The following is a 72,089-nucleotide window of genomic DNA, read 5'->3' on the forward strand; positions in this document are numbered from 1 at the left end:
TTACAGATAAGGAAGCAGGTGCCAGCCTGGAAGTTCAAATTCAGTGACACATTAATCAGCCCCTAATTCATTCATGTCATTTGAGGCAGGGCAAGTGTTCTTTTCCCCCAATAATCTACAGTGATGAACTAGAGGGTGGCATGGGTGAGCCAGAGGGTGGCATGGGTGAGCCAGAGGGTGGCAGTGGTGAAACAGAGGGTGGCAGTGGTGAAACAGAGGGTGCTGTGATGAACCGGACGTAGAAACAACATGTTCGCGACCGTTGCTACCCGACAAGTAAGTTCGCGTTTGCGCACTGGTAAAAAACCCTTGCGAAATGGCAGAAACACTTGTGAACACAAAAAAAAGGAATCCGCAAAATTCGCGAGAGTTCACGGATTTTGCGGATTGCGAATCCGTAAATACGCAATTTCGCAGATTGCCAATTCGCAAAATCCGCCCATGCTTACTTCCGGTGTGCTGTGCTCCTCTGCCATTTTGGGAGAGGAGACGGTCTAGTTCTCCTAATACTTGGCACCAGCCCCAGTGAAAAGGGGCCGATGGTGCGGAAGCGCAGTGGATGCGCGCAGTGGGCGCGCCAAAGGCAAGCCCATCTGCGCCTGTCCGTGCCAGTCTGTCGCCAGATGCCAGACATGCTGCCCTTTGCATGAGAGATAGGCTAATCTACGTTCGGAACGATCTCCTAAAATTCAGGAATTTGGTGAACAGCTGTAGCATATCAGCATTTTCAATCTCAAATGTTGCTCCTTAGCCAAACACTAAGCTGATGTCAACCACCTACTAGAGGACGCCTTCCCGGACTTCCTCTACCTTACCGAGACGTGGATCTCTGATGCCATGATAGCCGAGCCAGGCCCTGCGCTCCCTTTCGGCTATTGTAAATTGATACTTGTATAGCGCACTACTCACCCGCAAGGGTCTCAAGGCGCTTGTACGAATACCGCTGTGGAACCCATCCTGGCTTTCCCTGTGAGGTGTCCACTCCTGGGCACCCCCAAGGTGGAGGCCAGGCATCCTTAGCGTTGTGGGGGCCGTTGTGGAGATTAAGCAAGCTATTGCCCAGAGTTGCAGAGTGGGACTCCATGATTGGAATAGGCACCGAGGCGAGAATTATCAGGTCCGTGGAATTTTTGAGCCCTGGTCCTGGGCTAGACCTCTGCATCAGGGTCAGCCGCTCTAACCATTGAGCCACACTTCTCTACTGTATTCTTACTCTGAACAGAGAGTCTAGAGATGGGGGCATTGCGGTTATTTTTAAATCTTGCTATTCCTGTACTTTTGTAAATGAAAATGCTGATATGCTTCCTAGGCTGGTGGAGGTGGCGGCATGGAGATGGGGGCTAATGCAGCACTGAAGCCACACTCTATACAGCAGAACGGTCCCTCAATAGTGTCCCCACAGGACTGTCTACAGCTGTTCACCAAATTCCTGAATTTAAGGCACATTTGTTCTGCAGTCCTAATTTGGTCCTTGTATCCAGCCCACGCTCCACCGCAGTGGCCCTGAACTTATGACTTTGTCCGAGCCCGGCGGTACAATATCGTCACAGTTGACACTTTGCGTTTTCAGGCACTATTTTCACTTAAATCTTTAAAATTGCATATCTGCTAATATACTGATTGGATTGTTGCAATTTTGGAGTCAAATAGTTTATAAAATGTTACTCTATTGCCCTTAATTGGTATGGCATTTTTCATGTGCTGTGTTTTCACTTTATTACTGCTGGAGGGCTCCATAACTACTTTAAACATCACCTCAAAGTTAAGTCTGACTGCTCCATATCAACCTAACAGGAGGGTAAGCACAGGTTAATTTGAGTTTTGCCTGTTCCTTCCCCCTGACATACATTGTGGCAGCTGCTTGAGTAGGCTTTTACCACCCTCAACCAGTCACCCAATTTACAACAATTTGCAAACACACCTTTGAGAACAGACCCCTGAGTTTCCTGTTAAGATACCTGCAGCATTGCCAACAGTAAAACAAAAATAATCATTAAAAAGATGGACTATTTTTGTTTCATCTGTTTAAATTGCATTTACATGTTTTGTTTCCTGCTGGAGAGCAAAGCCTTTCTCCCAATCCCTCAAATGTGTCAATTTACACTTTCGTGTCAACATGGTTGCCTTCTTAAATGCCTGATTAGATCAATGTACATCTGAATGCACAACAATTGCCATTACTTTTGCTCTTAGCTTGAATCTTAGGATGCTGTGATAGTGAGTATGGCAAATTAATATTTAATGAAAAAACGCCATTGTCAATTAATTATATTTTTTATTATGTTCAATGGCCCTTCCTCTTTTGTATAACTAAGAGTGAGCATGTAAGAGTAACCCAATGGATTTTGTGGGTGGCCAGAGTTTCCCCTCTAAAAAACACCTTTGAAAACCTGTGGCAAAATGACACACTTTGGTCTAGTTTTAAAATAAAGCCACATAGACACATAAACACAGCACAGGCCACAGCAGTGCAGCCTTCTGTTGCACAGAGAACAAGAGTATCAGTGCAAGCTTGATGCAAATGTACATCAGGTGCAGTATGAGCAGCAGCAGTGCAAGCTTCCCTCACACGCACAAACAGGAACAGCATTGGCAGCTGCAGTACAATCTTTCTTCACAGAGAGCATGTGCTGTAAGCACAACAGCAGTGCAAGCTTCCCTCCAGTGCACAAGAAACACGTACAGATCGGAAAGTACTGTGCAAGCTTCCCTCTCACTCAATCCAGGCAGCATTGATAGCTGCAGTACAGTCTTTCTTCACACAGAGTACATGTGAAATAAGCACAACAGCAGTGCAAGCTTCCTCCAATACACAAGGGATAGGTACACATTGGAAGCAACGGTGCAAGCTTCCCGCACACACACACACAAATGAGAACAGCATTGCAAGCTGCAGTATAATCTTTTTCACCCAGTGAACAGGTGCTATAAGCACGACAGCAGTGCAAGCTTGCCTCCAGCACACAAGAAATACGTACACATTGGAAAGTACTGTGCAAGCTTCCCTCCAGTACACAAGGAATAGTTACACATTGGGCAGCAGCAGCGCCAGCTTCCCGCACACACACAAACCAGCACAGTATTGGTAGATGTAGTACAATCTTACTACACACAGAGAACATCAGCAGTGCAAGCTTCCCTACAATACACAAGGAATAGGTACACATTGGGAAGCAACTGGACAAGCTTCACTCACACACACAAACCAGCACAACAGCAGTGCAAGCTTCTTACAATACACAAGGCATAGGTACACATTGTGAAGCAGCAGTGCAGCCCTCCCTCAGACACACAAAGCAGCACAGCATTGACAGCTGCAGTGCAAGCTTTTGTCACACAGAGGCAATATGCAATAAGCACAACAGCAGAGCAAGCTTCCAATACATACATAGTAGGAACACATTGTGTTGCAGCAGTGTACACCTAAAACACACACCAAACTGGTACTGCATTGGCAGCTGAAGTAAAGGTTGTCTGCACACACAGAACAGATGCCAAAAAGGACAGCATCAATGCCAGCTTCCCAGATTACCCTTCCAGTGGATGCTGGTAGGGAATGGTGGCAGGGGGCGGGGTGGGTTCGAAAAAAAATAACAAATAACTTACCTGTGGATCGCCAGCCGCCGCCTTTCCTCCGACTTTGCTGTATCCTGCCTCCCAGTAGCACCCAGACTCCACTAGCCAATCACAACTCTGCCTTACAGCAGCTTTGTGATTAGGCTGAATGCCATGGTTCACCATTCAGTAGGCTTGGGTGGCAAATTCTGTTCCGCTCACCGAATTTGCGGAATTTGGGTAATTTTGTGTTCTGCGAAGAACATGGAATTGCCAAAAGTTCCGCGATCTGCAGCTTCGCAGAATTTTTTGCTTGTTCGCGCTTTCAAAATGCGTGTTCGTGAGATATTTCTCCCCGAGCACGCAAACAGCCTTCGCAAACAGGAAAAAAGCATCGCGAACGGGCGGAACAAGCAATTTCGCGTGTTCGCAAAACTTTTGCTGGCTCGCAGAGATTTCTTACAGTTTCGCCGTGCTTTGCGTTGCGCGACTACACAAAGGGAGTGGGAGCCTGTGCATTTTCTCCACCCATGCTATATAATACAGCCAATGGAGTACTTGCGAGGTTCGTATGGCGGTTTGGCCGGACGAAGACTACCCGCAAAACCACAATGCACACTTAAGGTGCAGCGGCCACTCTTCCTCCCTCTGGGCCACGGGAGCTCAGCCCGCCCTAAAATGAAGCCTGCAGCCAGACTAAAAATAAAATGATTACAACCTTCAGTTAATTTCATTTTATTTTTTCTTTGCACTGTTCTTAGAGCAGAGGGGCGATGTTCCTCCCCCTTAGCGGAAGAGCCGCCGCTGTACCCGCCCCCAAAAATAGCTGCACCACAGGCTTTCTTGACACAGAGAACAGGTACAACGCAGTTTACCCACACGGTACATAGACACACATTGAGTAGGAGTAGTGTGAGCTTGTGGGCAGCCCTGTGCCCACATGGGCAAGAAGGATTCAGAGCCCGTTTTCCTGCAGGTGGGAAGGGTGGTGTGGTGCTGAAGAAAATGGAGTTTATACAGTGCTTACCACTCTGACGCGGCGTTGAAGCACTTTGTGGCATGCTGCACTTTTCCTACCATGCGCTGAGTAGAGACACACAGGCAACAAGTGTGAGAGGTGGTCTGATTGGTAAATTGCCCACTCTCAAAGCAGGAGAGAAGCCAGTTATCCCTGAGTACCTTGATGTCTTTATCTGTCTGATTTACCGTGTGTGCCATCTATGAAATGCAGCCAAAGAGGTTAAGAACACTGCACTTTTAGGTCTCGCCTGTCGATGCGCATGCGCATCGAGCAAGCGAGACTATAGGGGCTCATCCACACTTTATCTAACTTGCAAGGAATCGTGGCGATTCCTTGCAGTGCCCGTGACTTTTAAGCTCAATGCGCATGTGCATTGAGCTTAAAAGCGCGTGCACAGCCGCCCGCATTCCTCCGACACCTTTGAAGTGAAGCTTAGCTTCACTTCAAAGGCCCGGCTTGTTCACACCCACATGCCGCTCTGCCCCGCTCCGCCCCCTCCCCTGAGTCATCCTGCCTGCCCCTTCCCGCCGTGTCGCATTTCTCCTCCCCCCTCCCCCCTCCCCTCTCCCCTCTCTTCCCTCCGTCTTGTTATCCCTCTATTTGGCACCTTCCCTACGCACATTAATTTCCTGCAGATCTGCGTGTGACTCGAATCGCACTGCTTCCCTCGGGGTCACACAGACTTCTCTTTACCCGTCGTAATGTATTATTTAGGTCGGACATCAAACGAGTTTCCTGCTAATATATTTTTTCACAGCTGCTTGGCCGCTATCTTCTCCATCGTTTAACACCCTTGTTTTTGGTGGTCCCACTCTGGAACAGACCGTGCCCGACCCCCGCCCTGTCCTCCCATCGCCCTCCGAACTGCACCCCAACCCAAACAGCCTCAGAAGGATGAAAGGCCCCTGCTGCGACCACCCCCTTAATGTAATGTCTCTCCTGCAAGCACCCCCCTCCTCCCGCGCACCGCCGACAGCCCCCCCATTCCTCCACCTCCATTGAAAGCCCGGATCCCAGGACGCCACCCCCCCATCCCCCCTCCAGTACCCATCCCCTTTCCGCCTCCTCCCGAGCCATGCTACCCCCCACCTCCCTCACCCATCCAAACTGCGAGCCCAACTCCGCCCCACTGAAACCTCAGTCCCTCTCCCCAATTAGCCCCCCCAGCCTCCATCCTCACTGACTGGCGACCAAACCGCACCCCACCCACTACGCCAATGTACTCGGATCCAATGTACAGGGACATGGGTGGTCTCCGGGGCTTTTTTTTCGGGTCCGGCACATAAGAAAGTGTCGTCTGTTTGCATAAACGTGGATCCTGTACTCAGTGTTTACATCTTTAATAGCACTTGCTATAAACACACTTTACCACTGATGAAGACGAACTGACCCTCCTCTAAAATACCAGAAGGCTGGTCACCAATACCCCCACAAAGCCCGTGCGCTTTTACAACACACTGTACATTATCTGTTTAAACTACGCAGCATAGGTAAAGACAACAAAGCCTAAAACAGCAGCCTTTTATTTTTATTTTGCGTGAGCAAATGATGCTAGTATTTAGTGTTCAAGCCCGGTGAAGGCAAATTATTAAACTTTCACGTATTGTCCACATCAAAACTAAAGGTGCTAGACTGGCAGAAGACGGATAAAAGCGGCAGCATCAAAAATACTAAATCTTGGTCTTGAGGCGAACCAGCAGTGCCTATTTAAGAATCTAAAACACGACGAAGCTTCCTTCTTAATGTCTTGCTTCATTCTGTTTTGGAGAACGGAGGATAAAATAGGATTTGCACAGCTTTTTATCAAATCGTTAATGTTATTACGGAGGCGTGGCTATAGCCGGCGTGCTCAGGAAATGACAGGCAGTGGCTGGACTCATCTAACCCTTTGCTCCCCGCTCTGACCAAGAAGCGCTGCAACCTGAGCCTGTGTGCAAATTCTTCGCCATTCACAAACCATCAATGGGGTGGGGGGAGGAGACTGCCGAGGAAGCACACATGCAAATCCTGTTGCATCCAGCTCTTGTCTTCTCTTTTTGTATATTCTAATAAATGCCTCCTTTGATTCATTATTAATAGGAATATCTTCAAAAAGCGTCACAACGTAAGGCAGTGAGGCTTCTAATCGGAGAATAGTTATTTTCTATCGTTTTCGTGGTGCGAGCCTGACCCTGGCGCATTACAGCTCTTTAAGGCAGAGCCACGTTACGGTCTCTTTCGGTACAGGTAGGCTGCTGCCATCATTACAGTGGCTCGATTTTCTTCTCTTTTTGTATATTCTAATAAATGCCTCCTTTGATTCATTATTAATAGGAATATCTTCAAAAAGCGTCACAACGTAAGGCAGTGAGGCTTCTAATCGGAGAATAGTTATTTTCTATCGTTTTCGTGGTGCGAGCCTGACCCTGGCGCATTACAGCTCTTTAAGGCAGAGCCACGTTACGGTCTCTTTCGGTACAGGTAGGCTGCTGCCATCATTACAGTGGCTCGATTGATTACTGCATCTCGGTGGTAGTGAGAACCTCGTAACAAGTGCTTTAGTGATATGTCCCCAGATTCGCAGGATATTGAGCCGAAGCTGGGATTTGAAGTTAGTTAGTACGCCATGTTCCAAATGTGTTCTAGGCAGTGTCTCAACCTCATCTGCGGAAAAAAATATGCATCGGTATAGACTGGGGGATTATTTTCTAGAGTGGTTACTCCTCGCCCCATAGTGTCGTAATTATAGGACACTGTGTTTCCATTCCTGGCAATTACTATAACAAATTATTGTTCACAGGTTTCGTATCCTATTGGTTTAGCAGAGGCACGCACTCGTGTCTACAACCCCAAGAACACATTTGTTGCTAAATTAAATCTCATTAGTGGTAAGGCGTGGTGTCTTGACGACAGGAAGTGGGATGAGTCAACACTAAGTTGGGAAGCAAAATATTTGTAGGCCACACGTTCGATCACGGAGCGGCAAACGTCATAGATTCATCCTTCCTAGTTTGATTATATGGATGCCTGCCAACACACCTTACTTTTTGAGGCAAAAAGGATGTTAGTTCAACTATTCACTACTCAAAATGTCTTCCCTTTCTTCTGTTGCAAGGTAATGAGGATAGTAAAGCCTGATTGTTTTCCTCCAAATGACTCTTATAGTCTTATCAAACGTTGGAAGGCATGAACATTTAAACTTGATTGTTTTAAACGACTTGCTGCCACATTCTCTGTGCCTTAAATGTTAGGTGTTACTGTTATAGAACAAATTGGTAATTATGTTTTCGTTTCACTTTGACTGTATTTAAATGGCACTACTTGCTTATTTGGCAATATTGTATTGTATTGTATTGTATTGTCCAGCCATTACTTAACACTTTCAATCCCTGAACTGATCAGCGGTGTTTACTGAAGTGGTGGTCTTTAGTGGAACAGTGCAATAGGTCTCGGAGCATTTGAGTTAGAGCTTTTACATTTGTTTATGGCTTTTTTTCTTTGTAATTCTTTAGCATTGCCTACAGGAAACAAAAATGCTAAAGATTTACAAAAAAAACCCATAAACAATTCTAAAAGCACTAACTCTAATGCTGCGAGACCTATTGCATTTCCAATGCTTGTTTGTATTGTTTACATTGTGTAGGGATACAGTAATGAGGATGAGTTACCTATGAGAACTTCCTGTTTACTGTTCTGTAAACTGTTCTAACTTTCTGCAATTTTTATGATAGTGATATAACCATTCACCAGCGGTGTCTGTAGCCAGACTTAAACTGGGGTGGAGGGTGTGTGTGTGTGTGTGTATGTGTGTGTGTGTGCGTGCGTGCACACGCAAGGCCGACCCTAAATCGGTTCGACTGGGTCAGCTCCTTGGGCAGAAAGAAGATTAATGTTTGTTGTGGGGGTGGGGGGTTATTGCAGTGTGATGGCAGGAGGTGTGAGGAAGATGGAAAGAGGGTAGGGGGCTGACAATTATGGTGACGCACAGTAAGGGCTGATTACAAAGTCTTTAAGGGAAACCGATTGAGACCAAGTGGGGTGGACGAGCTGCTGTTTGCATGACATTAAGCCAGGCAGCTTCCAGCTGCTACCCTCGGAATATTGCTACGCACCAAATTCTGGCTGATGAGGGCTGAAAGCCAGAAACCGGTCCTTGGATGCTTGTTTCCAGTCCAGGGAGAATCTGACCTGGCAGTTCGGGCTGGACTGTTCCCATTGGGCGCAGGGTCAAGACTGATTTGCATATGGCTGGGTCCAAACGTGAATGGCATGGTAAGCAAAAAAATTATGGACTTAGGCCCAGAACTCTGTACTGGGGTGAATGTATGACATTGTTCTGCATTCTGTCCATCAATTGTTCTTTTTGCATTTGTCATCCCGAGTGCGACGGGTATGCCCAGACATGTGTCCCGTGCTCTCCATGCCACTGGAGTCAAGCTATCCTGGCTGATGAGGGCTGAAAGCCCGAAGCTGGTCCTAGGATGCTTGTTTCCAATCCAGGAAGGACCTGGCCTGCTAGTTCGGGCTGGACTGTTCCCATTGGGCACAGGGTCAAGACTGATTTGCATATGGCTGGGTACAAACTGGAATGGCATGGTGAGCACAAAAAAGATGGTTTAGGCCCAGATCTCTGTACCGGGGTGAATGTATGACATTGTTCTGCATTCTGTCCATCAATTGTTCTTTTTGCAACCCTCTATGGCCCTGTCTGTCTGTGTGTAAGTGTGTGTGTGCGTGTGTGTGTGTGTGTGTGTATATATAGACCTTTGGACCATGAGCAGAAGGCTCTCTTGTCTGCTGACAGCCCTCCTGTCAGGTCTTATTTTTATATCTCACTAAATCACATATCTGGATGCTTTTATGGCCCCAGTTTTCCTGTGTACTGAAGAATGGCACCCAGCCCATTTTGAGAGGGCAGTGAAACCTGATGACTAATATTTACAGACTGTGGCTGCCGGGAGACCTCTAGTGCTGTGTTACTGCTCATAAATACAGCGCGGATGCAGAATGGTACCCTGGAAATGTTTAGGGGATCCTTGGAGTAAAGGAACACATATAGGGTATGGTCATTTTATTCCCTTAGTATGCAGAAGTGAATCGCGTTGAATTTCCATACAATAAAATTCCGCTTATCAGAGAAATAAAACAAGCATTGGGCAGGCTAATAGTTGCAGTGTTTCAATACCGTTATCCAACATTTTGGGGTCACAAATTCTTTTCACCAATGATGTTCCGCATCAGGAGAAAGAAACAAGCATTTTCAATGCAATAGGTCTCGCATTTGCGATCATTGAAACTATTTGCATTGTCAATGACCATGCATTTTATTTATGTGTTTTTAAAAGGAACACTTGTATAAAAGGCATTGTTATTTTTAATGCCAAGAGCTCAAACTCTTCCAAATGCGAGACCATTTAAATGGTGGCCACGCCCCTTTTCTTAGACGCCGCTTGCATAATCAGGTTACAGTGAGCAGAGTTTAAACAAAGGGACGCGGCCAACATTAAAGTCAAAGCACGTAAAGCGCTTTCACCGTGGTAATTGAATAATTAAATAGAAGCGACCGCTAAAGTGAAAGCAGACCGCGCCGTATATTAAATAATTAAACAAGTGTGGCCTCTATAAAGCGGACTGTGCTGTAATGTGACTATATTTATTAGTTTTAAAATAAAAGCAGTCGCTGGGGCGTAACATGGGTATCGGGTAAGCAAACCATACATGTAGTGACTGAATTGCACAATGTGAAACCAGAAAACTTGGGATTAATACCAGCATCCCCTCTTTAACAAATAGTGTGATCCTGGCCAATTGTTTTATTTCACTTTTCCTCCTTTTTCTCCATTAACAATTATGTGACTAGCTCGAAATACACGACTTCAGGATGTGTGTTGTCCAAAACCGGGAAACATCCTTTACAACACAACTTTTACCACGCAGTGCCTTTACGATACAACTTTTACAACGCAAACCATTACAACGCATTGCGCTGGGGGGCGCTCTAGGATAGGGAATAAGTTTAATTTACTATCCAACACCTTCCCTAGTGTCCATGGGGACTGCAGTTGGAATAGTAAATTAAACTATTCACTATCCAGCACCCCAAAGCGCTATGCGTTGTAACAGCATGCGTTGTAAAAACCACGTTGTAAAGGCATGCATGGTAAAAGCATGCGTTGTAATGTCATACATCCTCCAAAACCACCTCTTGTGTTTGATTTTTAATAAATTATAATGTTGTTCATGTGGAATTGGAACCCTGGCCACCCAAAGTGTGTACCTAACGACTGACGTGCCTCTTAGTTTACTACAGGCATTGTTGTCAGTGTGGGGGAAGAATAAATGTTTCTAAATTCATATTTATCCCTTTAAAAATACTTTTCAATGTACTGATATAATCTGATGTACTAAGGGGAAATGGTTCTACATATTCATGAAATGCACACTGTTTGAATTTTAAAGAGATTTTATCGAATTTGTACACTTTTGCTGCATGATGTCTTTGATAATGAAGGTGTTCCTAAAGATAAGTGGTGCAGGACTCCCTAGTTACTTCCTTTCTTTAATTGCAATGAACCTTTAAATATAGGCTTGACTGTTAAGTCAGCAACTGTTTAATGCTAGTGCTGAGTCAAGTGAACAGCAGCCTCTTGACCAGGGGGCTGCATGCAAAGGTCAGGAGGGCCGCATGTGGCCCCCGGGCCGTACTTTGAGTATCACTGCTCTGGAACAACTAAGCGGATGGTCTTGACCATGATGAGTTACTTGATGGCTGCCACTCTCTCCAGGAGACTGAAGAGTTTCTAAGTCACCAGAATGGCCACTGACAACGTAATCTGTTTCCATGGTGTCAGCAAGGATTTCTGGCCTCTCACTGAGAACCTAATACCAAACAGGATCCTAAGGGCCGGTGATAAGCCCGGATGTATGACGTTACAACGCACACTTTTACAACGCACACCTTTACAACGCATTTTTTACAACGCAACATCCATTACAACGCATTCCATTACAACGCATGCCATTAGAACGAAATTGTAAAAACTACATTTACAACGCATTCCATTACAACGCATAATACCTTTACAACGCATACCATTACAACGCATTACATTTTATTGCATGTTTGGTAAGTATTGGATAGTGTAGGGGTAAAAATTACTATTCTAACTCCAGGGGGTGCAACAGTAGGGTAAGTGTTGGATAGTGTAGGGGTAAAAATTACTATTCTAACTCCAGGGGGTGCAACAGTAGGGTAAATGTTGGATGGTAATGTTATGCGTTGTAATGGTATGCGTTGTAATGACTGAGTTTTAATGGCATGCGTTGTAGTGGTGTGCGTTGTAGTGTCATGCGTTGTAATGGTTGCGTTGTAAATGCATGCGTTGTAATGGATGTTGCGTTGTAAAAGTTTCGTTGTAATGGTAGTGCGTTGTAAAAGTTGCGTTGTAAAGGTTGTTTCCCGATAAGCCCAGGCAGTCTCTCTGACTTTGACTGATGCATCATAGAGAGCACTGATGGGGAAATCATTGGGGGGGGGGTAGCAGTTGACTTTCTGCAGATGCAGAAAGCTGTCACTTGTATCATAGACTTGATGAAGAGGACCAAGGAAGCTGTGTTCAGTCAAAAGGGCAGAGCCTTGTACTTGAAAGGCCATTTCCCCACCCTGAATGTGAAACACTTTGTGTGTTCCTGTTTGAAGGTGCTGAGAATGCCAGCCACTTAAATCAACCTCTTAATGGACGAACAGATAATTGCAATCAAGAGGTGGGCCAGCATCTAAATTCCAAGATATTGATTTGGAAAGATATCGTATGAATTTATTAAAATACATTAACTTAGCATGATTTATACGCGTAAAAATGCAATCACGAAATCAAGAACTGAAGGGTGATGTGTGAGATTATCTAACCAGGGGACAGCAGAAACTCCTTGTGGCTAGTGAGGCATGTTTTAACAGTGAGCCTGAGAATTTTGCCATCTGCAGTTTCTGAAGACTTTAAGTTCCTACATTAGATGAATTTGGGATCCCATTCTCATATGGATTGAAGGGAGGTTAATTTACCACTGACCCTTGTTCTACTCTGGGGGTCCTGGAGTCAACATGGGCTTTATCTTGTCACTTCATTGACTTCCAGACAGCCTTTGATTTGACCAACAGAACAAATTAAAACTTTGGGACCTTCCTCGGGGTGCTCTTTCCTTCTTGTTTGTGTTACACATCTCCAATTGGGCTCAGGTGGATCTTGAATGAACATTAAACAAATGCATTCCTGTGCCGAATGGTCTTTGGCAAGCATGTGTGTAAGCTTCAATTCTTTAGATTATAACTAACCCTGGGCATAGTTTGCAAAAGTAGCGCTACGCGTAGCTACGTGAAGTGCACTTCACACTACGCGAGCTACGCGTAGCACTACGCAAACTGCGTAGTGCAGTAGGGAAATGCTGTTTGCAATGATTGCACAGTGCCGGATGCTTTTCCACACTGTGCCAACATTGCAAACGGCATCTTGCACAGTGCAAGCGGTTGTTTTCTGCCGCTCGAGTAGATTTTTACTCGAGCGGCAGCTTTCTCAACGCGGACTGGTACTTTTTCATCGCCAGCGGTCGTGAGCATACGCGACCACTCGCAATGAGAAACCTGACCTCTCCGTGTTGAGAATTTCGCCGGGAGGTTTATTTTCCACGCTCGCGATCGGCAACTTGATGTTGCTGATCACGAACGAGGAAAAAGTCTTGCCGGGATGTCATTTTGCTCGCTGGCGGTTGCCAACTTGACGTTGAGGACCGCGAGCCAGCAAAAAATGCCAACTACGCTATGCGTTTTTGGACTGTGCTACGTGCAATTCGCATAGCACGTAGTTGCGCAAACTATGCCAGCGTAGCGTAGTTTTCTGCCCAGGCCTAATTAAAACTAGTAATGATGGATATCCCTTCCACCGTATTACAAGTGCACCATATCCAATAGCACTTGTAATTCTGTGGACATCATATCCATCACGTTTGTGATGGAGTAACCCATCAGCCAAACTCTAAATCAGGCCTTTATATCTGAAAGGTTCAGTTTCTTTGGGCTGGGCAGAGTTTTTTTTAAGTCGCTTCCAACACATTCATTGGCGGTTACCACTGAATTCTTGAATGCTGATCAAGAGTGTGGAGCCGTGTCAATATCTCCGCTGTTGGGTGCCTTTCTAGAGAAAAGATGGCCACTAGCTTCGTAAAGTGCTGACCTCAGTGCTTTAGATAAAAGGGTGCAATTATATCATCTTGAGAACCGGTGTGTAAAACATATTGTTTGCCAATGTTCCATCTCTCCCCAAGGCAGGCTGTAAGGACTGATTTCAAATTTATAAAATAGAATACAATTGATGGAGTGCACTTTGCAAGTTTTTATATCGTATTTTGATTTTCAAGGGTGGGAAAATGAAAACTTCTTTATATTGGTACAAATTGTCATCGATTGATATGGTTTGGCCATGGACCGCCTTCTGCAATACTTCTCCCAATAAATCTTGGAACAACTCTATGCTCCATATTGGATTGGAGCCCTTTCTTTTTCCATTAACTCCTAAAGAATTTGGGGTTGCTTATCAGAATATTAAGTAGGGCTGGACGGAATAATCACAGTTTCATTCTGCAGAATTCCACAAAGGGGTGGGCATATGGCCCTATTTACTTAATACAAAATGCACCTTTGCTTCCAAAAATGGCTGTGAGAAAGCATTATGCACTAAGAAATGAGCGCAATATGCAGGGCATATCCCTCTACATAAGTACGAAGGGGTGCCGAGGGATATCCATTCCAGTGCATACCGCTCAGCACCCTTACATTTTTGTGAGGGCACCAAGGGGTTTGCACTGCAGTGTATATCTACCAGTGCCCTTATGTACTTATGCAAGGCTACCAAGGGGTATGCAGTGCAGTGCATACCTCTCAGTGCTCTTATGTACTTATGTTAGGCTACGAAACGGTATGCACTGCAGTGCATACCTCTAGGGCCCTTATGTACTTTTGTAAGGCTACCAAGGGGTATGCAGAGCATTGCATACCTCTCAGTGTCCTTATGCACTTATGTAAGGCTACCACGGGGTATGCAGTGCAGTGCAGTGCATACCTCTCAGTGCCCTTATGTTCTTATGTAAGGCTACCAAGGGGTATGCAGAGCATTGCATACCTCTCAGTGCCCTTATGTACTTATGTAAGGCTACCAAGGGGTATGCAGAGCATTGCATACCTCTCAGTGCCCTTATGCACTTATGTAAGGCTACCACAGGGTATGCAGTGCAGTGCACACCTCTCAGTGCCCTTATGTACTTATGTAATGCTACCAAGGGGTATGCAGAGCATTGCATACCTCTTAGTGCCCTTATGTACTTATGTAAGGCTACCAAGGGGTATGCAGAGCATTGCATACCTCTCAGTGCCCTTATGCACTTATGTAAGGCTACCACAGGGTATGCAGTGCAGTGCATACCTCTCAGTGCCCTTATGTACTTATGTAAGGCTACCAAGGGGTATGCAGAGCATTGCATACCTCTCAGTGCCCTTATGCACTTATGTAAGGCTACCAAGGGGTATGCAGTGCAGTGCATACCTCTCAGTGCCCTTATGCACTTATGTAAGGCTACCAAGGGATATGCAGTGCAGTGCATACCTCTCAGTGTCCTTATGCACTTATGTAAGGCTACCAAAGGGTATGCAGAGCATTGCATACCTCTCAGTGCCCTTATGCACTTATGTAAGGCTACCAAGGGGTATGCAGTGCAGTGCATACCTCTCAGTGCCCTTATGCACTTATGTAAGGCTACCACAGGGTATGCAGTGCAGTGCATACCTCTCAATGCCCTTATGTACGTATGTAAGGCTACCAAGGGGTATGCAGTGCAGTGCATAACCCTTGGTGCCCTTACATAAGTATGTTTGGGCACCGAGGGTTATGAACTGCTGGGAAGTGGTTCAGTCAGGGCTTGAAGAGGAAGCAGTCCCTCAGCGGGGTAATGAAACTTGAGGGGTACGCCTGCAAAGTCCTTGGAGGGGACCCCCATCCTCTGGACCCAGTCACGTGCTGTTAGCCGCCACCTGTGCACAGAGCCGAAGGGGGCCCCCTGGAACTTGGGACCCCCCACACCGTGGAGCCTGCGGGGGCTTTTGTTATGCCACTGCAGTCCCCCAATGTTTAACCCCTTCAGTGCGGTGCACGTTCAGCGGATGTCACGTGCACTACCTCGGTAGTGCTGCGCACGTCCGCTGAACGTTCCGGCCCCGCCCGCGCAATAGAACGTTCCGCACCAGCGCGGAACGTTCGGCGCAGCGGAGGGGTTAAAAAACACTGCAGATTTAACTTTATCTGCAGTGGTTTTTAAACACAAAGGTACATCTCCCTCTTAGATTCCTGTTAAATTAAAAACCACTGCATATTAATCTCGCCTGTGGAGTGACAGAATTTAATCAGAATTCCCACGTTACAAGAGTAATGCGGAATCACCAAATTCCTCCAATTCCTCCTGTGGAATTAAAATTCCGCCCACCCCTAATAATAATCAGATGGTGCTGGGATCAAGCTTGCTCCTTTATTAGCTGTTATCAACCACATTATTTCTAGAGCACTGATAGAGGCTTCAGGCGATGACTTCAAATAAACCTTATCACTTAAGGGATCCACAGTTATAATTTCCTTGGGGAGCTGATCAGAAGCAGTCTTTGAATCCCTGTGCGTCACCCACATCACCATGGACCATCCTTCGGTGCAGGAAGCTGTCACAACTGAAACAGGGGCAGCTTCCCTCCAGCTTAAGCCTTTTACTAGCATTCAAACATTTGCATTCAAGGACAATCTAATAACAATCTGTGGAATAGGAAAAATGTGAATGGCATGTTTCTAAATAAAGTCCTCCATATATTGTACTATCTCTTCAGTGAGCTATAAACTAGAAGTGTTGCCTCCTTCCTGGTATGTTTTAACCTTGAAACATCTTTTCATTGACTGGATGATGGGGATATCCTCAAAAGTGATGCTGATGGTGTTGCCATGGGAACCACGAATAGCACATTGTAGAACTGAGTACTTTCACTTTAAAAGAGGTGGCTCTGGTGGGAGTCCATGCTGTTTACAATTGTTGATCCAATGAGTGCATCCCAAGGGCAGCCTCTGACCTTCTTCACGAGATCTTTTTTTGACTATGGTTGTGTATTTTGTGTTGAAGATGTGTGTTCGCCAGCCACAAACACAGAGCACAACAAACTTTACATTTTGATGCCAAGGGGCTAGGTTTCATGGGGCTTGATGGTGGCTGGAGCCGGGCTAAGCAGAAAGCAGCTTTGTGCCTTGTAACTAGGGCTCCTGGGTTTTCTTTGTTTTTTTCTTTACATTTCTATCTGTATTTATCCATATTTACTTTTTGGCCATTATATTTGTATTCATTCATATTTTTTTAGTGTTTTGTGAATAAATGAAGCAGTAACTCGCATCTATCCACATTTATTTAGCCAATAAATGTGACTCATACTTTGATCCCTGTCCAATTTTAGCACATTTAGCAGCCAAATAAAATAAAATATAGAGCCGTATGAAAATATTTGCATAATAGCACAAAAATATGTTAAGATATGCAGTTATTTAAGGAAATGTAATGTGTTTTTGGGCCCACATGCTCTCAATCTGCACAACTATTGGATGGGAATTCAAGAACAGCAACAAGGAGAGTCACTGAAAAGATGCAACATTTTCTATCTTTTTCCACTTTTAAAAATAAATACAGACTGGAAACACATTGTTTTCTGTCTGTATTTATCTGTAATGAGAGCCTTGCTTATGACTTTATGTCCAGACAAGGCAAGGGCGGTTTTACACTTGAAAAATCTGTGAAACTTCTATGGCTGTGGCGACTCTTCCCCAACTGTGGTGCTTGAAATTCTGCCTGTTGCATGAGTTTATAGTGACTTATTGACAAAGCTACTTTCATCCATAAACATGAGTATAAGGCCACACATTTCTCATTCATGCATGGCAGAGATTTATGGATGGGATAAATACATATATTACTATGTACTTCTCCACCATGACTGCGGTGGTCCTGATTTTGACCCGCGGTGGGCAGCCTGCCATCCATCAGGGTGGCGGTGGTCATCTCCACCACCACACATGCTGGACTCCCTCCCACCAAACCAGCCCCAGTGATCACTGAGCCTCCAGCAAAGCCACCACCATGGGCACCCCTCCTCTGAAAGTGTCTTTCTTTTCCACTGTTTTGTAGACGGCTGCATGCCAAACACTTCTGCTTTCGACAAATTTCCAAAATAATTCACAAAATTGGGGATTGTTTCTGAAAAACAAAAAGCGAATGACCACCCCTCTCTAGGAGTATCCTCCCAGGACTTGGGGAACTTTTTTTTTTTATCTGTCCTTGACTGCCAGGTTTTTCCTTGTGGTGATGGACCGACCAGAAAAATGATAGCAGACTGTCCGCTCTAAATAGGCCCGGCTATCTGATGTCCATACTCCTGCAAGAAGAACATTTGATGGATGGAATGCTGAATGTTGTCAATCACTCTCCCCAGTCAGAGATCTGGGCCTAAATCCATCTTTTTTTTGCTCACCATGCCATTCCAGTTTGGCCCTTGCCATATTCAAACCAGTCTTGACCCTGTTCCCCATGTGAACAGTCCAACCCGAACCACCAGGTCAGGTCCTCCCTGGACCGGAAACCAGCATGCATCAATTGTTGTTTTTGCGTTTGTCACCTCAAGTGGGACGGGTCTGCCCAGACGTGGGTCCTGTGCTCACCATGCTACTGATGTCAGGCTATCCTGGCTGATGAGGGGTGATACAAAAGGGGGTGGTGATGGACGGAGCATCTAAACCAATCAAACACTCACACCCAGTCAAAAGATCTGGGTTTGATCCATCACCGTTCTTTAGCCCACTCGGCCACCCCAGTTCAGACATGGCTATATGCAAATCAGTCTGACCCTGTGCCTCATGGGAACAGTCCAGCCTGAACTGCCAAGCCATGCCTTCCCTGGACCGGAAACAAGCTTCCGAGGACCGGTTTCTGGCATTCCAGCCGTCTTCAGCCCGGCTTGCTTGCATCCAGTGGCAAAGTGAGCAAGGGACTCACGTCTGAGCATACCCTGCCATACTTATGGCGGCCAAAGCGGTACAAAAGGGGGTGGTGATGGACGGAGCATCTGAACCAATCAAACACTCACATCCAGTCAAAAGATCTGGGTTTGATCCATCACTGTTCTTTAGCCCAATCTGCCACCCCAGTTCAGACATGGCTATATGCAAATCAGTCTGACCCTGTGCCTCATGGGAACAGTCCAGACCGAACTGCCAAGCCATGCCTTCCCTGGACCGGAAACAAGCTTCCGAGGACCGGTTTCTGGCATTCCAGCCGTCTTCAGCCCGGATGAGGGGTGATGCCCCGAAACCGGTCCTAGGAGGCTTCTGTGCGGTTCAGGGAGGACCTAGTCTGGCAGTTCGGGCTGGACTGTTCCCATGGGACACAGGGTCGAGACTGATTTGCATATGGCTGGGTCAAAACTGGGGTATCGGTGAGCAAACAAGAAAATTATGGATTTAAATCCAGATCTCTGTACTGGGGGTCAGTGTTTGACATTGTTCAGCATTCCGTTCATCCATTGTTCTTTTTGCATTTGCTACCCTGAGTGGGAAGGGTATGCCCGGAGGTGGGTCCCGTGCTCTCCATGCCACTGGAGTCAAGCTATCCTGGCTGATGAGGGGTGAAACCCTGAAACCGGTCCTAGGATGCTTGATTCCGGTCCAGGGAGTACCTGGCTTGGCAGTTCGGGATGGACTGTTCCCATTGGGTGCAGGGTCAAGGCTGATTTGTATATGGCCGGCTCCAAAATAGAATTGCATGGGGAGCAAAAGAAGGATGGATTTAGGGCGAGTGTTTGACATTGCTCAGTAAGTTTTCAGATGTCGGAGCCAGCGGGGTGCTGCTGCTGGAAACTGACTGTATGACGACTCAGAATATGACCGAGGGTATGGCGAGCAGGGTACCACCCCGCACATTTGTAACCGAGTGTCAGGCCCTCCAAACTCAAAAGCCCTATGCTTTGTCTTTCAGGCATCCTCGTTCAAAAAGTGATGCAGATTTAAATAAATTCAACAAAAAGCAGTCCTGTGTTGCAGAAGTGTCAGGGATCAACATGCGAAAAAGAATAACGAGGTCTGCAGAAGCAACTGTGTTCACTTCAGTGGAAAAACACCCTGGAGGCCAAATGATATATAATAGCTCTTAGAAGTGTAGTAACCCATGAGAAATGATTAATAGCTACAAAATTAAACCAAGAATGCATCCACGGACAACATAATAATACATTTTAATTGGAATTGCGGCTGCTGTACTATTTTTCCCATTCTTAAGATAAATATTTAAAATTCTTGTTTTTTTTTCTCAGCAATTAATACCTTTTCTGTGAATGTATTTTACTAAGAAGCCTGCAGGGTTATCCCCCGACCTAGGGGGCTCATTTATGAGGCCGCGCGCCACTTTTACGCCGCCGGTGCATCACTTTTTGTGACGCACCAGTGGCGTAAAAAATGCGCCTTGTTGCGCCATATTTACAAAGTGACTCATCTAGGTAGATGCGTCACTTTGTAAACCCCTGCGCCACATTATACCTGCGCCAGGTATAATGTATGCAAGGGGGGCGTATTGACGCAAGAAAGGGTCATAGAAGTGACGCAGTGAAATCTATGAGATTTCACTGCGTCACTTCTAGGACGCCGTTGCGTCAAAATCTTGCGCCTGCCTCACAGCAGGCGTAAGACTGACGCAGGCCCTTTCACATGGGGCTTGCCCCATGTGAAAGGACGCATTTTTAGAGTTGCGTCACTTTTGTGACACACTCCAGCAATGCGTCACTTTTGCGCTTACAGATACGTCAGAAATACTGACGTATCTGTAACTCCTTGCGCAATGATGCGTCATATTGTAAATATAACGCATCATTGGGGTCGCAAGGAGGGAGCAATGAAAAGTGATGCATTGCTGTTTTCTCGCAGCGATGCGTCACTTTTCATAAATGAGGCCCCTAGGTACTCTCTATGTGTAGCACTCAAGATCTCTCTGTTAATCGCTCACCGCTGACATCTGTTGCTATCAGCAGGCCGCACATTCAAATCCCAGGAAAGTAAGCTCCGCCCTCCATCTCTTCTTACGTCGGTAGGTTGAACACTATTAAAGCGAGCGGCAGCAGCATTTATTTATAGCACTTAGAAATGTCAGAAGTGCAGAATAAAGCGCTATTTAGAAACATTTTGTCATGAGACATAGGAACAGTGTTTTATTGAAAAATGCTTTTTCCCCAGGTGTGTCCTTGTAAGAAAATGTCACATTTTCTGTAATTTTACCAAACCATCCTTTCCACCAGGGGGTTCCTTTGTTGTCTTTCGAGTCCTCCTAAATGTCACTTTATAAAAAAAATCTTTTAAATTGTATCTGCCAACATCTGGAGCATCTGTAACGTGTCGTTATTCTTTTTCACATACGGTGGCCCCAATTGAACCCAATATTTGAGGAAATCTCTTTTTTTCTCAATCCAATCAGATATAAGAGAAAAACTGACCTCGTTTATTCAGGGGGTCAATCCGGGGCCCCCGGAATTCTGCAGGTTCTGCAAATACCACAAGCTAAGGGGCAGTCTGACTGCCCATCATCCACCTATGCTGCTGATGTCAGCAGAAATATATTTTCAGTTCCTTGGGGACGTTTTTGACATTTGTCTTTGTCTGGTTCCTTTCTTCTGGTGTGTTTTTTTATTTTATTCCGGTTTGTGAAAGAAAATTAATTATACGACAAGAATGGGCAGGAGGGAAGGGTAATAAACTCCAAAGAGAGTTAATGAAATAGAAAATAGACAGAACAGCCCAGTAACCATAATTAATGTGCCAGTCCTTTAGGTGTGACAGGCGAGCTGGTGAACACATTATAATATTTAGAAAGGTAATGAAAATGCGAAATATTTTAATACCCATTATCAAAACCAGCCTGCCCTAAAAGAAGCTAAGACTTGAGGCCTGTAATAAATAAAAACATTAAGGGCCTCATTACGATGGCGGTCGGACGCGTGTGCCGGACACAGGACCGCCGGACAAGGAGTCGGCGGTCCCGCTTCCCAAATTAGGATGCGCTCGCCTTCACGACGGTCGGAAAGTGCGTATTTTCTATTGCGGCTTGTGCTGCGGGCTGCAGTACAAGCCGCAAGGGGAAAAATACACTTTTTAAACATCCATGTGTGTGTGGTAGGCATTATGCGGTGCCTGCCACACGGTGCATGAATGTTTGGGGGGCACGACGGGTGCCCCCAGAACTCATAGCAGAGGCCGTGGGGGGACAGGGCCCTGCTAGGGGCCCACAAACTCCTTATCCGACAGCCTTTCTATGGCGGTCGGGCCGCCAAAGAGAGGCTGTCTGAAATGGACATCGTAATCCCTACGGCGGTGCTTGAACAGGCATTGTAGGGAAATCCTTTCCGACGAACGTTCGTAAAGGCTCCTTGAGCCGGTCGGAATCGTCGGTCAGTCCCTCCGCACGCTGCCTCAGACCGCCACGCATCATAATACGACGGTCAGACCGTGGCACTAGATGTCGGTCGGACCGCAACCGACAGGTCGTCAGTTGCTGTCCGACCGACATCATAATGAAGACCTAAGTAGCAACTACAGAACAAAAACACGTCTATTACCAATTAAAGCAAAGTCACATTTTTGGGGGGGGGGCTGAATGATGTAATGATCTCTGCTGATCACACCCAATCAAGCAGATTCACCCTATCAAAGACAGGTCCAGATCTAGCTAAGTTGGCCATTAGGTCTGGCCTAGAGAGAGTGTTACCTGTCTGTAGTAATGAGACACAAGTTAAGCTCCCCTCATCCACTGATTTTTAGCCAGAGCAGCCTTTGGGTGAATTGTCATTCATGATTTATATGAACTTTGCTTGTGCACATCTTTGGGAAATATCTGTGGTGGAGCAGTGACATCAGGGCAAGGAGAGCTTTCCCAGCAATGCATGGGCAGTGAGGGGTCCATGCATTGCAAGGTATTGTGTACTGATAGTATGTATGACGTTACAACGCATGCTTTTACCACGCATGCTTTTACAACGCGGTTTTTACAACGCATACCATTACAACGCATAGTGCTTTGGGGCGCTGGATAGTGAATAGTTTAATTTACTATTCCAACTCCAGTCCCCGTGGATAGTAGGGAAGGTGTTGGACTGTAAATGAAACCTATTCCCTATCCTAGAGCGCCCCCCAGCGCAATGCGTTGTAATGGTTTGCGTTGTAAAAGTTGTGTCGTAAAGGCACTGCGTGGTAAAAGTTGCGTTGTAAAGAATGTTTCCCGTACTGATACCATGCATGCAAATGGGGTTGCAAATGGCTTTCTCCACCTTCTGTAGGGAGTTTGAGCATTATGTGCTATTTGAAATGAGGCAGGAGTTGTGGCCGGAAGTGAGATGCGTGAGGAGAATTGTGGCAGCCTGAGCAGGAGTGCGTCAGGGGACTGAGTGCATGCTGGGATGGGAGAGAGGATGAGGTAGTATTCCAAGAGTGTCGGTCCATACAGACAGGGCTTTAAGTGGGATGAAAAAACTGGGGGCGTTTCTCAAAGGGGAGTGGCCAATGTAATTAAGGGCGTGGCTTAAAAACACGTATGCTAAAAATCTGTCCTTAGCATAGTGCGCCGCCCTACTTGTATATTGTTATTTATGTCAATGGATCCATATATATGATACAACAAGTAATATCATACCTACAAGAAGGCAGGACTATTGGCTTTGTCAATGGTTGTTAGTTGTATAAGATAAATAAGCAGCAACTATGGCTTGCATATATTATTGAAAAAGCTTCCGCTTAAAGCCCTGGTGACACCAGGACAATGTTGCTGCTCCTGAGTTTAAAAAAAGAGAAGGGAAATCCAGAGAGAAAATGACTCTTTAAAGGATTTCTCTTCCCCTACAACACTCACCTGGCATGACGTCATGCCGTAACTTCTCCACTAGTGAGAAGTGAGCGGTGTGAGCAGCGCACATGATGCGCCTGCGGTCACTGCAGTCGGAAAAAAACAGACCGCCTGAGCCAGGGCATAAAACAGAGCCCGATAGAGACCCGTTTCGAGCCCCCCTTTAAAAAAACTGCCGGAGCTCAGACCCGGTGAGACCCGGCCCACTTAAAGCCCTACATACAGAACATGTTCATTGACCACTGGAATTTAGGTGGACGCCGTTGTACAGTCTGAAGCGCCAAAAGTCTGAGTATTAGTGTGAGGTGTCTGGGAATGCTGAACAGGACGTTGAGATGACACGGGCTCCCCGCGCACATGCCCTCCATGGACATTCTGTGTGAAGAAGACATGGTGAGGCCAGAGACGCCGCTGAGGCCCTGCTATAGGGCTATCATGGCCGCTGGTAGCATTTGCCTCACTCTAATACCGAGGGCCACCCGGGCTGTACCTGTCAGTATCGCTGCCTCCCAAGCTTAGGGGCTACCTGGGTAATAAATGGCTGCCATTGTGGAGTGGAGCACTTCTCCCCTTCATCTGCAGCCTCAACTTCCCTGCAAATCATCTACTTAAAACCATTTGTTCTCCGAACAGCGTATCGCGGCCGTGCACATAGCACGGCCTGCATAGGTCTAGTCTTTCTGCGCTCCATAGTGGTGGTGAATCTGTCGGTCCAAATGCCAATATCATCCCTGACCCATTTTGGGGAAGTGTTTTTGTTTTTTCTGAGCAGACCTTCCTTTTCTGGAGGGGCGGAGGGGTGGAAGGGGGGTGTGCCAGTCATGTTGAGCCTGCGGCGCCCAACAGTTTCACTTTTGCAGCTGCCCGTGGCCCCGTAGGGGGCCACCTAAAAGGGCGGCCCTTTAGTGCCATTTGGGCACAAACGCCACCCCTACTGGTCTAAGGGTTGGACTCAGGGAAGGAGTCCTTCGCTTTGGTGCGCTAGACGCGTCAGTTCCGGCGCACAGAGGTCGGTGGAGGGTACTTATACCTCCCCCCACCTCTCTGGCGTCCTCTTTGTGCCAGACACTCCTCAGGGCAGGTTCCTGGAAAAACCCAACGGCGGCCCTTTAGTCCTTCGAGCGGTTGGGGGCATGACCAACCGGGGGTTTGCCTTGCTATGCTCCGCCCTGAAAAGGGCGTGAGTAATAAAGGACCAACGGGTCACGTGATCCGGAGGAGGATCACCCAAAAGGTGTAGCACTGATTGGGTTCCCCACAGTGGTTGGTTCATCAGGCGGGCGGGGCAGCATAGGTTGGTACAGCTGCCTGCCCTTGGATCGTCCGTAAGATAACCCACCTTAATGTCTACTTTTGTATGGAATAAACCTGCAGCAATGTTTTCCCATAACAAAAGTTGTCTTGTGTATTTATTTATTCATGCATGCTCAGATTGTGGGTGGGGACGTTGCCAATGTTGGCACTATTTGACTGGAGATGCAGGCGGGGCTTCTAGGACTGAAGGAAGTCCTCACCCTCCCTCCACATCCACAGAGGGGTACTTTATCTAGACTGATGGATGGCAGCTGTGGTGGCGTGGGGTGGTGCGGAGTGTCATAGTCATGTTGAGCCCGGCGACAGCCCAAAGTTTCCCCTTCATTGACTAGAGGTGAAGCCCGGGTTACTAGGACTGAATGGAGTCCACAGCTGCAGAGGGGTAGTTTATATAGATGGTTGTATGTCAATAAAACGCGGGCTTTTACCCCGCGTGCCATTACAACGCGGACTTTACAACGCAAGCCGTTACCACGACTTGCGCTGTAGGGTGCTGGATTTAGGAATAGTAAGATTTATTATTCCAACTCCAGCCTACGTACAGTAGGGAAGGTGTTGGAATAGTAAATCTACTATTCCTTAGCCTAGAGTGCCCTCCAGCGCAAGTCGTGGTAACGACTTGCGTTGTAAAGCCCGCGTTGTAATGGTAGTGCGGTGTAAAAACCGCGTGGTAACGGATGTTCCCCATACAGATTGGTTGGAGAGGTGGACGGTGATTGTGTTGGCGTGTGGTGGTGTGCAGTGGGTGCTTGGAAGCGAGAAAAAGGATTTGCCCACATTTTTAAGTGAACATCTTGGAAGAAGTATCAGTAGGTCTGGGTGAAGCTATGGTAGAGGCCGAGTGTAAGAGACAAAATATTGTGTCTAATTTAGGTTGGCTTTAGCTAGCATGACTAGGCCTCATTAGGGTGCAGCTGCAGCATTTAAAAGGGAGCTTGTTTATTTGTGCATGAGCCTTGCATGTTCATGTTTTTATTCTGTTTCAGAAAAACATTTAAGTCCAGCTGCAGTTTATGGTGTCTTTCTCTCAACTTCTAAATGTAAGTTACTTCCCCAGTCAAGGAAGAAAACTTTCCAAGATTCAAGGTTATGTCCACTGTTATTAAATGTGTAGAAGCAGCTTATTGTGTGAAGTTTCAAATTAATTTTTATTCTGCTGTGCACCCACAACGTGTGGACCTATTGTCCAATAAAAATCACATGGAAGTAGATGTTAATAAAATTAATAGTTTGATTGTTGGGCATGGTTTATATATATATATACAATAAATATATACAATACATAACATTTCAGTACTGCCGATTTATGTAATATGCTATAAAAATTGTGTTCTATCTTTGTCTAAAACATTATAATAGATGTGTTATTTGAGGAAAAGTCAATACTTTTATGCATTTTACTTTAAGCTTTAGGTGAGTGAAGTTTAGAGCTGAGATGCAGCCAGACTTAGCTTTGGGCTTTGATAGAGACAGACCTTATGTCAGTCTGCTTGATACATAGAGAGGGCTAGTTTATGCCTTTTCTTATGATTCGTTTATGCTAATTCCCTTGATTGATTAACTAACCTTTTTGGCTTTCTGTAATCAATATTTTGATATTTGAATAAATTAACAGAACTGAGGTTAGTTTCTCAAGCCCTTTCCTTAATGTTATTGGCTAAATATATGGTAACAGGATTCTCCCTTTCCCGAGACTTGACCCCATAAAAATGAATTGTACTCATAGAACAACAAAACCATGGGATAGTGCTTGGCACTCCTAAAATCCAGCTCTCTGCAAGCAAAGTTCTAGTAGAAACAAGATTACAAATTGATTACAAATCTCAGTCACAAAGGCCTGGGAAATGCCAGTTTATTCTTGGATTCAAGTTTGACCTAAGTTCAGATATAGATTTGCACACCCGGCACTTAGGCCTCCAGGCTATTGAGATGAGTGTGGCAGGTGATTGGCCACCATCCATAGCATAGGCTTGACAGGACAAGGTGTACTCTAAGGCCATCTTTACTAGTTGTCCAGACCAGTACCCCAAGGCGAAAGATACTACTCCGAGCAACTGCAAGTTTTCTAGTGCCTCCAAGACAAGAATTGTCAGCCCCACACACTCTTGACCCGAGAATTCCAGACCTGGGGGCAGATTTACAGGCCCCTTACGACACAGTGGCATTGTAAGTTGCGACATACTTACAACTTGATGCATTTGGGGAGATGCGTCACGTCGTAAAGCCCTGCGCCACATTATACCTACGTCAGGTATAATGTATACAGGGTGAGCGTTCCATCGCAAGAAAGCCTCGTTAACCTGTTGCAGAGAAATCTACAAGACTTCAGAGTCACTTTTACGACGCCGATGCGTCAAAACCGTACGCCTGCTTGAAGCAGGTATAAGGAGTAACGCAGCATTTTAGGAATAGGCCGCCCCTGAGCATTGCTGGAGTTGCGTCGCACTTTTTTTTCTGTCCCAGCCTTAGCCGCCCCGTGGCGGCTGTAAGAGCTGGGGGTGCTGGCAATCCATTCCAATTTTGCCACCTTGCGCGGCCGCAGGTAAGAACAAGGGAGGCTGCCGCCCCCAAAACTCATGCCGGCCGGAGTGGACTGCCCCCACAAACCCCGCTTGCAACACCACTGGTTGCAGGTGCTTTCATTCAAATACAGAGGTTAAATAAGTCTTCTGACAAATTGCTCCTTTTGTGTTTTTAACATGGGGGTTACTTTTTCTTCCTCTAACTCAAGGTGAGGGACATTTGAAACGTGAACCAAGTGACAATCTTGAAGGGGTAGAAGGAGCTTGAAAGGATAGGCTATAGGATGCCAAATGTTTCTTCACACATTCAAATTTAAGTACATCAACAGTAAAGAAAGTAAAAATGAGGCATGTTGTTTTTTTTGTAATTCTGAAGTGTGATGCCAACAAAAATGTTAACAATATCAAAGCATATCTGACACTTTACTTACTTGATTAGCATTTAATAAACATATGCTAAAACTCGATTTCCAAAAGTTATCGTTTCATCTTATATGTTGAACACTGTACGGCTTATTTACGAGCCCAGTGTGCCGCGGGAACGTAACTTTTTATGACAATTCCGGCGGCACACTAGGCTTATCCATACCCTGCGTGGCTTTTCATGGCCTGGTAGATATAGTGTGAGGCAATGTAGCGCAAGTCGCTGCGTTGCCTCACATTTCAATGGTGAGGCCGCCCTTGAGAGTTACCCTGGATGTTCCCACATAACACGCATGGCTTTTGACAAATTCCCAGATTTACAACATGATGTGAACCTGGGGATGCATCGAAAACCTACGCCTTTGTTGTTTTGTTGGGCTGTGTTTGTGAAGGAAGGCGTCTCTTCCCCCACGAAAACAACAACCTGCTGTCTACGCAGACACCCTTGCACCATGATGCAAGGGGGCCTGCGTTGATGCATTGATTATGGAAATATACTCTACCTGGGGGCCACCAAGGCAGTCACCAGGCGCCTCCAAATGGTTCAGAACGCCGCGGCGCGTCTACTCTGCGGCTGCAAAAGATACGAACCTATTGCAGAGCGTCTTAGAGACATTCACTGACTCAGAGGGGAGAGCCGTGTGAAGTTTAAAGCCCTAAGCTATATGTACAAAATTAAAGCAGGCACGGCGCCAAGATATCTGAAATCACTGGTCAAGACATACTCCCCAACACGCACACTGCGGTCGTCCACCCAAGAACTTTTCTGTGTGCCTAAGGTCAGACTCTCAAGGATTGGCGGGAGGTCCTTCGCCTCTATGGGTCCCAGGCTTTGGAACTCCCTCCCTCTGGACATCCGCGCTGAAAGCTGCTATGGCCGTTTTCGGAAAGCAATTAAAACCTGGCTGTTTAATCAATAATCTATGATCCAGTGTTTGTGGCTCTTGTCTCCGTTAGCGCGGGGAAACCCTTTTTTGTGGTAGCTGCCGTGCTCTATAAACTGAAAAAATCAATAAATAAATAAAATAAATGCATGGCAGCCATTTGTGCACCATCACTGTGAAAGAGTACAGGAATGCGCCGAAGCTCATAGATACAACACATTCCTTCCTTTTTCTTTTGACGTAGGGCGGCGCAGCAAGAAAGCTTGCGGAGCTGACCTATGTCAAATATGAGTAAATAAGGCCCTAATAATACTGCTTGTCTTATGCAAATTTTGTGGCCATTTCAAGTGTCCATTTCAATCGAAAAGTGCTCTTTGTAAATGGCAGTGACCGGCCACGCCATGCTTTAGTCATATATACTGCACATATCGCTCCCTTCCACTCACCTATCGAATTAGCATGCTTATCTGTAGCACTTGTTCTGTGTAATGCTTGGATGTTTCACTATGCTTTCAGTGACAACTTCGATTACATCACCTTCACTATTAAAATAGTCCTAGCCCCACTGCTTACAGCAGCATGGGGGAAACAGATTAAGCTCCCCTAACCTGGAGTTAAAGGCCCTCTACCCTCCCACCATTCTCTGCCCCCGCCTCCACAGCCCAAGGACTAAAAAGAGCCAGATGTACGACTGTTTTTAGCGGTCGCAAAAGGAAATTCGGGCTGTAGCATGTACAAACCCTATTTTCGAGTGTATCCTATTACTGAATCGCAAAATAGAGTTTGCAAGTCGCTATTAGGAAGCGGAGTGCGAAGGGCAAGTCGCAGAGGGATGTCAAGTCGCGAAACAATCTCAGTTACCACCAATTTCAAATTGGTAGTAAGCCCGTCGCAGATAGGAAATGGGTCCCAATGGGGCCCCTTGCCCTTTGAGTTTGGCAGCGGAAATATTTTTTCTGCCCTTAAGAAATAAAAAGAAAACTTATTTTTTCTTTAAAACGCAACCTGTTTTCCTTTCAGTAAAACGTGTTGCATTTCATAAAAACAAAAATGCTGTATTTAAAAAGCAGTCACAGACATGGCAGTCTGCTGTTCCCAGCAGGCCACTATCCCTGTGATTGTAGGCCATTCCCGATGTATCGCAAATTGCTACCTGTTTCACGAATATTGATGAGGCGGGTCATTTGCGACCACATAGGGAAGCGCTAAATGTGTCTGAAGACAGATTAGTACATTCCTTTTCGCGAGTCGCAAAAAATCGCAATATGCAACCTGCTAAACGGAATGGCGTCCATCTGGCCCAAAGCCCCGGCGCCATTTCCCACCTGCTGCAAGTAGGAGGTTAATGTGGGTGGATTGGGCCCACTATTACCTCCAGAAGGGTAAAAATATTTGGAACTAAACATTGTTATTCCAGGTCCAGGTGTTATTCCCCATTGCAGAGGAAATAACTCATAATCACCTTTTACTTGTTTATTCCGGCCCCAGTATCCTCCCAGAAGTTCACAGTGGACTCCTACCGAGGGCCCAAGTGCCTCTGGCATAGTTTTACACTCTGTTCCCCACTCTACTGTGTGGATGGATGTGTCTAGAAGGGAAGGGACAGTGGAAGCACTAGAGTGTGAATTAAATTATAGGGGGCAAGGCTTAATAGCTACAGCAGGAGCGAAATAGCACAATTTTGGTCACTACACAATTATATAAAGAACGCCTGTAAACAGTAAACAACTCAGAACAAGAACACACTTATTGAATTTAACTCCTTCGGTGCTCGTGACGAGCCCGACTCGTCATGAGTCACAGTGGAGCAGTACTCATGATGAGCTGGGCTTGTCATAACGGCTACGCGCCGCCCACGCACAATTGATTCCTCGCCTGTGCGGGTGAATTAATCAGTGGGCGGGGTCGTGATGAGCCCAGATCATCATGAGCACAGCTCCACTGTGACTCATGACGAGCTGGACTCGTCACGAGCACCGCGGTGCCGCAGACCCCCCTGACCGCCTGCACAGTGGGGGAGTTACCCCCGCAGCGAAGGGGTTAAACACCCCTTGCCACGGGGGAGAAACGACTAGGCAACACCAGAGACAGCCTCGCATGTCTTTTCCTATCTTTTTAGGTACTGATGGTTTTTATTCATCTGCCATTTGTTCGCGAAGCTAAGTTTTACTTTATTTTTAATCTCTTCATCGTCATACCCTTATTATTGCTACTATTTCAGGATTTACAACTAACAAATTTGTGTTATTTGCTGTCAATTGCACACAACTTAAACAATGGCACCCTTCCGCATACCTTTCCCGCTAATGCTAATTCCAATTTTTTTTTTAGATTTACTTTTAATTATTTTATTTTAGTGTACTTCAGTTTCTTATATGTCATATTTGTTTTGGCCCCTGAATTTTACCATTCATACCAGTGCTTCCAAAACGTTTTTGAAACCCGTACATGGACCGTTTTTAGGTCGAGCCTAGACAGTGCATGCACTGTCCAGATAACCTGTAGTAGGGTGAAAGGACTTGAAAAGGATTTATGTCTGCTTGCTGCCTTCCCATTGGTTCAATCCATCAGTCGCTCTTCTTTGCTGCTTGCTAAATGGTTAATGCAAAAATAACAGTTGATGGACAGAATGCAGAACAATGTCATACATTCACCACAGTACAGAGATCTGGGCCTAAATCCATCGTTTTTTTGCACTCCACACCACCCCAGTTCAGACATGGCCATATGCAAATCAGCCTTGACCCTGTGCCACAAGGGAACAGTCCAGCCCGAACTGCCAAGCCATGTCTTTCCTGGACCGGAATCAAGCATCCTCCGGTTTCTGGCTATTTGCCGTCTTCAGTCAGCATAGCTCGACTCCAGTGATGTGGAGAGCATGGGACTCACGTCTGAGCATACCCATCCCACTCGGGGTGACAAATGCAAAAATAACAGTTGATGGACAGAATGCAGAACAATGTCATACACTTACCTCAGCAAAGAGATCTGGGCCTAAATCCATCGTTTTTTTGCACTCCACACCACCCCAGTTCAGACATGGCCATATGCAAATCAGCCTTGACCCTGTGCATCATGGGAACAGTCCAGCCCGAACTGCCAAGCCATGTCTTTCCTGGACCGGAATCAAGCATCCTAGGACCGGTTTCTGGCTATCAGCCGTCTTCAGCCAGGATAGCTCGACTCCAGTGGTGTGGAGAGCATGGGACTCACGTCTAAGCATACCCATCCCACTCGGGTGACAAATGCAAAAATAACACAGGGCACAGGGTCATGGCTGCACTTTGGGAAGAGGCACTACTATCACCCTTGTCTTGAAGGAAGAGGTCTCTGACTATCTGGAACTAGAGACTGTTAAAAACCTTGTTAAGAAATACTCTCAGTTCATCAACTTTCCCATATATGTATGGAGCAGCAAGACTGAGACCGTGGAGGAGCCTATTGACGAAGAGGAGGAAGCTAAAGACAAAGAAGATACTGACGAAGAAGCTGCAGTTGAAGAGGAAGATGAGGAAAAGAAGCCGAAAACAAAAAAGGTTGAGAAGACTATCTGGGATGGGGAACTCATGAATGATATCAAACCAATTTGGCAACGACCAGCTAAGGAAGTAGAAGAAGACGTATATACAACCTTCTACAAATCATTTTCAAAGGAAAGCGATGACCCTATGGGCCACATCCACTTCACTGCGGAAGGAGAGGTCACCTTCAAATCAATCCTTTTTATTCCCAGTGTTGCCCCTCGTGGCCTCTTTGATGAATATGGCTCTAAAAAAAGTGACTTCATTAAGCTGTATGTCCGCAGAGTATTCATTACTGATGACTTCCACGATATGATGCCAAAGTACCTTAATTTCATCAAAGGCGTGGTGGATTCAGATGACCTGCCTCTAAAAGTCTCTCGCGAAACTTTGCAGCAGCACAAACTGCTTAAGGTCTTTAGAAAGAAGCTGGTGCGTAAAACTCTAGACATGATCAAAAAGATTGCTGAAGACAAATACAACAAGAAGTTCTGGAAAGAGTTTGGTACTAATGTGAAGCTGGGTGTGATTGAGGACCACTCCAACCGAACCCGTCTAGCCAAATTGCTACGATTCCAATCTTCACATTGTAGTGAACTCACTAGTCTGGAGCAGTATGTAGAGCGCATGAAGGAAAAACAGGACAAAATCTATTTCATGGCTGGAACCAGCAGGAAGGAGGCGGAATCTTCTCCCTTCGTTGAACGCCTTCTGAAGAAGGGTTATGAAGTCATCTTTCTAATTGAGCCTGTTGACGAATACTGCATCCAGGCCCTACCAGAGTTTGATGGAAAGCGATTCCAGAATGTTGTGAAGGAAGGTATAAAGTTTGATGAAAGTGAGAAAACCAAAGAGGCACATGAAGCTTTAGAGAAGGAGTATGAACTCCTTCTTAACTGGATGAAGGATAAGGCTCTTAAAGACAAGATTGAAAAAGCCATCCTTTCTCAGCGCTTAACTGACTCTCCCTGTGCTCTTGTGGCAAGTCAATACGGATGGTTTGGAAATATGGAACGCATCTTGAAAGCACAGGCCTATCAGACTGGGAAGGACGGGCCCGATTCACAGAACTAACTTAAGACAAGATCCTAAACTTACTACTTATGGTATTCACAGAAGTTAGGATTTTGTCTTAAGTTTGTCTTAAGACAAACTTAAGACCGACTTAAGACAGACTTAAGACAAGTCTGTCTTATGTCTGTCTTAAGTTGGTCTTAAGTCTGTCTTAAGTTTGTCTTAAGACAAACTTAAGACAAAATCCTAACTTCTGTGAACACCATAAGTATCAAGTTTAGGATTTTGTCTTAAGTTAGTTTTGTGAATCGGGCCCGGAATATCCACAAATTACTATGCTAGCCAGAAGAAGACCTTAGAAGTGAATTCCAGACATCCTCTAATCAAGGATATTCTCAGGCGCGTCAAGGAAAATGAAGATGACCAGACTGTGTCAGACCTTGCTGTGGTCCTTTTTGAAACTGCAACAATAAGATCTGGCTATCAGTTGCAAGACACCAAAGAATACGGAGATCGAATTGAAAGAATGCTTCGGCTCAGCTTAAACATAGACCTTGATGCAAAGGTTGAGGAGGAGCCTGAAGAGGAGCCAGCAGATGATAGAGAACCAGATGATGATGATGAAGAAGAAGAATTGGACATGGAAGCAGAAGGCGATGAGCGGACAGACTCCAAACCAGACAAAGATGCACAGGAATCCACAGATGTGAAGGATGAATTGTAAATGCTGAACTCTCCGTTGGAATTTTGAGTGTCTTGGTGGGAGGGGGCAGGGGTCTATGGATACGGTTTCACTGTAAAATGTTGGGGTGGGGAATGATTTTTCGAGTTTTTTTTTTAAACATTCCACTAGAATGTAAATTTGAACTATTTATGACTGCAAATCCTTTTAATGGTGCACTGCCGTTATGTTTCTTACTCACTGACATATTTGAGTATGTGTTTTAAAAGGTTTCTCGGGTGACTGTACTAGGGCCTGGTCTCGAATGGTGCCTGCGCTAGATGGCTGATCATAACACGTCCTTACAATGACTAACACACAGTGCCTTTTTAGGTCAAGCTAGATATACGTATAGCGGTATAGGCTTACAAGTCTTAAAACATCCTTATTTCCGACCCAGGGCTTCCAGCTGCGCACAATCCAAAACCTTCTTCACAAAAGTGTCAACAACACAGGAATGTTACTGAGGTGGGATGCCAGCAGTGTTAACATCTTGTGCCAAAAATACCTCAGACGCAAATCAGGCACATGTGCATTAAAAACATTTTCAGGTTTTGATAAACAATATACGCTGAAGAAAAAGTAAACTAAACATGTGGCCGTTGTGAGTCTTCAATCGTCACACAACACGCGTCATTGGAATATTATCAATATTATGAGCTGTGGGTATGTTTTTTACCAAAGTAAACTATTCCAGACAGGATCTGTTCTAATTAAGTTGAAGCGAGGCACATAGGGTCTATTATGATGGCGGGTGGATCGCCACCACCCGGACTGTGGTGGCGATCCACCCGCCATCACAACTACATTTACCCCCACCATATTACCATGGCGGGAGTACCGCGGCAGACGGGAAGTCCGTCCGCCGCTTTACTGCCGGTCGGCAATCCGCACGATTGCCAGCCGGACGGAAAAGGCCCACAATATGGTGGGCACCGCCATCCACATTATGATGCTGGCGGTGTGTGTGCCTTTCCATGGCGGAGACAAAGTCTGCCCGCCATCGTAATGGGGCCCTTAGTGTTTTTTCCTGTATGGCATATGCTTGCCAATCTACCAAATTTGAAATGCTTGCAAAACTGCTCACAAACTCAACAACTTGGAGAACAAACAAATAGTTTTTTGGCTAATAAACTTTAGCTACTCATTAAAGCACACACTTGTGCTTGGAAACGCTTTGCTCAAAGGCAACAAAACCACACGCCACAGTCTTCAATCAATCAGTCATTTGTTAAGCGCACTACATACCCGAGAGGGTCTCAAGGCACTGGAGGGGGAAGGTGGGGGCCTCTACTGATCGAACAGCCAGGTCTTTAGTGTCCTCCTGAAGGTCAGCAGGTCTTGGGTCTGTCGTAGGTTCAGTGGGAGGGTGTTCCATATCTTGGCAGCGAGGTGGAAGACGGATCTCCCACCGGTGGTTGTTCTTCGGATGCGCGGGGTGGTGGCGAGTGAGAGGTCGGCGGAGCGTAGCTGGCGGTTGGGGTTGTAGAAGGAGAGCTGTCTGTTGAGGTAGGCTGGTCCGGTCTCGTGGAGTGCCTTGTGTGCGTGGATGAGGAGCTTGAAGGATATCCTCTTGTTGCGGGGAGCCAGTGCAGGATTCTCAGGTGGGGGTGATGTGGCCGTTTCATGGTACATCGAGGCTCAGTCGTGCCGAGGCGTTTTGGATGCGTTGTAGTCGATTGATGAGCTTGGTTGGGGCTCCTGCGTAGAGGGCATTTCCATAGTTTAGTCTGCTGCTGACGAGGGCCTGGGTGACTGTCTTGCACAAATATTGCACTTGGGCACTGTCTAACAAATGGCACATCAGTGTGTACATTGTCACAATCACCTTCACAACAGTAACTCTTGCATGCAATAAAAAAATTCTGAAAACACTAGCTTGCTAGGTGAAATCTCACTGACAGGTACTGCTTTTCCCCTATAAAAAGTAAAGCATTTGCAATACAATAGGTCTCGCATTACTGAAAGTTTGAGCTATTGGCGTTGCATTATTATTAGCAACGCCAGTAGCTCAAACTTTTAAGTAATTCGTGACATATTGCATTGCAAATGCTTGTTTAAAGTGTCCTGTGTTAATCACCTGCTTTTCGAAGTTGTTTTTATGAGATACGAAAAACTGCATCATTTACCACCTCCAAATTTCAATAATGCCAAATTGACACAAGTTCATTTGCCCTTTGAATGTGAAATCTATTCCCTTACTCCACATGCCTGCCCCCTAGCTGCTTCTGTAAGCGTGGGTGGTCCAGCCAGCCTGCTGTTAAGGATGCTACTTAGTGACCTATGACCCTGTACACTCCCTGGAGATTAACCGAGAGCCCTGGGGCAGGCCTCATTAGCTCACTCACTCGCTTTCCTCTCTGCAGTTTATCAGCCTTGCCAAGGAACCGCTTTCAGCAAGTTGACACAAGGTGACCCAGCAGTCGGTGGGGGGAAGTGGGGAGTCCTCATTTCTGCTGCCATGGATTGTGAGGTGTTCTGTGCTGCTTGTGCCAGAGGACAGTGATGCATTAGGGTCTCCATAGCCTTTTCTGTATCATCACAAAAGGCTACAATAGAGCTCCAAATTGCAATCAAAATTAAATAAATTTTGCTCCGCAGGTGGAGTTGGTGAAGTTTTGGCCACTCCACGTTACGCATGCTACGCAGAATTCTGGCCAAATTACTCTAACTGCAGCGTGGCAGAGTTTTTTCTCATACGCAGCTCGCTAATGGTAAGTTGGCTAGCGCGAGCAAGATTTGGCGTCCCGTAGTGTGATTCTCGGTCGCTAGGAGGGCACCTGGCGAGATTTCCCCAACACTTGCGGTCCCGGGCAGTCGTGAATGTTTGCGGTCAGAAGGCTGGTGCGCAAGTAGAAAACCTACTCAAGTGGCGGCTAAATCAACTCGAGAAGTAGAACCCTCTGGCGCAGAACAAGCTCCCGGCACAAAAAAATCAGCGCACCATGCCTAATTCTGCCTGTTCACGGAACTCCGTGGAATATTTGTGGTGTTTTCATGTAACTCTGTGAGTTCGGCTCACTCCTAATACATTTTTTTGCTCCTAGATGAAAGGGACCACCCAAACAGCAAATATAATTTCAAGGGTTTGTTCCCCTCCACTCCCTTTTGTCCAGTCCTTGCTTACCTCTGCAGTGGCGGCTGCCTGTGAACGGGGGTGGTAGAGCGGGGGATGGATGAATTTTTTTTTTAAATAACGTAACCTTTTTTGCCGCCTCCGCCACACGCCTCTCTCTCACCTCTCCTCCGTCTTCTTCTCTACTGGAAGAAGCACCGGAAGCATCCAGACGATCATGATGCTGCGGGGCAGCTTCGTGATTGGTCTGAGCGGTGTATATGGCTGCTCAGGCATTGCTTGCGGAGGCTGAGCTTGCCCTCCACGGGGCTGTGCAACAAAGCCCAATGGAGAACATGCCAAGTGCGCATGACGGTTTGGCCGGCCCTAGAGGGCCAGCCAAAGCGTCATGCGCACGTAGGGAGGGAGTGGTTACCGCTCCTGCTCCCTCTGCCATGAGCCAGCCCCGCCTGACCTGGCTAAAGTTGCAAAGAAAAATAAAATGCTTATAACTTCTTGTTATTATCATTTTATTTTTGTTTCTCCTGAATAAACCGGGAATGGTGGCATGTATGTCATAGCGCTAACACATTCCAGGTGCTGTAATGATGACTTGACTCAACTCACTGAAAACACCTCCCTTTGCCCTTCAACTATAACATTCAAGTCCACATATTATCTCTCTAAGATGAATACAGTACACGTAACAGTACCTGCAAAAATAGCATAATGCCTCGACGGTGCCATCCAGTAACTGATGTCACTGTAGATCTCAGAACCGCAACTGACGTCACCAAACAGCGAAACATTCTAGAATGCCTATTGTCGCTGATTATTAGAGATGAAGAAATAATAATAATAAATAATAATAAAGGGGTTTATAAAGCGCCTGGTGACGCCTCCCGGCGTATCCCTGCGCTGTGGAGAAGGGTCAGAGTACAGGAAGAGGGAGAGGGGCTAAAGGGCAAATAGGTAAGTCTTTAAGCGTTTTCTGAAAGTGGATTCATTGTTCGCTAGCCTAATATTGGTGGGAAGGGAGTTCCATTTGTTGGCTGCCAATGAACGGAAAGAGCGACCTCCCATTCTAGATTTTTTTATACGGGGGATCTTGAGAAGGCCCGTTCCCCTGGACCGAAGGGTTCAGTTAGGCTCGTAAGGAACGGCTAGGTCAGACAAGTATGGGTGGTCCCTTTAAAGTGAAGTATGTCAGTCCTCACGCAGTCTAACTAGGCAGATCATCTAAAGTGCAGTATGTCAGTCCTTACCCAGTCTAAGTAGGTAGATTATCTAAAGTGCAGTATGTCAGTCCTCACGCAGTCTAAGTAGGTAGATCATCTAAAGTGAAGTGCGTCAGTCTTTACCCAGTCTAAGTAGGCAGATCACCTAAAGTGCAGTGTGTCAGTCCTCACCCAGTCTAACTATGTAGATCATCTAAAGTGCAGTGTGTCAGTCCTTACCCAGTCTAAGTAGGTAGATCATCTAAAGTAAAGTCTGTCAGTCCTCACCCAGTCTAAGTAGGTAGATCACTTAAAGTGCAGTGTGTCAGTCCTTACCCAGTCTAAGTAGGCAGATCATCTAAAGTTCGGCATGTCAGTCCTTGTCCAGTCTAAGTAGGTAGCTCAACTAAAGTGAAGTCTGTCAGTCCTTGTCCAGTCTACGTAGGCAGATCATCTAAAGTGAAGTATGTCAGTCCTTACCCAGTCTAAGTAGGTACATCATTTAAAGTAAAGTCTGTCAGTCCTCACCCAGTCTAAGTAGGTAGATCACTTAAAGTGCAGTGTGTCAATCCTTTTCCAGTCTAAGTAGGTAGATCATCTAAAGTGAAGTATGTCAGTCCTTATCCAGTCTAAGTATGTAGATCATCTAAAATGAAGTATGTCAGTCCTTATCCAGTCTAAGTAGGTACATCATTTAAAGTAAAGTCTGTCAGTCCTCACCCAGTCTAAGTAGGTAGATCACTTAAAGTGCAGTGTGTCAGTCCTTTTCCAGTCTAAGTAGGTAGATCATCTAAAGTGAAGTATGTCAGTCCTCACCAGTCTAAGTAGATAGATCATTTAAAGTCAAGTATGTTAGTCCTTACCAAGTCTAAATAGGCAGATCATCTAAAGTGCAGTGTGTCAGGCCTTACCCAGTCTAAGTAGGCAGATCATTTAAAGTAAAGTATGTCAGTCCTTACCCAGTCTAGGTAGGCAGATCATCTAAAGTAAAGTATGTCAGTCCTTACCCAGTCTAAGTAGGCAGATCATCTAAAGTGCAGTGTGTTAGTCCTCATCCAGTCTAAGTAGGTAGATCACTTAAAGTGCAATATGTCAGTCCCTACCCAGTCTAAGATGGTAGATCATCTAAAGTGCAGTATGTCAGTCCTTACCCAGTCTAAGTGGGTAGATCATTTAAAGTAAAGTATGTCAGTCCTCACCCAGTCTAAGTAGGTAGATCTCTTAAAGTGCAGTGTGTCAGTCCTTGTCCAGTCTAAGAAGGCAGATCGACTAGTCAGAGAAAGATCCCTCGGTGCAAACACTATCGTGGAGATTCGCTATGTATTTAAACCCTATCAGTCTAGGCATTCATACATTCTTTCTACTGTAATTATAAGCCAATCACTCCCAATACTGGTAAATAGTTAATTTCCACACTAAAATTGAACGTTCACAATCTTTTTAATAAAAATTAGAATATACACAGAATAGCTTAAAATTTCAAAGAATGATCTTTGAACAAGTACAATAGAGAAACAGGTATTCATAAAAATTAATAAAAATTCATTATAAGCAATTGGACAAGTACTGTATCATTTGTCTAACTTAGTACATCAGAAACATAGGAACATAGACATATTAAAAAACTAATATAGCAGACACAATTATTATACAAAATTATTATACAAAATAACCCCCTAAACACTATGTCCTTCAAATTCCTTCGCCACACTATTCACTAGATCCAATGGTCCTCTCTTTATATATCAATGGTACAGTCAATAGTATCATTAATGTATGAATATCTATCGCTCCCCAGACCCTACTTGGATTCTACACAAGAACATAAATGCGTCAACGCGTTTCGGTGCTGTGGACAGTTGATATTGTAGCACCTTCTTCAAGACTGCCGTTTCTTTGGGGTCACCGGCTTCAAGGACTATTGCTTTACACCCGTCCCTGTTCCATGGAACGGGGACGAGGCAGAATCGCGGCTGAAAATGAAATGAGAACATATCAAGTTCACTCATGGAATTATGCTGATATATGCCCGCCCATGAGAAATTTTACATAATTTTAAGATATATATACAGACTCAGAAAGAAGAGTGGAAAGGTCTACATACACTTACAGGGAAGTGAAAGGTCCTCACCACTTCAGCTGTACACTAATTAAAAGGAAGAACTCCACCTCAAGAGAAAAAACACCTAACTGAGGGGAATAGACCAAAGACACATCTGCGGGTGTGCGTATACTTACACCCAAAGGAGAGGGTGTAAAGCAATAGTCCTTGAAGCCGGTGACCCCAAAGAAACGGCAGTCTTGAAGAAGGTGCTACAATATCAACTGTCCACAGCACCGAAACGCGTCGACGCATTTATGTTCTTGTGTAGAATCCAAGTAGGGTCTGGGGAGCGATAGATATTCATACATTAATGATACTATTGACTGTACCATCGATATATAAAGAGAGGACCATTGGATCTAGTGAATAGTGTGGCGAAGGAATTTGAAGGCCATAGTGTTTAGGGGGTTATTTTGTATAATAATTTTGTATAATAATTGTGTCTGCTATATTAGTTTTTTAATATGTCTATGTTCCTATGTTTCTGATGTACTAAGTTAGACAAATGATACAGTACTTGTCCAATTGCTTAAAATGAATTTTTATTATTTTTTATGAATACCTGTTTCTCTATTGTACTTGTTCAAAGATCATTCTTTGAAATTTTAAGCTATTCTGTGTATATTCTAATTTTTATTAAAAAGATTGTGAACGTTCAATTTTAGTGTGGAAATTAACTATTTACCAGTGTTGGGAGTGATTGGCTTATAATAACAGTAGAAAGAATGTATGAATGCCTAGACTGATAGGGTTTAAATACATAGCGAATCTCCACGATAGTGTTTGCACCCAGGGATCTTTCTCTGACTAGTTGTCACTGTACCCTGTTCCCTGGTGATAGTGGGGTACTCTCTCTCTAGATTTCTAAGTAGGCAGATCGTCTAAAGTGCAGTGTGTCAGTCCTTACCCAGTCTAAGTAGGTAGATCATCTAAGGTGAACTGTATCAGTCCTTACCCAGTCTAAGTAGGCAGATCATCTAAAGTAAAGTCTGTCAGTCCTTACCAAGTCTAAATAGGCAGGTCATCTAAAGTGAAATACATCAGTCTTTACCCTGTCTAAGACCATTTACCACAGTGACAAGGGTACACTGACCTCCTCTGAAGCAAGAATGTGTACCATCACAGATGCCAGAGGATTGGCAATGCAGCAGCAGGTGGCAAGCACATGGACTGCAAAACCCATGTTTTTCAGGAGTGGACCTAGCAATGACGGCTAGTGTCAGGGCTAAGTGGCGGGATGGCAGGGCGGCGGCTAGGTGGCACATCAACTTCAGACTATACAAAGAAAGAACAATAAAATAAGAACTTACCTTCAGCCAGCCACATGACGCTCTCTCCTGCTCCTCTGCAGACAGGCTCTCAAAATCCCCTGCGGCCAATCACGACGCTGCTCTCACAGCATGAGAGCAGTGTCATGATTGAAGTGCGCGCTCTCGATTTGCGCTCCCAGGGAGACTGGGAGTCTGGGCCTTCTCTCTCCAACCCAGCAACGCAGCTCAGGTTGGAGACACCCTCACTGCGCATGACGGGTTGGTCGGCCTGAGACGGGCCGCCATACCATCATGCGCTTTGAAGGCAGAGCATACCACTCCCCCTCAGTGCCTGTCATCCCACTGGTCCCGCCCCCAAGGCTCGGCACACTGGAGAAAAATAACAAGATAATAAAATGGGTTGAAGACCTGTTTTATTATCTTTTTAATTTTTTAGAAAGGTACCTGAGAGGGGGTGGGGCGACGCTCCTCCGCCATAGGGGAGGAGCTGCCGCTGGGACCTGGTGGTACCTAGTGGTACCTTTTTAATATGATATGAATATCTCCTCTAAAAAATAATCTAAAGATCTTTACTATTCACAAAGCAAGCCAGGCTTCCAAAATTCCCACTCTAGAAACATTACAACTAGGAGTCAGAGACATATAGTTCTTGCCATTTGTAAGTGCAAGGAGGGTGGGAGGAAGACGAGGCTGATTTAATAAAGAAAAGGATTTGTCTGTGAGTCCATGGGCACTGTCACAAGCAGAACTGGGCTCAAAGCATTGGTAAATCATCTTATTCATGTATGAATCCGAAGCAGCTAGGACGACAGAGGCATGTCTGGACATTTTATATAAAAGTGTCATCTTCTGAAGAGAAACTTGTGATGCATTTTAATCCAAACACCTTTCTTTACATCTTATAATAAAATCAGAAAATTGAAATACATGAAGTACCTTGATAAATCACAAAATGAAAAATATCATTTCAAGTCTACAAGGGAATCCAATCAGCGCAGTAACCACCAACCTTGGGTTCCGGAGTAGCGTGCTGTTTGCCATAAAGCACTTCGAAGCCCCGCCAGGGGTAGTAAGCATTATATAAATCCAATTACAATACAATCCATGCATAAATAATGGAAGGACAAACTCCATGGCATAGATTTGGCACCATTGAAATGGGCTCCAGAATGCATAGAGCCCAGAGTGGGTAAGCCCATAATGCAGCACTTTGCACTCCTCAATCAACCTCTTAGGCACAGTGTAAACCATTTAAAAACCCAAGAAATATCAAACAAGCACATATTTGGAAAGCAGTTACTTGATCAACAAGCATTGACAAAGTCAACAGGTCATGCCTTTGTGAGATTTATTGGCTTTGCTAATATTTTTAGCTTTATTGCAAATGACTGAACATTATGTAAAAAGCTGTATGATAGTCAGGGTTGTCCGCGTAATTGTCTGCGTAACAGTGCTTCTTTTTATTATTTTCAGTTACGCTGCACTGAAGCTGCTCTGCTGTATAATATGGCTAAAAACATTGACAAAGCCAATAGAACTCGCATAGGTGAGAGCTATTGGCTGTTCCCATGCTTGATATGGAATGCCATATGGTAAGTTATAAGTATTTATATAGTATTTACAGCGGCTGCAGTGCTAATGTTATAGAATGGAAAATGCCCTTGCCAAGGTGTTAGTGTGTCCAGATTCAGAAGAATTTTAGGACCACACAAAAACAGTGAAAATGTGCCAAATAAATGCGCTGAATGTATCATAAGTTGTAGAAAGACAGAAAAGTCCAATCGGTTACAGCTTTCATTACAGTGATGCTTTAGGCTTTGTGTTACTTTGGGTGCAATGGTTACAACAGAACCAAAAACATACTCCTGACTGCTTGCTTAGTAGTAAAATACAGCAATAATCGGTGTTCGGTGGGATTCCTGGACCTTTTGGTCACTGTGCAACTGCACCTGCTGCACCATCCAAATCATGGCCCCTAGTGCCTACTAGGTAACTGAGCTTGTAACTGCTTGTTTTTTGGCCCTTGTGCCACTGCACCTGCTGCACCTTGAAAATTGTGTCCCTAGGGCCTACAAGGTAACTGTGCTTGTGACTGCTGGCTTAGACGCAACATATAGTAAAAGTCAGTGCTCGGTGGCTTTCCTTGACCTTTTGACCCCTGTGCCACTGCACCTATGCACTATGCACATAATGGCTCTAGGGTCTGCTAGGTAACTGTGCTTGTGACTGCTGCCTTGGTGGTAACATACAGCGAAAGTTGATGCGCCTTTGCTGTCTTAGACCCTTTGCCCCTGTGCCACTGCACCAGATGCACCATGCACATCATTCCCCTAGTGCCTGCTAGGTAACTGTGCGTGTGACTGCTAGCTTCATGGTAACATACAGCAATAGTCGGTGGTTAGTGGGTTTCCTAGACGTGTTGGCTCCTGTGCTACTAAACCTGCGGCACCATAGAAATCATGGCCCCAGTGCCTGCAAGATAACATGAGGAAATTGTGTAGCTCCAGTAAGATTTGTGTTCTGAAAAAGGCACATTTGCAGATGGAATACATAATTACTGTGTGGGTAAACATAAACAAAAAAGCCTTCAGAAAAAGTGTCTTTAAACATATCCAACTCTTCTAAAGGAGTTGCCACTGATGTCAGAAATCAGCCATCTCTCTGCCTCATTTTACGGTTCTAGGTGATATAAATATTCACTTAGACGATCCCATAGATCCTCTAGCTACCGTCTTTTTAAACAATCTTGCAGCCCTACAAATTGTTCAGAAGGGTTTTAAACCTACGCACAACAAAGGTCACCTGCTAGATGCAGTCCTAAGCAATGATCACAGACTTAGGACTGGGAACCCAGTCCCCCTCCCATGAACCGATCATTTTCTGGTCCCACTACTCTGGCACATTCCAAGTCCCCCCTCTGCCCCCCCTCGAGCTACATTAAGAGGGAGGGACTGGGCGAAACTATCCACAGACCAATGGGTAGATTCCCTCTCCACTACCCCTCGACAGATTGGGGCTGACGTAGACACACTTTAGATTCATTACGTAAATTGGCTACAGACCACCTTAGACACAATTGTGCCTCAGAAACCCCTTAAAGTGAAAACCAAGTCCAAAGAATCACCTTGGTTTACCCCCGAGCTAAAAGTGCTAAAACAAAATTGCCGGAAGCTTGAGAGAACTTGGAGACGCACTCTCAAGGTACAGGACAGAAGCCGCCATCGAGAGGCAATCCAAAAATATAAAGCTGAAATCACACTGACACAGGCTTTATTTTACGAGAAAAAAATTACAACGTCTGCCAATTCCCCGAGGGAACTATTCCGGATTGCAAAATCCCTGATCAGTACCCCCCCAATTTTGCAGGACCCCCGCGAAGCCCAGATTCGCTGCGACAGACAGGCAGAGTACTTCCATCATAAAATCCAAGCCATTTCCTCATCATTTGACCCGGTCAGCCAATACCCAGTAGGAACAGATACTCTCCCTCCAACCACGGCCTGCCGGCTAGCTGAATTCCCATTGCTTGAAGAAGACTCGCTAAATACTTTTATGTTGAAAGTTACATCAGGCTCCCCTTCAGACCCCGCTCCCCCACGCCATCTCTTGAAAGTCGCTGATATCATTAGACCAGTGATTTTAAATATTGTAAATATGTCAATCACCACAGGGAGAGTACCAGAAACCTGGAAATGTGCACAAGTTAGGACTCTGTTAAAAAAAAAACCTTGACCCAGAAAAAATTACCAACTATCGCCCCATTTCACTCCTTCCTTGGGTACGTAAGCTGCTTGAGAAACATATCAACACCAGCCTTATGCTCTATCTGGAAGCCAACCATCTGCTCCATGATTCTCAAGCTGGTTTTCGCCCAAAATTGGGGACAGAGGCGGCATTATTGACTGTCACAGAACTAGCCCCTAAGCATATGGATCAAGCCGGCACCACAGCAATTATGCTGTTGGACCTAAGTGCCGCCTTTGATACCGTGAACAGTAACATCCTCATCTCCCGATTAAAACAGCTTGGAGTTACGGGAAGCGCCATCTCATGGTTACAGTCTTTTTTGGAAAATTTTACTTTCCAGGTGGTGGAGGGTGGCATTCATTCCAAAACTTGGCCTCTCAATTAAGGTGTGCCTCAGGGTTCCTCCCTGAGCCCCACACTTTTTAACATTTACATGCAGCCATTAGCGGACGTCGTTCACCCTTTTAGTTTTGAAATCGTGACCTACGCTGATGACATCCAGCTTGTGGTGGCCCTGAATCAGCCAGGACGTACCCTTTCTAATCTGAATAGCTGCCTAGTAGCAGTCACAAAATGGATGGCCTCTTCCCATTTAAAACTTAACGGGGACAAAACTGAACTGATGTTCCTGGGGAACACAGCCGGCCCCAGACCAGCTCTACAATGGCCACCCTGCATGGGCCCCCCCCCCAGAGCTAAAAAAGCAAATCAAAAGCTTGGGCATGTGGCTGGATGATACTTTAAGCTTTAACCAGCAAGCCACAATACTCTCCGCCACCTGCTTCGGGCTGATGCGAATGTTGCGGAAAATTCTACCACTTCTCCCTTTCCAGGCCCGGGCCATCATCCTGTCCCGTCTCGATTATGGGAATGCGTTATATCTGGGTGCACCGACCAGCACACTTAAAAGGCTGCAAGTCACTCAGAACGCAGCTGCACGTTTATTGCTAGGCCTGTCACGTAGGCATTCGGGCACTGCTGCCCTGAGAAATTTACACTGGCTGCCCATCCAAGCCAGAGCAAAATTCAAGGCTATGTGCATAATGCATAAGGCCATGTGGAAAAACGCCCTCGCAATGATCTGTTCCTTAGCCACCCCTTACCATCCCCAAAGATCACTGCATTCCAGCACGGCCTTTTTGGCAACAACACGCAAGATCAAACGGGCCAGGTGGGGCGGACGCTCCTTCTCCCTGAATGCTGCCATGACCTGGAACTCTTTACCATCCACGCTCCGTAGCGAGCCTAATCTTCTAAAATTTCGCAAAACTCTTAAAACTTTCCTTTTTTCTAAGTAAATCAGTAGACTCCCAGAGATATGCATTCACAGCGCTACGAGGACTTCGGGTAGTAATGCGCTTTACAAAACCCACTTTCATTTCATTTCATTTCAGAAATAAAACATATGCTTTACATATCAAAGTGAAAACCAAGCATTGTTAAATTGTGTTACATTGCACCTGTCTCTTTCCTGTGAAAATATCTTATCCTGTGTTTGGCAGTGAATGGGCCATAAACAGTGTAAATTGCCCAAAATCACCACATGTAAGGCCGACACTGAGACTGAAATGCGGTTTTGTACATTGTTTTAAAAAAAGAAAGGCAGTTTCACAAATTAAATGGAATCACCAAAAAAGAGGAATTTTGCAAAAAACGTGGAAATATTTTGTGTAGATGAAGAACGAGATACCTTTTGAGATGGCTATGTCTAAAATAAAATAAAGGTTTTAAAAGAAGGGCACAAGCAGGGTCCATTAATAAAGTACACTACATTCCTCTTTTCTGTAAATGCTCTCGCTTTGAAGTCAGCCGAAAGAAAAGTAACCAGGCTCCCACGAAAACACAGCTTGACATTTGACCTTGGTCTTTGAATGACTTAAAGGCCTGTTGACAGAAAACAAGTTTGTGGAAGAATACAGTGAACACGACTTTCTCATTCGGTGTGATGAACTGAACCTGGACAGGCTAAAGTAAATAAAAGCTAGCAAATGGGAAGCAAGAAAGCATGAGTTACGAAACACAAAGCCTATGGCAAGCGATGGGTAGAATCTCATTCCCGGTCAACTTTCTGAAACTCCCACAGATGTCTTTCGCATACTACACTGCTGCGCTGTATAGTAGGCGGCGACCTAAAAAGCACCAGCATTTGGTCACCTTCCAATAAGATAAATCTGAACAACTGGGGACTATAGCAACCATTTCCCATGACGGTTGTGCAGCAACCTGTAGGAAATGTATGGAACAGCAAGAGTTGCCTCAACTGATAGTCTCTTAAAACGCACAATTTATTGTAACTCACAACTGCTTCTCATTTGGAAAGTACATCTGTCATTCGAAAAGGGACACAGTAATAGGAACAAGGTTGGCACCAATATATGCACATAATAATTATGTTACAGCCACAGTTCCCTGTAAGATGCGCACCGAGGCAGCCACGCAGGCTGCATTTTCTCTCCCCGCAGGAGGCCAGTCTGGAGCGCGCATAATAAAAGGGTCATGCTGCTGTGATAAGTGGAGCTCGAGGACACAAATCAAGGCATCCGGCCACTGCAACATCTACGGAAAGCTCTTCCTTCTTGGTAAATGCTATTTTCAAGCTGTGCTTACACTCTGCAGTCACATTGCTTTACAGCCCCCATACTCATCTCAGCCAGCCCCCACAGTAGAGGTGCTTTGATGGTTTATCTTGTTTTGATCATTTAAATTAATAAAATGTGTGGTCTGTCTCTAGCCCTGAAACAAACATATGGCTCAGAATGCTTTTGAAGAATGCAGGCTCAGTGGGAACGCTTTACATGTTGATTTGCTAATGTATACATTTAGGTGCCAAACCACTTCTCCTATCAGTCTGTTTAATTCTGGGTGATTTCAATACAAAATATAGTCTACTTTCCTTTGAAATTAATTTGTTCTTTGGAAAGACTTCTTGTGTCAAGTTAATTTAACATGTTAGGTTCTGAATACATACTTGTTTATTACCTGGAGAAAAAAAGACTACACCCAAGTTTTTTCTTTCTGGTCAAAATGAATAGGAAATAAAACACATTCAGGCAAAAGTTGAATAGAAGAATGTCTGCAAAGAAACCATGAGGCGAAATCCCAGCTTACCTGCTTTACCTGTGATCTTTGGCAAATCGTTTGCTTCCCTGATCCTCTTCTTTCATGATCACCAAATCTGATGACACCTTTAAGTAATTCAGTTCATGATGTATGCAATGGAAAAACCTCACATGTATGGTTTAATAAAAATAACATTACTATATAAAAAAAAAAATATTTTGTGTTTATAGAGTGTGAATGACAGACTTGCGGGTCTCCTTGTTCACTCATGGCATCATCATAACTGTATTGAGGTCTTAGAGAATGTTTTTAAGTTGAAGTTTGGAAAATGATATTTTAACTGTCACTTAGTGCATCACTACGATTTAATGCACCAAGTTCTGGACTGGAAATCCAAAGCCGCCCTGTAAATATTCTTTCATACCAGCCCTGAATTTTATTAGGTCAGTGTAATGAATATAACTGGGATTCCCCATGGAATAGATATAAGGAGCCTCGTCTCAAGGAAGTTTTGGCACCAGGGCACTCAGGGGTTACTGCGCTCCAATCGCATCAACTGGAGTGTTCCCCGCTGGTGCCCTGGGGCCTCAGTATTAGTGGACCCAAAACTAGATAACCAAGTACTCCTCTCCGGCACTTGACTCTCAGGGTAGCGAGACAGAGCAGTCCGAGGCTTTTCTCAAGGAGGTGAGGTGGGGATAGACCTTCAGAATACAGTGTAAACCGTACAACCAGCTGATAAACTCAATGTCCAGTCAGTTCTTTACTTTTTATAAAAGAAAAATACTTTAATGCACACAAGAAAATTATATTACACATAAAACTAGGATAAGCAGTGAACACCAGCTGTCTCTACAACCCTCTGGGCCAGAGTTCTGACCCTAAGCAGTATTATAGCACCTCAACACCAAGCAATATAAAAACACAGCTAACATGTAGACACACAATTAGCATTGGATCTTACAGACCATGTTGCACAGGGTTGATCCCATTCAGTAGAGCCTTGATACGAATCCTTGTATTGAAATGAGGTAGTGTCAACATTTGATGTGAAGCCCAATGTTCTTGATTAGCCTTATAACCCCCCACCCAAATAAGCAGAAGTGCATTCCCCTCCTGAGTGAGGACAACACTCAAGCGGAGTCAGGGATCTGATCACAGGTGCCGGATGTCTTGGCACGATTTACTGGAGTCCCACCAGTTCAGTAGCCACTGGCTAGCTGTAGGAGTGGACTGGCTGGCCAGAGCGCTAGTACACCTAGATACCCCTAATTATAAAAAAACAAAAGGTGGGTGCCTGTTACACCCGAGTCTATTCCTCAGCTACGACTTGTAACTGGAAGTGCCACACAGGCTCCAACAGCACAGGGGAGGGGTCTGGGCAAAGCAGTCTCATCGTCAAGGACTGGGATCAAGCTTTCCTGTATCCCTCTTTCTCCTTTGATATGCTGCAAGCCTCCTTATCTTGAGCAGCTGCAAGCCTCACAGGAACAGCTGTTCTCTGACCAATACTGCTGATGCCTTTGCTCCTCTTCAAAATGGCACATTCCTTTTCAGCAGAATCCATCAGTCATAGAAACAACGTCCTCAATTTCCAGACACGGTGAGCAAGCTTCTTATCTTGCCTTCACACCGCGGGTTGCAGTTGGCGTCCTTAGGTGGACCCAATGTTAGCCTCCTCTTTAGAATCATAGAGCAGTTCCGAGGAACAACTGACCACTAAGGCCAGACTTTTATCACCTCTGATTGATAGACTGATCCAATCAGAGGGTCTGCTGCTTTTGAATCCAGGGACCCCCTCCAATCACAAGGCACATTTATTGCATGTCCATGGTGTGTCCAAAGCATGCAAAGGATGATCTTCTGTCTTCCCTTGTACCTTCTCGGGCCATTCCCCAGAGAGAAATTTTAATGAACTCCAGACCAGGGGGGCTTGGCCATTTCCAACAGAAAGGGACCCTCATAGCAGGGTTAGGCCAGCTGAACACAGATAAAAGCGAGTGTCTACCACCAGCCCACCAAGCCTCTCCAAGGAATTGGAAGTGGCACGGGGAGCTGGAATGTTCAGCATAACAGCTCACATTACACGCAATGGTTCTCACCATCCTTCCCCAGCACGCACGCGGGCTCTCAAACACACGCCAGGTAAACAAAGGCAGCAGGACCACAAGTATTTGAGACTGCACAGACTTGATCAGAAGGGTAGTTAGCTGTCCTGTTAGAATGCAGGGATACAGTTATCCTTGACTATAGATTTATTGCTGCCACCACTGTCAGTCTACCACAGCCTGGGTAGGCAGGGCAGTGGCCACTTTCTTGAAATAAGGGGTGCACTATGCATGACTCCCCTCGACCTCAGAGCCAAGCTCTTGGGTCTCAATCCATGTAAACAAGGAGACCCTCAGTGGACATGTATGATCGTCATGCTCACTGAGGCAGGGATCTAGAAACCATACAGAAGCTTTTAAGTGATTTGCTTGGAGATTAGTTTAAGGCAGGGAAAACACTCTCGCAAGAGACATGCAGAAGACGTCCGTCCCAACATAATGTTACTTTTGTATTTACTTTGTTCTACAGGTGTGGACCTTTGACAAATAAACTCAAGTGAGAGTTTGGAAATGGTAGCTACAGTCTAAGATTGTTTAATTTATTTAATTTGATTTGACCAGGAGTTATAGAGCGCACAAAGGCCCATGGGCGTGAAGGCACTGCAGTTTAGCACAAATGCAGTGGACTAGTAGGATACAGAAGATATAGTGCCTATTTATATGGTAAACAGCCCCGTTTTTAGTGCTTTCCTAAAAGTTAAATGCATTTCCAAGGATGTAAGAAAGAGGGGTGAGTATTCCAGAGCCTTGCCCCTGCAAACAAGACTTAATTCACAGATTAATGAAATAGCAAGAGCCATACATCTGGAATAAATACATAAACTGTGCAGCGACTGCATCTGCCATGCGGTCACCTACAATTCTTCATTGGAAGTTCAGCAAATGAATAAGGAGAAACTGTGATTGATTCCCGGATAAGAATTAAGGTCAAGAGAAGCACTCCCAGGAAATCCTCTTCTGGTTTTCAGCCACCCAAGTAAAATAACACAAAAATGATCAAAAAGCAGCATTACATTTAAAAAAAGAGAGTATGGAACACACTTCTGTCAACACACCCACACAGAAAGACCTACAACTATGCAATTTTTTTCAGCGCCTGGACGCCTCAGGGCAACTGTAGCGCTTTATAAGTCACATTTTCATTTCATTTCATTTCAATTGGAATAGGGAATGACTGTCCACCCCCTGAGGACACAATTCTGAAGGTCATTCTCTGAGCTGATGTAGCTTGACCACACTGACCTTTTCTGAGATTTGACCTTCTGTATCACCCTTTATTATAAGCAGAACCCAGGGCACATTTACAATGTCTGTTGAGAAAGGACCATCAATTGTTCTTGTGAGCTGTTACATACTTTATACTTAATGCCACCCGTCCACCTACTTGGACCGTGGCTACCTTGTCATAATCCCTCTATCACCCAAGTAATTGAACATTCATACACATAGGTCAGAATACTTAAGAGAATGAAGTCCAGTGCCTTCATGAAGCATTTCTAAGGATTCACCTGTTCTCTGACTATCCTACGCATTGCAATACTGCTATTTCTAGGTGCTCAAACAGCAGCAGTTATTACCTCCCAATTCAAGGAACTCAGGGGCATATTATCAAGGACCGGCGTTAAACTTATCGCAGCTTTAGCGGCAGGAAACTGCAGCTAAAACAGCAATAATGGGCTTGATAACATGCTGTAGAGAATTCCAATAGAAGCCCATGTTAACACCAGAACATGGGCTTCTATTGAAATTCTCAAGGGCATATTATCAAGCCCAGTATTGCCACTAGCGGCAGTTTCCTGCTGCTAAGTCGGCGATATTTTTAACATTGTTCCTTGATAATATGCCCCAGAGTTTCATTGTCTCCCTTCCTGGCCAAGCATGAACGAGAGGTGACCCACAGTGTCTCCAATGTGGCAATCCAATGTGGTGCAGTCACTATGCGATATTATACGTTTTACTAACATTCCTGAGAGGGAAACATCCTGAACATCGTTGTTCCGGAGTGGCGCAAGGCGAACAACGACTTGCCCGAACAACAGCATGTGCATGGTTAAAGCTAAGTCGGTCTAGTGTTCGGGATGGGCGGAGTTGAGAGGAGTGCCAGACAGGAACAGGACAGGTAAGAAGGGTTTGGGAGGGGTTCAGGGTAGTTTTTAAGAGGTGGGGGTTTGTGTTAGTTTTAAGGGGGTGGGAGGAGGTTGTGTTCGTTTTTAGGGGGTGGGAGGGGTTTGTGTCTGTTTTTAGGGGTGGGTTCGTGATTGTTTTTAGGGGGTGGGAGGGGTTAGTGATAGTTTTAGGGGGTGGGGATGTGGGGTTTGTGTTAGTTTTTAGGCTGTGGGAGGGGTTCAGGGTAGTTTTCAAGGGGTGGGGGTTTGTGATTGTTTTTAGGGGGTGGGAGGGTTTGTGTTAGTGTTTAGGGGGTGGGAGGGGTTCATGTTAGTTTTTAGGGGTGGGGTTTTGTGAAAGTTTATATGGGTGGGAGGGGTTTGAGTTAGTTTTTAGGGGGTGGGAGGGGTTTGTGTCCGTTTTTAATGGGTGGGGGTTAGTGATAGTTTTAGGGGGTGGGAGGGGTATGTGTTAATTTTTAGGGAGTGGGAGGGGTTCGTGTTAGTATTTAGGGGTGGGGGTTTGTGATAGTTTATAAGGGTGGGAGGGGTTTGAGTTAGTTTTTATGGAGTGGGTGGGTTTGTGTCCGTTTTTAATGGGTGGGGTTAGTGATAGTTTTAGGGGGTGGGAGGGGTTTGTGTTAGTTTTTAGGGAGTGGGAGGGGTTTGTGTTAGTTTCTAGGGGTGGGGGGTTTCGTGATAGTTTATAGGGGTGGGAGGGGTTTGTGTCCGTTTTTAATGGGTGGGGGTTAGTGATAGTTTTAGGGGGTGGAAGGGGTTTGTGTTAGTTCTTAGGGAGTAGGAGGGGTTTGTGTTAGTTTCTAGGGGTGGGGGTTTTGTCATAGTTTATAGGGGTGGGAGGGGTATGAGTTAGTTTTTAGGGGGTGGGAGGGCTTTGTTTTAGTGTTTAGGAGATGGGAGGGATTTGGGGTAGTTTCTAAGAGGTTGGGGGGGTTTGTGTAAGTTTTTAGGGGGGTGAAGAAGGTGTGACCCACAGCCGGGTTAGACACCGAAACGCACGTCGGCGCTGGAGTTGATTCTAGTCTCCCTGTTCTCATCTATTTTTGTGAAAAGAAATTAGATGATGGACTGTATGACCAACTGATCATGGGGTTATTTGATGTTATGGATTCTATCAAACCATACCTTTGAATTTCTGTATCACCACATTCTGCTGGAGGGTTTTTGTAATCATTTTGTTTATATATATTTATGAAAAAAAGTTGTGTTGCTGTACAGTGAATGTTGAATTGGTAGTATGTAAGAGGTTGTATGGGTATGTATCTGGTTCATGTTTGATTGAGAGGTCATGCGTGTGACGAAAGATGTGCTTGGAATTTTGATATTTATCCCATCATGTTTTTTACCATTGTGACAAAACAAAATAAATAAATGTGACTATTTCAGCATATTATGTTGTTTATATTATAATTTGGACGGCCAGGACTTTTGCGTTGTCCCTATGTATGACTGTGTAGCACCTTACTTATTACCATACAGACGGATGGTCTTTCTGTGGGTAAACAGACATAATATCGATTCCAAAATATCGACTGGACATAATATCGAGTTAAAAATATAGACTAGACAAAATATCGACCAGACATAATATAGACTACAAAAATATCGAGTTATATCGATATTAATGGCCAAAATATCGAATCAAAAATATAGACTAGACATAATATCGACTAGATAGAATATAGACCAAAAAAAATCGAAAATAGGGTAAGTTTTTAATAATTTGTAATAATTGTGTAATATAAATCTGTAGCGGGTTGTGGGTTTATAGGGGAATAGGGTGAGAAGTAATTTAAATATAATCAATTAATTATGTAAATTAATAATAATTGTTAATTAATTATTAATTGGTAATTAATTAAAATATAATTGGTAATTAATAACAATTGATTAATTGATAAATAATTAATTTTTAGTAAATTATTTTCTGTAGCGGGTTGTGGGTTTATAGGGGAATAGGGTGGGAAGTAATTTAATTATAATTAATTAATTATGTAAATTAATAATAATTTCTTAATAATAATTATTTGGTAATTAAATAAAATATAATTGGTAATTAATAATAATTGATTAATTGATAAATAATTAATTTCTAGTAAATTATTTTCTGTAGTGGGTTGTGGGTTTATAGGGGAATAGGGTGGGAAGTAAATTAATTATAATTAATTAATTATGTAAATTAATAATAATTGTTAAATAATTATTAATTGGTAATTAATTAAAATATAATTGGTAATTAATTATAAATATTTAATTGATAAATAATTAATATTTAGTAAAATATTTTCTGTAGTGGGTTGTGAGTTTATAGGGGGATAGGGTGCGAAGTAATTTAATAATAATTAATTAATTATGTAAATTAAAATAAATTGTTAATTAATTAATAATTGTCCATTAAATAAAATGTAATTGGTAAATAAAAGTAATTGGTATAGTAAATTAAATTTACTTGGTAATAATATTTCTATTAGTTATATTTATTTATGAAGTTTTTACTTTTTCTACTGTTGCACTCAATGGAGTGGGAATAGTAATTTTTACCCCTACGCTATCCAACGCTTTCCCTACTGTTGCACCCACTGGAGTGGGAATAGTAATTTTAACCCCTACGCTATCCAACGCTTTCCCTACTGTTGCACCCACTGGAGTGGGAATAGTAATCTTTACCCCTACGCTATCCAGCGCTTTCCCTACTGATGCACCCACTGGAGTGGGAATAGTAATTGTAACCCCTACGCTATCCAGCGCTTTCCCTACTGTTGCACCCACTGGAGTGGGAATAGTAATTTTAACCCCTACGCTATCCAGCGCTTTCCCTACTGTGGCACCCACTGGAGTGGGAATAGTACTTTTAACCCCTACGCTATCCAGCGCTTTCCCTACTGTTGCACTCTTTGGAGTGGGAATAGTAATTTTTACCCCTATGCTATCCAACGCTTTCCCTACTGTTGCACCCACTGGAGTGGGAATAGTAATTGTAACCCCTACGCTATCCAGCGCTTTCCCTACTGTTGCACCCACTGGAGTGGGAATAGTAATTTTAACCCCTACGCTATCCAGCGCTTTCCCTACTGTTGCACTCTTTGGAGTGGGAATAGTAATTTTTACCCCTACGCTATCCAACACTTTCCCTACTGTTGCACCCACTGGAGTGGGAATAGTAATCTTTACCCCTACGCTATCCAGCGCTTTCCCTACTGTTGCACCCACTGGAGTGGGAATAGTAATTGTAACCCCTACGCTATCCAGCGCTTTCCCTACTGTTGCACCCACTGGAGTGGGAATAGTAATTTTAACCCCTACGCTATCCATGGCTTGCCCTACTGTGGCACCCACTGGAGTGGGAATAGTAATTGTAACCCCTTCGCTATCCAGCGCTTTCCCTACTGTTGCACTCTTTGGAGTGGGAATAGTAATTTTTACCCCTACGCTATCCAACGCTTTCCCTACTGTAGCACCCACTGGAGTGGGAATAGTAATTTTAACCCCTACACTATCCAACGCTTTCCCTACTGTTGCACCCACTGGAGTGGGAATAGTAATCTTTACCTCTACGCTATCCAGCGCTTTCCCTACTGTTGCACCCACTGGAGTGGAAATAGTAATTTTTACCCCTACGCTATCCAACGCTTTCCCTACTGTTGCACCCACTGGAGTGGGAATAGTAATTTTTACCCTTACGCTATCCAACGCTTTCCCTACTGTTGCACCCACTGGAGTGGGAATAGTAAATCTTACCCCTACGCTATCCAACGCTTTTGCTACTGTTGAACTCACTAGAGTTGTTACAATAAATGTTAACCATTTTGCTATGCTACGGTAAAAATATTATATATGTTTATTTAATAATATGTTTTTATATATATATGTATTATTTTTGTTATATTTTTTTAAATTTACATTAATTATTTATTAATATTACATTTATTTAATAATTTTAACTAAGTTTATATTAAATATATTTATTATTATATTAGTTTTAACTTAATTTAAAGACATTTAAAAAACGATATTTTGACAGTCTATATTTTTGTAACTCGATATTTTTGAGTTGATATTTTAGTACTTACCTGTTTGAAGATAGCCAGTCGATATTTTGTCCCTCGATATTTTATCCTCGATATTATTGTATCTCGATATTTTTGTGGTCGATATAATTTCAGTGATCCCTTTCTGTGATATTATACTAGAAAAAATTAGAGACATTGCCGCAAAACCTGGTGGAGGGTGGTGGATTGCATAGAATTTGGTAACTGAAGTTCACTTAGAATTGGAAATGGGCCAGTTCTGGGCAGGAAAAAGGTGATGCGAGAAGTAGCTTCCTGGCTTTACATTGCCCATTGTTATTTTTCTTTTACACTAAGCAACATATTTTTATAATTTCCTTTGTAGGGTTGTTTCTGGAGATCTGTTATCCAAAAAATGATATCTCACATATTGTATAGGTTCTGCATCAGAATAACACACAAAGAAAAAAGTAAACCCATATTTTTTAATCAAAGAAGCATGATTTTAAAGGATGAATAAATTTAGTCATATTTACCAACTGCATTGACTATCATGCTATTACAAGATCACAGATATTACATTTACAAACTGGAAAAATGGTTTTGCTGAAAAATGATTCTTGGGGTGATTCTGTGCTTGCTGAAACATGATGTGACAAAGAGTGTCCAAGTCTAAAACTAGCCTGCTCAATGGGTAACAGATGATTACTTTTATCCCATTCTTCAAGTTCTCCTAGCACAAGAAATGAGCAAATAGTTGTAATCACACATAAAGTAGAGCGATAAACTTGTAAGTGGCCAATCAACCGGCTTTCCCGCCTTAATGAGGGATCTAATTAGCTATCCCTTTCAGCTGAAAGGGATAAAGAAGTGAATGTCAAATGTTATGTTGCCGTTTTTGAGATTAAGTCATTACTTTGCAGTAATTACATCACAAGTGCTTTATTGTTAACTTTTTTGGATTATGCATAAATATATATTTTTATATACACATGTGTAGATGTATATTGAGCAATTTAAAGTATTGCCTTTTTTTCTAAATCGCAACATTAAACTAAAATTATGTTTTTAAATAAATACTTTATTTTGTTATCTAATTATATTTAACGTTCTCTCTCTTTCTCCCTCACCCTCTCTCTCTCTCTCTCTCTCTCTATATATATATATATATATATATATATATATATATATATATATTTCCAAGTTTGCCGCTTTTGAAGTGCCGTTAGGTAGGCAAGGACAAGAAGTGGACCCAGATATCTGTGCCAATAAAATTTTCTTTATTTTCTCAAATATTCGACCAGCCTGCCCGCCATGACACGTTTCGACCCTCAGTCGGGTCTTGATCACATGACCTATATATATATATATATATGTAAATTCACAATCAGTAAACTCGCACTAATTTTTTTTTTTTTTTTAAGTTTTATTGAAAATTAACAATAACAATAACAAAGTACACAAGGCAAAAATGGATCGGAATTACAGTCATGGGTCCACGTACTCGGCGCTTCAGCAATGTAGCACACATAACACAGCACAATGTTTTGTGGGGAGGGGGCAGCGAGGAAACCAGCAGCAATACAATGTAATTAATATTTGGAATGTCATTCAGGGGGACAAGGTGGCATCAGGAAACAAATCTGGAGGAGGGGTACATATATCGCCAGGGTATGCGTTCCATTGCGACCAGATTCTACCCCACTTCCTGGGCCTTCCACGTGACAGATAAACAGTCTTCTCACGAAACATGCACCTGTCCATATTCTCCGCCCACAATGCTACAGTCGGAGACCTATGGGAACCCCAGAGCTGTGCAATATCTCTTTTGGCTATAATGTTACCAAGGGTCGCCCAGGTGATCTGTGCCGCATTGTAGTCCTTGGGCTCCCAGACATTCAGGAGGCAGCGCCTGGCCTCTGGCAGCAGCGCCACCCCAGTGACTCTCTCCATTACAACATGCACACGGGACCAAAACTCAATCATCTCTGGGCATTCCCACAGGATATGAAGAAATGTACTAGTCATGCCACAGCCACGCTTACACAAGTCATCAGAAGAATATCCCATGCGTACCAGACTTGGACCAGTGACATACACACGGTGGAGGATCTTAAATTGAACAAATCTAAGGCATGCAGGTATGGCAACTTCTTTCGGCGAGGACAGGGCGGACTGCCAGTCCTCATCATCTAATTCCAGACCGTCGGCAATCCACGAGGCCCTCAGGTGCACGAGCAGATCAGCCCTGTTATAGATCAGCTTCTTGTAAATTAAGGAAATAGTGCTGTCGGGCACATGTCCATCAAGAATACGATCCTCAAGGGGTGAGGATTCAGGGATAGCTGTACCCACAGCAAAGATTGACAGTAGGGCGTGCCGGACCTGAGCGTACCTGAAGAATTCCCTGTCCCCGAGTTCATACTCCGCCTTAAGCGCAGCAAAAGTCTTCACATCACCTTTGGATCAAAGATCCCCCACCTTAGTGATTCCGATCATATCCCATTTGTCAAATCCTTTCGTTCGCCATAGATTACCCAGACATTCAGAGTCATACAAGGGGGTCGCTCGAGTGAATCGATCCTTCCATCCCAAGGCCGCATTCGCATCATGCCACACACGTACCGCGACTTTAGTTGGGCCAGTCAGTGATGTACAGAGCCTCCTGGAATACAGCGCCCTATTGAAGTTACCCCCAGGCAGAAGGTGTTTATCCATTGCGAAGGCAGGGGCAGGACCGGGAACATACGTAGCGTGGTTGACCGCACTCAATTGGGAGGCCCAATAATAGCGCCTGATGTCAGGAAGGGCGATGCCTCCGTCATACCACGGTAGCGTGAGTTTAGACAGAGCAACGCGTGCACGGCCATCCCAGATCAATTGCCGTTGTAGACTCTCCACCTCCCGAAAGTAACGAGAGGGAACGGGGTCAAACGAGTTCTGGAGCGCATACAAAAATCTAGGCAGCGACATCATCTTAAAGAGAGCCGCACGACCTAGCGGTGACAGTGGCAAATGACGCCAACGTGTAACATCCAACTTCAGCCGTTGAAGAGGGGGCAGAAAGTTGCGCTCATATCGAACGGTGGGGTCCAAGGAAACAAATACCCCCAGGTACTTAAAACCGGACTCAGTGACTTGAATCGGAAATCTACGAGGCAATGGGGGGAGACCACCGGCCAAAACGTAGACACAGGACTTAGTCCAATTAATAACGAGTCCCGAGTTCTTCCCGAAGGAGGTAAGAACATCGAAGAGCACGTTCAAGGATTTCTGAGGGGAAGTGAGATATAGGAGAATGTCATCCGCGTATAGCGAGACACGATCCTCGAAATCGGGAGACCACCGAATGCCTTTTATGGAAGGCTCCCAACGGAGCCACTCCGCCAACGGTTCCAATGCGAGGGCAACGAGCAGAGGAGACAGTGGGCAGCCCTGCGGAGTGCCACGTCCGAGTGTGAAAACACCGGACGCCTTCCCGTTAACCACCACCTGGGCAAGGGGCTTCTCAAGGGGCTTCTCATAGAGAAGTTTCACCCAAGCGATGAACACGGATCCCAAGTCGGCATACGTGGAGGCCTGAAGGCCCGGGGGGATATATACCGAAAGTATGGACAGTGTCTTCCCTTCCCACCGACCCACGAGCGCAGCATAGCGCCCTCTATCATCAAGTATAACTTCATCGATTTCGAGGGGGAGGGAAGACCGAATAAGAATGCCAACCCCCCTGGAACCAGAGGGGAAACCGGAATGAGCAACTAGGCGGTATCCACGTCTGTTCATGGCTCGACACGTATTCCCTATAAGATGCGTCTCCTGTAGAAGAACAACATCGGGAGAATGGCGCCTAAGGAACTGCAATACCACCCCTCACTTTATCCAGTCTCCCAACCCATTAACATTCCATGACAGTAGTTTCAACTCACCACCCCCCATCCCCAGGGAGAAGCAGAGCGCCCCAGACACAGAACACGAAGACCGAGACAATTGAAGAAAACAGTTGAATACCTTGTGAACTAGAACAACCACACACACACCCTCCCACCCCCCCAACTGAAACCCATTACAACACCCCCCACCCTGCACCCCTGCGTTAGACTCAAAATCCACCCCGACTTGCAGTGTACCTGTCGCCCCATAAAGAAACTAATCTACACAAAGAACCCCAGAGGAGGAAGAGACCCCTTCACCCCCGCCACCCTCAGGCCAATGTGAAGGAAGAACTAAAGAATCATTGTCCAAACTCAGCTGGAGAGGTTGAAAAGTTCAGACATCGGGATCCACCAGTCACTCCTGCTCCGGCAAGCCACCATCGGCTCCGCCGGGGTGCTCAGTACGATCATCCTTTTTTAGCAAAGAATCAAGCCAGTCACTGACACTGTCCGGGCGATCGAAGAAAAACGTATGTTCCCCATACTCAATACGAAGTCTGGTAGGGAACAGCATGGTGTACTTGAGGCCCAAGTCCCGTAGTCGTCTCTTAACTCCCTGGAAACCCATTCTCTGCCTCTGAACGAATGGGGTAAAGTCCGGATAAAAGTTCACTGTGGCATTCTCGAACTTCACAGGGCCCTTGTCCCGAGAGGCTTGCAGGATGGCGTCTCTATCCCTGAAGTGGAACAGTTTAGCAACGATGGGTCTCGGGGGGGGGCACCCGGCTGGGCCTTTCCGCCAGGAATTCTATGTGCGCGCTCAACCGCAAAGAACTTAGTGAGACCGGTGGGAGCTAGGCAGTTGGTGATCAGATCTTCCACCAGGAGGTCGGTTGCAGAAGCCTCGAGATTGGAGATAGGACCCCTCAGGGGTCCGTTCGACCTGGTGAAAATGGCCGGCCGGGATGCGGTCAAAAATAGTGAAATCGGCCAAAATTGAAGTAAATGCCGACAGGCAGACTAAATGGCAGAACGCCAGGTGGACACACCACGGTGGGAGGGCATCAGGCAGGGCCAAGGGTAGATCCAAGCAGCGTTTCAGCCGATCATTGCCGGGAGTAGGAAAATGAAACTGAAAGTCAGACAGGAGACCGCCGGAGGGGGAACCCATCTGGCCAATGTTATTCAACTACTCCCCGGCTGGCAAAGTGGCCGAGCCCCTGGTCTGGTCATGGGGCGAGCCGCAAAGTTTGAGACGGCGTAAAAGTGGATCCCAACGTCCGATTTCAATTCGGCAAAGAATGTTGGGATCAGCAAGAGTTCGTCTTCAAAAGCCCATCTTCAAAATCAGGATGTTGTAAGGATATGTGCGAAGGCCGGCGGGGCTCTCGGGAGCCCTCTGCTCACACGACCATCTTGGATGCCCGAGAAGCTCCTCCAAAAAACTCGCACTTCTTAAATCACAATGATCACGTGACCTGGGGAAATCCTACCATTCCCATAATGCACCTGGTTGTTATTACAAACTGCGGTAGATGTAAAATTATGCTGAATAGCGTCTTAATACCACAGTCCAAATAAATCACAGTCAAGTGCTTAGACTGTTATGTAATAAAAATTATACTGGATAGCGTCCCAACTCACAGTCTAATGGTCCAAGTGCACTGTGATTTTCAAAACAAAATGTCACGTGTGATGTACACAGTGATTACCTTCCATGTTTAGAATCCTCAAAATGTACTGCCCATAATCTTACAATATCTTTGCAGTTCTCCCAAGGAACTCTGGGCTTCTTACTCGGTACGGATGTTGTGCTTTTCCTCTGCCCTATCTTGAAAGACGGCGTTATCCAAAGATTTTGGAGTAGACGCCTCACTCACGTATCGTGACATGCTTCTACATTGGCGCCTATCCACACCTGGGTAAGGTGATACTACCCCGGCGGACGCACCCATAAATGGAATGGGAGTTCTTAGATAAAGCAAAACTGGATAAGCAGGGATCCAGATGAGTGATATTTTAAAAATACCTCAAGGTATACCCAAAGGCTATGCTATATTAGGAGGGTACCTGGGGTTTGGATAACAAATGTATATTTGTTGGCTTTTACTGAATTCAATTCTTAAGTTGTACCCCTGTTACTGTGCCAACATGTTTTGGCCCTCTCAAGAAGCCCACGTGGGGAGAACTTCTAAGATAGCAGTTGCTTGTGTGTGATAGCATTGTAAACAGGAGAGTGCAGCTGACCTGATTTACTCTCGCTCTCCATAGTGTACAAGAACAATATCTTTGCACACATTGCCAGTGAATCCAAGTCGATACAAAAGGGAATGATGGACGGAGCGTTTGAGCAAATCAAACACTCACCCCCAGTCAACTGATCTGGGTTTAATCCATCACCATTCTTTAGCTCACTCCACCACCCCAGTTCAGACATGGCCATATGCAAATCAGTCTTGACCCTGTGCCTCATAGGAACAGTCCAGCCCGAACTGCCAAATCCATATCTTCCCTGGACCGGAAACAAGCATCCTGGGACATTTGTCTGAACTGGGGTGGTGGAGTGAGCTAAAGTATGATGATGGATTAAACCCAGATCAGTTGACTGGGGGTGAGTGTTTAATTTGCTCAAACGCTCTTGTCCATCATCCCCTTTGGTATCGCAGTGAATCCAAGTCGGCAAAAGAAGACGCCACTCCTCTTATAATCCTTTTCGCGGTGCGGTGCAAAAATCCCTGGATAATCCTTTCTGTTTGCACATGGGCGCGCGGGACATGCTCCCTATAATTAAGTGCAAAACAAATACTCCAACTGAAGGGAACCCCCATCCCTGCAGGGCGGCTTCGTAGAAACGGGCATGGAGCATCCCGTAATTTGGCACACCAAAGAAGATGAGAAGCGAAGCCCAATTCAGTAACACACTGGCTTTAATGTGTCGGAAGAGCTGCAGAACATCAACCCTGACACGTTTCGGCCCTTGGACATGGCCTTGATTGTGTCAGCCATTTTGCCTCACCTGTGATCCGCAGAGTAGTCTGTGATTTCCTGGTATGGGAATTTGGTGGTTAATGTTTTCGTGACGGCCGCAGTCATGACGGAAGCATCCACCAAAAAGTTGTTCAGCAGCGTCTCCTCCACTAGAAATCAGCAGATTCGTTATTTCTCCAATCTCTACATCCGAATCACTGTAGTACTAAGGCGCTTATAACAAGTTGAACAGAATAGGGGGGCATATTACCAAGACTGGCAAAATTACATTATCACCGCTTTAGCGGCCGTTTTTGGCCGCTAAGCGGCGATAATATCATCGCCCTATTAGCAAGCTGTCGCTAACTGATGTTAGGGACAGCTTTTAGGCGATAGCGAGCGGTTTGGGACCCGGTTTGCATGTCAGTGATCTTTATCGCTAATGACATGCAAAGTGGGCGTACCCAACCTGTTAGCGACTGAAAGCCGCCGCTAACGTCGCTATCGCCTATCAGCAAGGCAGGCGTAGCGATGGAAATATTCCCGCTATCGCCAAAAACTAACGCCTGCTCAGACCAGTTCTTAGCCATGTTATCCAATGGGAGGTGGATAACATGGCTAAGAGCATTTCGTCGCTAATGCGTGAATATCGCTGTATTCTCAGCGATATTCATGCATTTCGACTGATTTTTATCACTTTTGAGATAAACCTTGCTAAAAGCAAGTTATCTCAGCGATAAAAACCGGTGATGCGCGGCGATAAAAATATTGTCGCTCACCCTACTTAGCGATAAATATCGCTATTTGTTGGTAATATGCCCCAGGGTGCGGTGTTTAGCACATCCAATAAACACCATTGCCTTGGGGTGAAGTATTTACCCTGTGAGGTACATACCACCTGTTCTGAGTTTTCAACTTGGAAATGAGGCATTACATGCAGAACCAGAATTTAAACCGCAAATTCTGCAGGGGTTTGGCATTTACCCTGATACATTTTGGCAGGTCTGACCTACTGAAATCTATCAGCCAAAAACTGGGAAGGTGTGATAATTAACACACAACTTGGGATTCTGACCCCTGTGGAAGCTTCTGTTTGCAAAAGGATCAGAATTGATCCCCGCACTTTGATCAGGGCGATTGCACTCGATTATGCTTACCCCGGGGTCAGTTAGGACAATTATCGCATTTGTTAAAACCAGACACTGAGGTGATCAGAATTTATTGGTTTTAATAATCAATACGTATCCCGCGTTCTGCCATAAAAATGGGGCTTGACGTGGATTTTAGTGCTTACCCCACCAAAATTCATCTGTTCTTTTCTCTATCTTTTTCACCTTTTAAATTCGACATTTAAGTGCGTGGCGCAGTGTACATCGCACTGCTTGTTAATTTGGTTCCTTGCGCAAATAGGTGTTTGCCCAGGGATCCCATTTTATGAGGCCACTCGTAATGAGACCCTCATATACTGTAAAAACGTATCCCTTCAAATGAACCTTATTCATCTTTTAATACTGACAAAGATAGTGCTTTAAATGGGTAGGCACTGTACGGTACTGAGTACCTGCACTTCTTTAAAGAGCTAGGGCCCGATTCACAGAATGAACTTAAGACTCAATCCTAAACGTACTACTATTTTGGTATTCACAGAATGCACTTACTACTTTTGGCATTCACAGAATGAACTTACTACTTTTGGTATTCACAGAAGTTAGGATTTTGTCTTAAGTTTGTCTTAAGACAGACTTAAGACAGACTTAAGACAAAATCCTAACTTCTGTGAATACCAAAAGTAGTAAGTTAATTCTGTGAATACCAAAAGTAGTAAGTGCATTCTGTGAATGCCAAAAGTAGTAAGTGCATTCTGTGAATACCAAAATAGTAGTAAGTTTAGGATTGGGTCTTAAGTTCATTCTGTGAATCGGGCCCAGAGAGAGAGAGAGTACCTGCACTTTTTAGTAGTTGTGCTGCAATACATCAAATGTAAGAGGACCAGCACTTCTCAGGAGCAAACAAGTACTCTGAAAGTGAGTGAATGTATGACGTTACAACGCATACATTTACAACGCATGCACTTACAACGCAGTTTTTACTTCGCAACATCCACTACAACGCATTCCATAACATCGCATGACACTACATCTCATATTAAACATCTACCTTTACAGCGCATTCCATTACATCATATACTACCTTTACAACGCATACCTTTACAACGCATACCATTACATTGCATTTAAGGTAAGAATTGGATAGTATAGGGGTAAAAATTACTTTTTTAGCCCCGGGGGGTGCAACAGTAGGGTAAGTGTTGGATAGTGTAGGGGGTACTATGCGTTGTAATGGTATGTATTGTAATGGTATGCGTTGTAATGTCTGTGTTGTAGTGACATGCGATGTAGTGTCATGCGTTGTAATGGTATGCGTTGTAGTACCTGCGTTGTAGTGACATGCGTTGCAAAGGATGTTGTGATGTAATGACTGCGTTGTAAGTGTAGTGCGATGTGATGACTGCGTTGTAAAGGTTGTTTCCCAAAGTGAGTACCAGCACATCTGTATTTCCATTCAAAACACTGGGAAAAAAAATGTGCAAAGTTTGCAACTTCAAGACAAAGCGTTGCAACTTCGTGACTGTTTCAAACTTTTCGATTAAACTCTGAAAAACTTCTAAAAGTAAAGTTCCGGAACTTTGGGCATCCCCACCCATTGCTGAGCTCCCAGGGAGATGAAATGATTAAATCCCAAAATATGGAAAATGAGGCCTTCAGTTCTCTGAAATTGTCTGCTTTGTAGCCTTAGAAATATCACAGGCTGTTTTTTTTTCTTACTACAGTCACTGTTTCTCTATTATCTTTGAAAGTGCTGCCTTCAGGGACAGCATTTGCATTGCAGTCATGTGCATTCCCCACTGCCAGCAGCGCTATAGCTATGTAGAGTACGACAGCATCAGCGCCTACTGGGAAGCTGTCGCTACAAAGGAACCATGGGAGATGAGTGGGTGTTCCATTACCGTTTGGAATGAATGGTGCTCTTAGTAGGCTGCACACGCACCTCGCGTCTCCCCCTAACACCCCGCCCACCGCCTCTGACGCTTGGGCCGCAGTCCGCTGCTTCCGGGCAGGGTTGGGCGGTGATGCGCTGCTTTCAACCTCAAGCCAAGCGTACAACAGTTGTACGCGCAACAACATATTTCAAAAAAATAAAGGAAGAACTAGAGAATAAGGACCTGATTTGAAGTCTGGCCAGTGCCATCTTAAGGATTTTGGGGGTCTGGGCAGAACATTTTTTGGAGGATGTACGTTGTTACAACGCATGCTTTTACTACGCATGCCTTTACAATGCAGGTTTTTCAACGCACGTCGTTACAACGACTTGCGTTGGGGGGCGCTGGATAGTGAATAGTTCAATTTATTATTCCAACTCCAGTCCCCATGGATAGTAGGGAAGGTGTTGGATAGTAAATTAAACTATTACCTATCCTAGAGCACCCCCCAGCGCAATTCGTTGTAATGACTTGCGTTGAAAAACCTGCGTAGTAAAGGCACTGCGTGGTAAAAGTTGCGTCGTAAAGGACGTTTCCCTTTTTTGGAGGCCTTGGTACTGAATAATTTCCAATTCTACTACTCATTCTCAGCTAATTGAAGCCCGCATAATGCAAAATGATAATAAATGTCCACTTTGCCCTTACATTAAAATGTCTCTCAGTCTGGCAGGCAGGTTACTGCATCACAAACATGACTGATATCCCATCCACCTTATTACAATTGCCATATGAAATAATGTATTTGTAATAAGGCAGAGTACCCGTCCGCCAAATTCTAAATCAGTCCTTAAGGGGACAATGAAGGCATGGGAAATAGGAGATTTAGAGGCAATGGGTGGGTATCCCACAACCTCAAATTTATAGTTTCTCTACCTCATTTAGAGGAGTAATTGGCTAGATTCCTGACTTTGGTGCTTAGCTAGCCCCGCCTTCTGAAACTTTTAGCCGGCGACCCATCCAGGTTGGGACTGCTGGCAAATGTTGCATCAGACACGCTTCCTATTGGGTAGACAAGCAAGGCAACGTGACCTAGAGCAGAAACAATTATCAACGGTCCACAGGCAAAAAAAAACTTCCATGCAGTGTCATCGTAAAGATAATGAGGGTCCTTGGGCAAGATAAAACCTTAAATAAATAAATATATATATATATAAATAGTCGGACAGATTTTTCTCCAAGTTGGAATTGCCACCCGTCATTGGTGTCATTATCATTCTTATCTGCTGGCTCCTAATAGAACAGCTCGTGGCATTTTCACTTTTTCTTGGTTTCTTCCTCCCGTCAGTGGAGCATTGACCAAGTACTGATTGCTTCATTTTTTTAATTGGCGTCCTTCCACTGCTTGCGCTGGGATTGAGAGACTTTTTTCTTCTTCCCACCTTTGCTGTTGTCACTTGTTGCCCCCATCCCCCATTGCTGATTCCCTGTTCCTGCGTCATTTCTTGACTGTTATTTGTCCTTGCCCTGTGCCCCCCCACGCCCCACACACCCCTGCTTCCGTGTCGTTGCTGGGCCTTTCCTTGCGCCCAATGGATTTCTTTTGCAACACTCAACCGAACAATCTTCAGAACTCTTAAATAATAGCCGAATATGTCTATTTAAGGCCACCCCCCCCTTTGAACCAATTGCCTATGCACCATTGCAAGTTAGCATGAGTAAGGTACACCCAGGTGTATGTTTCACAAGGTGACAAAGAAGACGCGTGAGATGGCAGGGAGGAGAGGGAAACACTTGAAATGGCTCTGTGGTTTTTCTGCATTAGCTTCTTCAATCTCTCCAGCCATTTACTTCCCAACAATCCAGTCACACAGCTGACCTACCTTTATCAAATCATTTTTAAATAAACATGCAAGGTGAGCGACAAATGGGCCACTTACGAGGGCATGTGCTTCTCCGTTAGTCGTACTAGCATCAAATGACTGAAGAAGGGCGGTCAGGAGGTGGTTTTCTGTCAAAAACCCTTTATTTTGTCGCATCCCTCTCTTTGGATCGGTTACTTTTATTGTCTTCTCCTCCAAGCCAAGAATCCCCAAGGGGCAATCCAACCCCATTACTGATGGGATAGAGTGAAGGACCCCGTCTTCGTCACGAACTGAACACCCCTCACGAAATGTCAGTCCACGGCGTGGTGATTTCTCAGCATACCAGGACCCTAGGTGCCTCAGCTGCTAATCTATCGGGAAGCTCTTTATTTATAATTGAAAGCAGCCTTGCGATGTACACACAGATTAGTGATGTTATGGATATGTCGATAGCCCTGTTACCCCATGGATGAAGATAGTGATGACATTTGCACGTAGTGCGAAACGAGACCTTGTACATGATGTTCAGATAATGTGAGAAGCTAGATGTAAAAACAAGTTTAGTTTCAGAGAAACTAATCTAACATTGTCCTGTGTGCAAATGTCACAGCTGGAAATGTTATTTGTGAGGACAATGTAAGAAATAGGTACTTCTCTACATGGGCCTAACCCGGCAATATAACACCGTAGAAGCTCTGTTTTTTGCAATCCTGAAGTGTGATGGAAGAAAAGATTTTGAATAGGATTAAAACAAATCAAGATACTCTACTTAGTGATGCGTATATGATAATGAGTGCTGAAACCTTACTTCCAGAGTACGTGGAATAAGGACATGTAGGCATGCTCTGACACGCTGCCTCCAATCGAATGATATAAGTTTGAACGCTACCTTTGTTAGGTTCCTACTAATAGCGAAAAGAAAACTAGGAGAGTAACTTTTAAAATGTAATAATTTTAATGAAATCTAATGAATTTTATGGTGTAACGGTTTTTATCATTTGGTTTTAATTACTCCAGCACATTTTATGTATTTGCAATATTGTACGATTTTAAATAATCAAACAATAAAGAATTACCATGTACTTCCAGACATTGCCGTTTGTGCACTATTGTTTTATGAGGAAAATTGCATGCCTGTAAAAATCTAGTGGCCATTTCAATGGAAAATGTTTTGCCTGTAAATGACGGTGAGCTGCCATGCCATGCTATATTAATATGGCTTCGACAGAACTCCAAAATGCACTACCGGCTACACAACACACTCTTACTACTTTCCTGCTCAATTAAAGTGGCTCACTTACTACACTTGTTATTTGTGTGACACTAGGGGGCAGATGTATCAAGAAAGCCATTTGCGATTTCTAAATAGCGATTTTTAAGGAATCGCTATTTAGAAATCGCAAAATGGCATGTACCAAAAAAATCACAATTTTTTAGCGATTTCTTAATCTTCCTTATTTGCGAATTCGCAATTAAGGAATCATTTCCCATTCATTCCTATGGGCCAGGAGGCCCATAGGAATGATTGTGAAGTAATTCTCAAATTGCGAATTCGCAATTTGCTAATCGCAATTTGAGAATTATTTCAAGGGTGCAGGGGTGTCTCAAAGACACCCTGCTGCACCCCTGAAATGTACATGTGTGTGCATATGGCACACATACATGCCCTATGGGCATGTGTGTGCGTCACATGCCACCTTAAAAAATGACAAATTGTGCTTTTTTAAAAGAATTCGCAAATTACCATCGACAACAAGTTGGTGGTAATTTGCGATTTCTTAACCAAAATTCGCAAATTAAAATTGCTACATACATAGCATTTAAGGAATCGCAAAAATTGCGATTCCTTAAATGCTATGGCAAAATAAGGAATCGCAATTTTTTGCGATTCCTTAAATTGCGATTTTTTGATACATTTTAAAACATGCAAAAAGGCCGTTTACGATTCGCAAAGGCCGAAATTCTGCAAATTTCGGCCTTTGCGAGTCGCAAAAGGCTTGATACATATGCCTCTAGGACTTTTCAAAATCCCTATGACTTCGGTGATGTACCAGAGATGGCAGCACCCCGCTTAGAAAATTGTTCCTGCACCACTGCATAATATTCTTTAACATATTTCTGCAGAAGGTGAGGATGTGGTGCGTAGGATTTCAGGGCCAATTTTTATCAGGGACACATCCAGCTCAGTATTTTATTCACACGATTCAAAAGCAGAGGGTCACACTCTCTTGGCAGATCTGAGAGCCCCTTATGTCTCATAAAAGGAAATTTAGCCATATTGAAGAGTAGAGCTATTAGGACTTTTCACATGTTTTTTTGCCATGTTGTACAGCAGCTGCTGTGCAGCATGGTTACATTTAGTTTTTACTTTCAGCTGTGTTGCTGCACAACATGGCTTAACGCATTGACAGAGCCAATAGATCTGGCGAGACCTATTGGCTTTGCCAATGCTTGTTGATTTTGTCAGAATGCTCCTCGTCAAACCAGCATTGACATTTAAATGTAAGTAGATGACAAACTCAGAATGTGCCACTCAGTAGACTTCATGATGCTGCAGTAAGCAGGTGACTGGGGTGTAGGGATGGGCATAGAGGTAATTACTTTCCATTAAATCCCACTTTTGGTCACATATCATGATAGATAGCACACCTGGCAATGCACCCACTGCAGAGACTTGTGTGTAACCTAAAAGTCCTAATTTCAAAAGCACAGAATGCCAAACTCTGGCTTTCATTCTGATGTGGTTAATAAACTGAGTACCTGTAACATTAGTTTTGTGGTGTCCAATGTATACACAATAATTATATTAAAACGTGACAATTAACAGGCTACTGTCAGTTAGCATTACCAGCTCCCGCTTTTTTCCAAGTCTTATTTAGGTCTGTTCTTAACCAAGACCTTTTGATTTTTCAAAAATTGTACGTATAATATACCTATTTAAATGGCTTTTCAGCCACCTCTCTTCACCCATTGGTCTGTTATTATGTCATTCAACTTTTCATTCCTCCCACTACATCATACAGCATGAAGCAATGGGTCAGCCTTCATTAGCCACTGGTTAACTTCACTTTGAGTGACTGCATTTTGCTCTTTTACAACGTGCTCATCCACACACAAGGTAGTTCCCCTCAGTGCCAGTATTTTAGTTTGTATTTTATAGTTATTACTTTAGTATTGTCTTTGTGTCTAGAGCCTGATGTGATAGCAGGGTGATTTTCATGTGAGCACAGGGCACGTTCCAGCTTTATCAGATCCCATCTCCAGCTAATGCTGTTGTAAATTCCTTTTGGAGTGACCTTGTTTATCTGACTGCTGTTATCTAATTTCAGCTCACAGGTACGAGGAATGCAAGCGTAGCAGTGTGCTCTATCAATCTTGCCAACCCTAACTGTTTTTCTTTCTTTTTTTCTTGCTTTCTTTTCTTTATTCTTGCTTTCTTTCTTTCCTGTCTTCTTCCTCTTTTGCCTTCTCTCTTGCCTTCTTTTTTCTTTCTGCCCTTCTTTCTTCCCTTCTTCCTTTCTTTCATTCCTTCCTTCTTTCTTTCTTTCCTTTATTCTTGTTTTATTTCTTTCCTTGTTTTATTTCTTTCCTTCATTCTTTTTTCTTTCTGTCCTGCACAGCTACCTCCGAAGTGTTGTCCCGGCGCTGGGGGCCGTCGGGAAGATTAAGTGAGCTATTGCCCAGAGTCACATAATGCTGGGCTAACCTGCCGCCGGAGCCGGGGATCGAACCGTGAACCCTGTGGTCCAGAGTCAGGTACCCT

The 72,089-nt window shown here is 44.6% G+C and overlaps 1 pseudogene; it reads left to right on the forward strand.

Annotated features, from left to right (window-relative positions):
• Positions 1–10,247: 10,247 nt before the first annotated feature.
• LOC144790704 (endoplasmin pseudogene) lies at positions 10,248–34,033 on the forward strand (annotated as a pseudogene).
• The last annotated feature ends 38,056 nt before the right edge of the window (positions 34,034–72,089 follow it).

This window comes from Lissotriton helveticus, chromosome 11, assembly GCF_964261635.1.
Source record: "Lissotriton helveticus chromosome 11, aLisHel1.1, whole genome shotgun sequence".
Taxonomy (NCBI): domain Eukaryota; kingdom Metazoa; phylum Chordata; class Amphibia; order Caudata; family Salamandridae; genus Lissotriton; species Lissotriton helveticus.